The sequence below is a fragment of the Lepidochelys kempii genome, chromosome 21 (assembly GCF_965140265.1).
Source record: "Lepidochelys kempii isolate rLepKem1 chromosome 21, rLepKem1.hap2, whole genome shotgun sequence".
NCBI classification, from domain to species: domain Eukaryota; kingdom Metazoa; phylum Chordata; order Testudines; family Cheloniidae; genus Lepidochelys; species Lepidochelys kempii.
The window spans coordinates 13,356,302-13,427,311 of record NC_133276.1 but is presented as its reverse complement, the minus strand read 5'-3'; the positions used below and the strand labels follow the sequence as shown (position 1 = coordinate 13,427,311).

At 50.1% G+C, this 71,010-nt stretch overlaps 1 protein-coding gene across 2 annotated transcripts; it reads left to right on the top strand.

Annotated features, from left to right (window-relative positions):
- The first annotated feature begins 26,729 nt into the window (after window positions 1–26,729).
- Window positions 26,730–70,692, top strand: SLC6A17 (solute carrier family 6 member 17). Of its 2 annotated transcripts, none has more exons than XM_073319772.1 (12): window positions 26,730–27,414; window positions 43,879–44,281; window positions 48,727–48,884; window positions 51,351–51,477; window positions 52,190–52,371; window positions 54,423–54,533; window positions 56,503–56,744; window positions 58,560–58,752; window positions 58,930–59,122; window positions 60,509–60,668; window positions 61,703–61,865; window positions 62,452–70,692. In XM_073319772.1, exons 2-12 carry the CDS (start codon window positions 43,996–43,998, stop codon window positions 62,818–62,820), a joined length of 2,184 nt encoding a protein of 727 aa, XP_073175873.1. In that variant the 5' UTR covers window positions 26,730–27,414; window positions 43,879–43,995; the 3' UTR covers window positions 62,821–70,692. The 2 variants fall into 2 exon arrangements, with proteins under 2 accessions (XP_073175873.1, XP_073175874.1); XM_073319773.1 differs by having other exon boundaries at window positions 26,730–27,448.
- The last annotated feature ends 318 nt before the right edge of the window (window positions 70,693–71,010 follow it).

Sequence of the window (71,010 nt, the reverse complement as noted above, 5' to 3'; positions counted from 1 at the left end):
TTTATGTCGTAATGCAAGTACTAATTCCTCAGCTCTCCGTCTATATCTAATCATCCTCCGCATATGGCAGTTTCCATCTTAGGATCTCAAAATGATTTACAAATAGCAGAGCCAAATCCTTAGGTTTCACTCGGTCTTTACATCAGGCCTGAGGCTGAGCCTACCCAGCTGCCAAGGCCCCTGAGCAAGCTGGTGCCAAGGAGCCCCTCATAAGGCTCCCCGGGCGGCCCCCTACGCTGCGGGATCGACCGTCCTGGAGAAACGCGTCAGTGCAGCCATTGCAGGGAAAGCCCCAGAGCAAGAGCAGAGACCTCCTTGCTCTGGGCCTGCACCACGTTGCCATCTCTGCCATGTATCTCCTGCACCTTGAGGAGGCCCAGGCTAGCTCAGTGATGGACTGGGAAAACTAGGAGCTGGGAGGGTGTCCCAAGACCTTAATCCCACATGGGCCTGAGATGAGGAAGAAGCAGGCGATTCAGACTGAGCCTGTTGGTTCCCCGGAACAAGGGTGACCACAATCCCCCTATCTGGAGCTGAGTGGGAGGGTAGGAGTGAGGATGATGGGTTCTGCAGGCTACCAGAAAACCCCTGCTTCCCTCTCAGGAGACCGCTTAATGTCCTGGTATTCATGTGGAGAGCATGTGGCTGGTGTCTCAGGGAAAAGGGTGTCACTGGGGAGGTGGACCTGCTGGAGAGGTGTGGAACGGGCTAGGAAGGTTCAGAGGGGGTTGCTGGGCTCTGAAGAGAAGGGGGCACATTGGGTTGGGGTCCTGTTGGAGAGGGGCTGTAAGTGACTTTGCGCTCTGGGGAACTGCCCTCCGGAAGGAGACAGTTAAACCAAATCCCGGGGGGAGGGCGACTCCAGCAGAGACATCAGCCCAACCCTGCCTGCAGTTTGGTGGCAGAACTTGTCACAGGATTCGGGGCCTGATTTTACCTCACTCCTGCTTTTTTCACGTTTGTGCGCTAAGCTGATTTCATTAAGCTGCTCAGTAAATGATCAGTGTGATGTATCTTCCCAATTTGTCACAGCATTCCCTTCGGGTAACCGTTAGTCTCTAAGGTGCCACAAGTACTCCTTTTCTTTTTGCGAATACAGACTAACATGGCTGGTACTCTGAAACCTGTCTGGAAGGGGACTCTCAGGAATCCTGGAGCAGGTGAGGTTCCATTGGTAGAGGAAACGTTGGACTGTTGAGTTCTCGCCAGGGGAAAGATGATGGGAAAATATCCCAGACACCAAACATACGTCAGGTTCTTTTGATGGGCCTAGGTTACCTTCACCAAACCCACAGGAGAGGGGGGCTCTGGGGATCCCCTATGGGGAGTTTTCTATGGATTGTTACATTGAAGGGAAAGTGGTGCACTTGTCATAAGAACGGCCACAAAGGGTCAGACCAAAGATCCATCCAGCTCAGTATCCTGTCTTCTGACAGTGGCCAATGCTGGGTGACCCAGAGGGAATGAACAGCACAGGGAATCAAGTGATCCATTCCCTGTCCACTAGTAAGCAGTTCTATAAGGGCACCCCTGATCAGGCCTGGTGGGGACTGAACCAATCTCCTGTGGGTCTAAAAGTACACCCCTCTACTGCCTGAGCTCCAGGAACAGCTGGGTTTGTTTAAAGGTGGTAGTCATCTCATAAACGTCTTTCTGTGGCGCAGCCATGGGAGTGAGCCGGAGAGCCAGATTGCATTCGCCTGAGTGGAGCTGGATGGACATTTTCTGACAGAACAGTTTCCTCCCATTAGAAAATGCCAATTTCTCAAAAGCAAAACGTTTAGCGGAAAGGTGTTGCTTTCGTTTCAACAGAAAAATGAAAACCCAAATGTGAGATGGTCAAAGCGTTCTTCTGGTCACCGAACATTCTGACTGGTCATTTCAGAACGATTTTCCTTTTCTATTTTTTTAAAGCTTGTATTTTATAATAGAATACAACATTTTCAAGTCAGAATCGGAATGAAATATGTTTGATTGACTTGAAATGATCTCCTCCACCCCGCAGCCACCTCCAGAATTTCCTTTCTCAGGAAATTTTGAAACTTTTTGTTTTCATTTCAGAACTGAAAAAAATGTCAACCATGGAATTTCCTGAGAAACTAAAAATCCAGCTCCCATCTGCCCAGAAGCTCCATCTCTGTGCTGGTCCAGGGCCTCCCTGCTCTCCTGTGTACCCAGCGGCTCCTCACCCGGGACATGCCAGACACCCGGCTCCCCCAGCAGGGAAGAGGAGAAGGAAGCCCCAGAACCTTCACAAACCCATTCAGAGCTCCAGGTATGTAACGAAATCCCCGAACCAGGTGAGTTTTACACAGGCTTTGCAGTGAACATGTCACTCATCAGTGCTGACATGACCAAAGAACACCGCTTGGGGAAACTGACAAACTCATCATATCCAGCCAGGCAACTTCCTAACTTCCGAGCCTGCAAGGTGAAGGGACCAGTGCTGTCCTGCTAAATTCCCCTCTAAACCCTGAACTTTCCCAAGGAATGAAATTTAATGCCCAACAGCAGAGCACTTAATTAGCAGGCGGCAATAATCTGATTTGTAAACACTGTGCCCAAGAGAGAGACTAGCTCCTGTATTCCCGAGGATTTAGGTGCTATACACAACTCTCATAGTTTAATCCCTGAGAACATATCAGAAGGTTTAAAGGAATTTTTTTTCCTCTCTCTCTCTCATATTTAGTGTGCCCATTGGTGCAGTATGTAGGCATTATGTTCTGTGTGTATGATAGGCCTTTATCAATCCCTCCACCTATCCAAACACTCCCCTTTTTGGAGGGTATTTGGCTCTGGATCTGAACTTTCCACCTTGGGCCCAGCCCTGTTTTTTGTTCAAGATGCTCTGCAACGTTGGGGGTGATAAAACACAGGCCCCCCTCTCGCTTGTCCTGCTCTGATGCCTACTTACTGGATGAAAATTTATTAACGGGCACCCACCACCTCCTCTGTTTCATTTGGATCTCCCCCTCATCTAGAATATTCACAGGCTGTGACTCCCCACTACTCTTGTTCTCTGCTCTGCCTCTCTGTTCCCGCAACAATCTCCCTGACAGTCATATGGTTCTCACTGACCTACTTTGCTTTCACTCTGACTCCTAAAAAAATCCGCAGATACAAGCAAGGCAAATATAACCAAAGTGATCAGAGAATGAAGGGGATGTAGCAAATCCTTTAGATAACAGGGAGAACGATGCACTTGGGTTTTTCCATCATGGCTGAATCCTTGTTCAGAATTTTAATATCATGACGAAAAGCTGATGCACAGGATGCCCTGGGTTTTATGAGTGGAAAGATACAGTCCTATAACAATAATAATTGATTAATACCTAGCTCTTTCATAGCACTTTCCATCAGTAGATTTTGGGTGCATCATCCAGTTCAGATTAAGAGTTGTAGATTGTTATAACTAACAAATCTCTTATATTTTGCAACACCTTTCACAGACATTAGAAATAGGATGGAATTTGCATCGGCCACCTCTGGGGCGGAACATTGCAACTATTAACAGAGCATTGCAACAAAACACGTCAGCTAAGGAAATGGAGAATTGAATATCCAACTGAAACAGTCTATACCAAGATTTATGCAGTCCTCCACTGGTGTAGTGTCTGAACATCTCAGATGGGGGAAATTTTGTGAGGCAAAATAGAATGAATGAAATTTGTAATTGAGCCAAGATGGTGGAATTAACACCCGGACATTTGTGGGAAGTGCCATGGGATCTTTCCTGAAGATTGATGATCCAGGCCACGCGTATATCTCATGTGTATTTGTGACTCTGATGTCTCTTGCCTGATACTTAGATTGTAACATCTTTGGGGTCGAGGCTGTTCTTTTTGTTCTGTGTTTGTATGCACCTAGCACAGTGGGTGCCTGGTCCATGACTGGAACTCCTAGGCAATACAGTAATAGAAATAATAAATTCATAAAAATGGATCCACCAATATCTGTCTGACTCAAACCGGTAAATTCAACTCTGTGGTATTGGCGACCTTTTCTTCCCTGCTTGTGAAGGTTTACTCGGGTGAGGTTTAGCTGATGGGAATACTGGGGGAAGCCCGTGTTCATCCAGATGCGCTCATGTCGACCAACACCCTCCTAGACAAACGAGCGTGTTTGTGCGAGACCACATGTTCCCGCCACAAACGCTCAAAGTGCCGGCTATCCAAGTAGCGTGGATGCAATCTCATGTGATCTTCGTGACCAACTACATGGCTGGAGTCGTGCGGAATAGCCAGGAGGCTGATGTTGATTTGGATAACGTGTTCATTGGGCAATTGTGAATGGCGGAAAAAAAGTAGCAAAACCCCACAACTCCAGAGAAAGAAAGGGCTAATTCGCTGAATACATTGCTCACTGTGCATATCTTAACAGTTTATGCATATTATGGTAGCAGCTAGGGACCTCAATAGCTCATGTACTAAGCCCTGCATAAACATACAGTAAGAGACAGTCCCTTTTGAAGGACTTGGCCAAGGTCACAGACAGAGGGTAGAGACAGAGCCTAGATTTCCTTAGTCCAGTGTCTTACTCACAAAACCACCCTTTACTTCTCCACAAGTTGTAGCTAGTGTAAGCTCAGAGGAGCTATTACACAGCAGCCAGATGGGTTATTTTGTCTATTTCATGAGCCCATACAGATCTATGATTAGGCCACTGTAGTGCGTGTCTTGGATGTGTTAGCTGGTCCCCTGGGACGTGCCTGGTCATTGAGGCTGGAGCTGCAGCTTCATTCCGGAGTCCCACGCCGCCGCATCTTCTCGGCAAACCGTTTTGTTTTTTTTTCCCTGACAGCCCAGTGATTTTTCACACTCTCCCATGCTTTGATGTGCGGCCCAGCAACTGTTTAGACGATCTGTTCTCTTCGGCAAGTTAACATTCCCTCCCCGGAAAATACACGAGCACTGCAGACAAAGTGGATCATTGTCAAAACAAGACCGGCTTTATAGGAGGGAATCCAATGGCTTGCGGAATGGAGAGGGGGAGGGGGAAGTCAGGGGTGAACCCAGGACTGTTCAGTTTAAGTGAGTGGGAGGAGAGGGGGTGGACGTGTGTGTGTGTTGCTAGTGAGAGAGCAAGAGGGGTTGTAAGAATCATGGGGGGGTGGGGGGGGAACGGGTGTATGTCTCTGGAATAGCTATTGAAGTGGCTGAGGGAGGCTGGCCCAGATGAAAACAGCTCGTTTTGTGGTTAGGCAAGGACTGAACAGCTGCGAGCTCAATTCCCATCTTTGCCACTGACTCCCTGTATGACTGTGGGTAAATCACACAGGTTGGGATTTTCCAAACAGCCTAAGGGAGTTAGGGCCCAGACCTTCAAAAGCTATTTAGGTGCCTAACTCCCATTGGAATCTATGCGAGTTAGGTGCTTAACTGCCTTCAAGGATCTGGCCCTTCAAAGCTTACCCTCAGATTGCAGTCTGTAAATTGGGGATAATCCTCCTTTCAAGGTATGTCTTGTCTAATTCTATGTAGAGCAGGGACTCTCTTACTTGGTCTGACCCCTTTCTTCGGACTCTAGGCTCTGGAGGGCAGGGCTGTCTCTCGTTGTGTGTCTGTGCACCACCTCACACAATGGGACAATGGTCAAACTGCTGGAATATAAATACTAATGAGGAGGAACAAGGAGTGGGCCAGGACGAGGCGTAATCCTGGTTCTTTGCCCTTCGCTAGCCCCTTCCACTGGGAGGGCTCAAAGTGCAATAACCCTCACAATGCTTCTGAATCTCTTTGCTTTTTGCATCCTATATTTCACTCAGGGCTAACTGCTACGTTCATTCTGCAGGTGCTGAAGCCAAGACATCGAGGCCCAAATCCTGGGCTCTGGTTGAGCTGTGCTTGGCAGAGGCCTCAGGGAGGGGGTGGAGGTAGCTTTTTACCACCTTTCTGCCTCACTTCCCTCAGTCCCAGAGCTGATTCTGTCCCTGGTGCAACTTAAAGCATCCTTGGGGCTGCTCTGCATTATGCCAGCTAGTCCTGGGTCCCGGGGGGGGAAGGGGGCACAGTAGCCAGGGATCATCAGAGTGCTGCTGTGCTCAGCCATGCCTCCTACAGGAGGAGATATAATGGGGCTGGCATGGGGCCAGCTATATGAACCATGGATTTCCTAGCACTAGGGGAATCCTCAAGTGTCTGGTTAGGCCAGCTTTCTAGCACCTTTGTGCCACCACGGCAGTTCAAAGGGGCCACAGCAGGGGACAGGATCTGCCCCGAACACTTTAAGCTGTCAAAGGGGACACTGGCCAGAGAAGGGGACAGACTCAGTACAAAGGGGCCTGCCCAAAGTCACACAGTGAGGGCTGGGAATAGGACCCAGGAGTTCTAGCTCTACCCTCTGGCGTGATCAAGAAGGTTCCAGCCCCCCCTATCATTAGCTCCCCCCCCCCCGAAGTGATTGTTGAAGCAGGATCACGAGGTAGCTAGAGGAGTGGGCGTGGAAGGGGCAGGAACTGGACTGGTTAGTGGCAATGTAGGGCCATCAGCCAGTTCTATCAGAGGCGTGATGGAGTCCTCTGTGATATCTGGCATGAGTCCTAGAAGAAGACACAGACTATTTCGTGCCATCTCCTCATAGCACATGGATTAAGCTCTTTGCAGGCCCCAGATCCAAACACTAGTCCCTCGACCCTACCTCCTTGCATTGCCAGCAAACCAGAGGCATAATGGGACACTCGCTGAGTCAGCTCACACATGGCACGGGAGGGAGGAGCTCCATCGCCCACCAGCTGGTCTCACTCCCATCCTGTGTGGGAGGAAGAGCCGGTGTCGGGCAGCACGGGGAAACCAGCCCCCTCACCTTCCATGGAGGGTCACAGGGCGGCAGTGCTGCTTGGTTCAACCTCCATCACGGTCAATTTCATTCTGCAGTCCCCCCCCTGCAGTCTGCGTGCGCACGCATGGTAGAACGCGTGACTGCAGGTTGGCTCCCAGAGCCAGCTGGCAGCCAGTGGGAGCTCTCACAGCAAAGCCCAGGCAACAGAACTGAGACACACGCAAAGAATCCAATAGCCCAGGACAGATGGCTCCAGCAGCTTGCGTTCCCTCCCTACCCCGCATCCTCTTCCTTTCCCTTTCCCTGATCTTTTTCATTTACTTCCCCTTTCCTTTCTTTTCTTTCATGTCTCCTTCTCTAGGCTTTTTCTCTCATTTCTTTTTCTCATTTCAGCTCTCCCCACACACTTTTCACTCCCTCTTTCCCCCCCTTCCTATCTCATCTCTGTGCATTTGTTTGTTTTATGAAGTTTGAGCTGCTGGAAGGACAGACCTGGGGACTTGGCCAGGCTGGGAGCTGCGTGGGAACCAGAATTTCCATTCTGCAGGAAGTTCCATGATTTCCTCATTTATTTTCATTCCAAATCAGAAAAAAAAATGTCAAATTTCAAACTTCCCCATAAAGGGAAATGTTGTTTTGGGTCAATCAAAGGGTTTCATTTCAATAAAAGCCAAAGGTTAGGTTACAATTTTTAAAATGTTAACACTTTTTTAATAACAAAATAATTTTTTTTTGCAGCAAAAACTCATTTCAAACCCCCAAATCGAAACATTCCGTTCCCAAACTGTCAAAATGGAACAGCCGGGGGATGGAACAGATCAGTGGCCATGCGGGGAACAGAGCCCCGTGTGCTAAGCCACATGGGTGCAAATTTTTGACATTGTCAAAGTGCTTCCTTTCAATTTTTTTTAAAATAAAATGTTGTCGAAATTGACACGTCCCTGTAGAAAATTTTTTATGTTGACAAAAATGGCATTTTCTAACCATCTCTTTGGCCCAGATCCGGAAAGGTATTTAGGCTCCTAACTTCCGCTGAATCGCTGTCTCACCAGTGCATTTTAGCCCTGTTCTTTTTCCCTTTCCTCTTCCTCAGTCCTTTAATCTCCACTGTTCTTCTTCCACCTTCGTTTTCTCCCACCATCACTCAGTCTCTCCCAACTGCCCTTCTCCCAGAAAAAACTCTTGGTCTCTCATTGCCCATATTAACCTGCCTGCGATGGGGTATATAAACCCCCACACTGGCAATGACAGGGTTAAGGGGAGCTAGTGAGATCAGTTAGCCTGTTCTGTGGCACCTGGTGACAGATTAAGGATTACACCCAGCTGGGGAGAACCAGCCTGGATAGTTCCTATAAAGGAAGGACTGCAGGGAGTTGAGGCAAGCTGGAGTAGGAGCATTGGGACTGCTTTTGCAGGGGGAGGGTAGTAGGAGAGAAGGGAACACTTGGAGCTGACTAGGGAAACTGAGGCAACGCTGCACCGGGAGCTGGAGCCGCCAGCCCTGGCTCTGTTCTGTGAAAGGGGCTGGGAGGCAGATGAAGGTAGGAAGTGGCCCATGGAAGTAGCAGCAAGTCTGGGGGAGCAGACCCAAGTTACTTAATCCAGGATCTCTGGGCAGGAACCCAGAGGAGAGGGAGGGCTTGGGTTTCCCCACTGACCCCAAAGGGTGGGCTGCAAGCTTCCCTCCCCCTCAACCCTGATGTAAGGGGAGAAAAGAATTATTGATCCCTGCATGGAGCTGAAGGTCTGGCTTAAGGGCATTAGATTTACTGGTCTCTTTATGGCCCTGGAAGGGGTTGGGATCTATAAGCAACCTGCCTGCGGTGTGTGCTGGGGCAAACCTCTTTGGGGCTTGGAGTGGCTGTCAGTAGATGGTAGCAGGGTTAAAGAGGCTGGGGAAATTGAGGCACAGAGCAGGGATGCAGCTTGTCTAAAGATGCACACAGCAGGACAGTGGCTGAGTTGGGAGCAGAACCCCGGCGTCCTGAGTCTACTGGCCACTGAATCATGCTACCTCCCTGGGAATGAGAACCGTGATCTTTGCTCTGCTCATGTATCCCTGTTCCAAACCTCCCCAATGCTTTCCCAGCAGCTATCCCTGAGCCTACTGCTGCCCGCTCCGGCTTTGAGCACTGGCTGGGAAAGGCTGTAAATCACAGCTAATGAAGCTGTAATGGGAGAAGCTTCAAGGAAAGGTTGACAGGGACCTTGAAATCATCCTGTCGAAATGGTTCCTCTGTAGTCCCAACTGCCCGCTGCCCCCATCAGGGTGATTTAAACAGACCCTTTGCCACCCTCCCTAACTGGTCTTGTCTAGGAGGCAATAAATTCCCTGGTAATGATGGTCTGGCATGAGCCATAAAGTGCTCACTGATACAGGGCTCCCACTGATCTAAAGTGCACTCCATTCGCTTCTTAAGTGCAATCAGCAGCCCTGCTCTAGACAGCGGATCCTTCCCTCCTTGGGGAAGCCTGGCACAGTTAAATTCCTTTACGGACAGGCATGGCCCTTAATCAAAGTCAGTGTCAATCAGCCGAGGTCAAGCTCCCCAACTAGGGAACTATGGGATTGGATCCATCTGAGCAGGGGCTGCCATTGCCCTGCTCCAGATTCTTTCTTGCACCTACAGGTTTTCCATGCATCCTTGCTTTGCGCCTGCCTGGGGAGCCTCTTCACTCGGTCCTGACGTGGGTCACCAATTTCTTCAGCCATGCTGCCCCGTGCAACGCTTGACGTGCGTCAATATCCACTGAGAGCCCCTGCAATGCGGCCACCTTTGGGGGAGAGGGCAGCAGCCAGGTGGACAACTGATGCACAAAACAGTCATCCATCATGTGAATGGGTGAGCTTTCAGACCAGTCCAAGGGGGAGAGGCCCTGTTCTTGTGGAAAGAACCTCGTGGTCTCTAACGGTTTGTAAGGCCCCATTCAAAAGGGAAAACGCCCTGCTGGGGCTTGAGCTTGTGGCCCCATTTGGGGTGGATGGGAAGGAATTGAAACCTGTTGCCTAAGACACCACTCCTGGTTTAGCTTCAGTCCCTGCAACAGGGAAGATCATTGAGGGCCTGATTGTGCCTGGCACCTGAGTGGATGCACAGGAGGGCGTGGGACTAAGAAGTCCTCAATGGCGGGACCATGCATAATTGCAGCCCTTGCACTAACTAAAGGGGCAGCAAAAGGAATGGGGGGAGGCACCTGGGGGTGGGACGCAGCGGCAAGCCTGTGCTGCTGTGAAATGGGAGGGGAAATGAAGAATAGCAGGGAGGTGGGATGTAAGAATTTGGCGGGGACAATGGGATTGCTGATATCTCCTCTTGTGGACAGTACCCTGAGACCTTTCATATCCACAGGCGGTCAGGAGTCAAGCCACTGTTCTACGTCTCCTCACACGACCTCCTGCAGCACGGTGCCCCTCGCACCATCCTGGGGCGATGGTTCAGTGGGGAGAGTGCCACATACTGGATGATGAAGACTGCTTTCTCCAGTGCTTAGGTAAGCGCTCCTTGGAGGTCTCCCGTTGGAGGTGACCCTGGAATGGGGAGGCAGAGCTGGTAGGGAATGAAGAATGTTCTTTATGAAGCACCCTGTGAGACGTCTACAAAGAAATCCAAATGGAACAGAAGGAAGGAGGGGATTTAGTGTTATTTTTGCAGATTTCTGAGATGGGTACAGAGGGTTTTTTCCTTGTTGCTGAGGTTGGGGATAGAAAGGGGACCGGAAAGTGATTAGTGGAAGGCGGGAGATATGTCTTATACAGGTCTGAGTGCAGCCGCTGCGTCTCAAAGAAAGGAATTGTTGAGCTCAAGCATGTTCTTACAAGGAAGAATGTCTCTGCTGGGGTGGAATGCCGCTCCCCATTGCAAGGTCTAAAGCCATTAGAAAGACTGGAGGTTAGACTGAAGGGATTATAGCCCAAATCCTCCAAGATGCACAGGTACCTAACTCCCACTGAAAGCAATAGGAGTTAGGTGCCTAAGCACCTTTTGAGGATCTGGGCTACGTCTTGGTTATGCATTTATACTGTGCCTAACACAGTGGGACAGGAGGATCTAGCAATCAGTAATTTCCCCATTTATACTGGCTAAACAACTGTATTTAAAAATCACACTCAAACGCGGACTGAACTTCGGGTGGCTAGAACTAATAGGGCCAATCCATGGTAGAAGAATGCGCAGAACTAGCCTCAGCTACAGCTGGTTGTTCCAGCACAATTTGGCTCAGTCTACCCTGATCCGTCAAAGCATGTTTAGACCCTCTCTGGCCACAATCAAGCTCAAATTGTATTTTGAACCTGATTTTGCTCTCGCTTAAACCTCTGTATAACTCTGTTGACTTCAGTAGAAACACTTCTTGTTAGAGCTGGGCAGGAAATTTTTTTTCTGACCTTGTGAATATTTGAGATTCCAAATATTTTTGCCATCCTGCATTGGAGGGGTGGGGGGAGACAGACAGACAGACCCACCACTCAATATCCCAATGGTAAGGGGACTCACTTAGAAACTCAGATTCTAGTTCCTGTCTTGCCTGATTCAGACGAGGGCCTTGAACCTGCGTCTCCCCTATGGGTGCCCTAACCAATTGCCCACTCTGGGTTGTCTGTCTGTCTCTTTTATTTTCACCAGAGATTTCATGCTTGGCCTGAGAAACCTTCCTGGGCTAAAGTTTCACCAAAACAGATATTTTCCCACAACGTTTTTAGTTTTGACAAATCTGCATTTTCTGACAAAAACCCACTTTGTCGAAAAATTCCCAAGCTGCTCTGCTGGTGATCCACTCTGGCATCAGAGGAGAATCAGGCCTGGGGACTTTGTCTTTGCTGGTGCAGTTCTAGCAATGATGGGAACACTAGTGTGGACAGGACACGGGTTGGTGTGGTTTGTTTGGTTGGTTGGTTTTGAACCATTAGCTGGGCCTGCTTTGGGCAAGGTTAGATGGCACAAAGGTAAAAACACCACCGCTGGTCTACACGAGTGCTAGCAATGTCAGAAACTCCTCATTGTAGATGCAGCCTTACAGTCAGATGACTTGCAGTGTGGACTGGCAAAGGGGACACAACGCAGACCCATACATCAGTGTTTCAAGCACCTCAGTGCCACTGTCCCCAACCTATCCTAGACTAGACTGGAGAAAGCCCTTAATATAGCAAAATCTCCTTCTGAGTTCAAGTTCCTTCCATCCTCTCTCCCTTCTGAATGCTTTTGCCTGGTTGTAAATGATTATTTCCAGGCCGAGAGCTGGGATGTGCTTTACCAGCCACTTTGTCCTTTGAATGAGCCCAGGATAACTCTAGTCAGGTGATCCTGGAATCCTCTGAGTAGACCTGGAACAGCTTTGGTGTGAGATCTACAGCAAAAGCTCGGATCCTCAGAACAAACCTGCAGGCGGGGGTGATGCTGAAAGGTGCTCTTGGCTTGCCCAGCGTGAGCTGATATGTAAGTGTAACCCACACACCTACTGCGTGTGGTGTTCTGTCCCATCTAGTGGCACTGAGAGAGAGATTGAGTCTGCTCTACAGCCTTGGTTAACAGCCAGTTGGCTTTTAGCTCATGCAGTAGAGGCTTATGCATGAAACTCCGGAGGTCCCAGGTTCAATCCTGCTTGCCGCCAGTTGCGGTCTGTCTGTGTTACATAAGCACTTGGGGTGAAACTCCCCACAGAGAGAGCTAAAGACGCCCTTTAGAAATTGCACCCAGAGCCCTATAGGTGGGTTAAAGCCCTGACCTTTCCAACCTGCTTTTGTGTTACAGAAGAGCTGCACAAAAAGGAGGGTGGCCACTGAGGCTCACCCTCTCTAGGCCATTGCGGGCAGCCTTGGACTAAGGCGATCCCCCCGTGTAAAACTCAAGGACTGGCCAGGAAGAGAGGGCTTTTAAGCAGCAAGGGAGCGTGAGGCCCTAGGTAGGAGGTCTGGCTAGACTGCAGTCATGGGGTGTCAATGCAGCTTCAGTTGACATACCCAAACTAGCCTGGTCCCGAGCATCACCGCTGCACAGCTGCGGCAGCATGGGCTTTACGGTGGGCTGTACAGCCCCGTCCGGAGCCCTGGGTAATTCCTCGGGCAGGCCTACGCCAGGCTGAAGCTGGTGCTGCTGTGGCTTCAGCATCCAGGACCTGAGGGGGTGGGATTGGGCCCTCCCTCTGTGACTTGCCCCAATGAAATAGGATTCGTTGTGTAGGAAAGTCCGGTTCAACGTGATCATGAGCAGAAGCTAATCTTGAACAGCTGTCCAGGCTCATCTCCTGCCACCCATGTTCATGTAGCATGTGTTTTCCAAGGGGTTCAGTGCAAGATATTGCATGTTGTGGGCCAGATCCTCAGCGGGGAAAAGCCAACAGAGCTGATGAGACTTCATCTCTTCCAGCTGTGCTAGCAACTGCATGAAGAGGATCCTCAGCCAGGAGCTGGCAGCCAGACTCAGAGCTGACGTCATGGGACTGAATCTGTGCTCTGACCCAGTGACCTGTCCTTAAACGCTTTGGGACATTGGAGGAGCTTGTTCTACTGACCCAGGACAGTAGACAGCCAAACCACCACCAACCGATGGCTGTGGAGGGGCCTGTGTGAAATGAATCTGTGGTCTCAGTTCAATCCGTCTGATCTCATGTACGTCGACTGCGAACTCCATTCACTTTGTGGACGCCTGGGTGACACTGGTGCACATGAAAGGAGAGTTGGGCCCCGGGTGTCCCCATCACAGAACTGCAGCCCCACACCTGGCATTCACCAGCACCCTCGGATCAGGCAGGCCAGTGATCGAGGATAGAATGGACATGAGGAGTGAGCTGCCTTCTGCTTAGAAGCAGACTGCATGTCGGGGGCTCAGTATCGCTAACAGGTTGGGTTTGTACGCACACCCTACTGCTGCCATGCTGGGGATAAGCAGAGTTCTTTCCATAGCTCCTTTCCATGGCGCTAAATTCACCACCCAAACTAATCATGCTGCTTCACTCTTCACAGAGTAAGGGTGGGCTTGGGGCTAAGGCCTCGAATCATCCAACACGCAGAGTCTGCTAAGGACTGCCGCGCCAGCCGGAGCGACCGTGGTGATGGCCTTGCACCAGGCCTGGTATAGTGGAGTTTGTGAGATTGTGACATTTTGCACAAGGTCTGGCCTGCCTTCAGCTGCTCATTTTATTCAAAAACGATGTGGCGTGCTCTGCAGCCACGTTGCCAGGACGGACAAAACCACACCAGCGCGCCGGGCTCTCAAACTCTCCAGCGATGCACAAAGGGGGGCACGCCCTGACCCCGCCAGGGGCTGCTTGTGGGGCTTCGCCAGAGATCTGTGGATTTGCAGGATTGAGCCGGATCTGGGCTTAAGGCACCAGACTGCAATTCAGTCGTTCTGCCTTCAGACCCTGGGTCTACTCCAGGCAGCCTGTGTGACCATGTGCGAGTCACTTAGTCTCTCGGTGCCTCAGTTCTCCTCCCCTCCCCCGTCGAGTTAGACGGCACACACTCTGTTCGGCTGCTGAAACATAAGGCTTTCTGTGCCGTGGCTGAGGAGAACAGAGGGTCTGATTGCTATGCACCAGGGGAAAAGCTACTGCAGGAGTGACTGAGGGACAAGTCTATACTGCAAAAAACCAACCCAAAACACCACCCACCTCCCGCAGCAGTGAGTCTCTCAGCCCCGAATCTACAGACTCAGGCTCATGTTACAGTGCTAAAAATAGCTCCGTAGCTGACCACTGGGGCTCTGAAACCTGGCAAGGGGGTGAATCTAAGGGCCCCCCGCTCCAGCCCAGTGGGCATGTCTGTGCTGCTATTTTTAATGCCAGAGCGTGAGCCGCAGTCTGCGGAGCCGGGGGCTAAGAGCTGCAGCTGTGTTTTGTTTCGGCCTGGGGTTTTGTGGTTTGCAGGGTGGACAATACCCATAGAAAGGGAAGGAAAAAGCCCTTCTGGGAATCCTTGTTGTTGTTTTGTGGCCAGGTTAGCCAGCGCCTTGCCAGCCAGAAAAGAGGATAGAGTTGAAGGTGAGGCTCTGGACCCTGCTCTCCTGGAAATATACAGAGCAGAATCCCAGGGAGATGGAGAAGAAGATGTGACGTCAAGATGAGGCTTAAAATATCCCCTGGAAAAATCACATGACAGCTGTGAAATATGCGCGGTCTTTTTGAGCCAGGCAGACAGCTTTGGGGAAGAGTGATAAACATCCACCAGCCAAAGCTAGGGGCTTTTTCTCCTCAGTTCTGCTTCTGCATCTTCCCTGTTCCCTTTCCCAAGAACCTGGCAGCACCTAGCTAACCAGCAGCGAGCGGTTTCCCTGTGCTTCCTCTCTGAGCTGCACTAATGGGTTAGCCGTCATCTGTCCCTCGCTAACTAGGCTAGCTGGTTAACAAGCCTCCAGCTGTTCCTGGGTGACATCTGTTAAAGTAGCTATGACCAGTGAGCAGCTGCAGGGTCGTGTTTGGCCAGCCTGGCTGGTTAGCAATCGAAATTCGGAGCCAAATCTCTATGCACAATTAGCGGATTAAGGATCGTGATTATGGGCCCGAGTTAGCTGTAGCTGTCTGCATGGTTTGCTGTTATCGCCAAGGGGATGGAGGGTAGGGTAAGGAAACTGCTCATGGCCCCTACCTACTGTCTGGAAGATCAAGAACTGATACAAACCTCAGTCTGAACTCAAACTGGATTTTTTTTTTTTTTTGAAGTTTGGAAAAATTCACATCAATTTCCTTTAAAGATCCATTTTTTTCCACCTGCATGTCCTGATGCAAAAGGCTGAATTCCCCTGAGATGGCCTGTTGCCAGGACACTTGTCTGAAATCCCCACTGGGGAAAAGACTCATCTCACAAAGCTTTCAGCCCAGTTTTGAAGCCCCGGGAGGTTCAAAAGAAGGCAATTTGACTGATTTGTCAAACTTGTGTACTTCCAATCCTCTTATACGGCTCTGAAACAGGGATGCTGCTTCCAGAAGACAGTGGGAGGCCTTTAATGTGTGTTGCCAGCAGCAGCTACTGAGCAGAAGATGGTTTGATTTTTAGCAGTAATAGGGATACATTATTGAGATGTGGCCTGGAGAGGATTGAAGTCCTCACTGGTCATTGCTGGCTCGTGCTTTATGGTCAGATACCCACCTTGGTGATAGTCACCGCTCATTGGGGCCTGAAGATTGGACTTGAAGTCAACAGGGGATTTGCCTGGCTATGGACTGGCAGTGGCCACATGATGGTCCACGATTAACCTGGCTGCCCCAGCTCGGTAATAACCCTGTGGAGCTTTTATACGCCTGGAGTGAAGCCACGCGATGTGGCTGTTCGGCGCTATGGACCCTCGCTGTCTAAGCATGGTGGTGGTGGTGTTGAAATTCACTTAGTTCCAATCAGGTTCCTGTGAACGTTCAAGGTCTAAGTCCTTGTCCCAACTGTATCAGGTTCTTACAGGTTCTCCTGTCGCCAGTTATCTCTTAATTCAACGGAGCAGCTGTGTTGCCTTGCTGTAACTGAAGTCCCTTAAAGCCGCACTGCCAAATTCTGCTCTCCGGTAAGCTGATAATGGAGTGGCGTACAGAATAAATACCTTAATAGAGAGGCTAGGCTGGGGAAGCAGTGTAGCCTAGTGGATGGAGCACTGCGGTGGGACTGGGAGACGTGAGTTCCATTCCTAGCTGTGCTACTAGCCTGGTGGCTTAACTTCTTCACTGCTCTGTCCCTCAGTTTCCCCAGCTGTGAGCTGTAGCTCATGAAAGCTGATGCTCAAATAAATTGGTTAGTCTCTAAGGTGCCACGAGTCCTCCTGTTCTTTATGGGGATAACTATAACTATCTATTTTGTTAAGTACTTTGAGATCTACTATTGAAAAGTGTTGGTATAAAAGAGCTGATTATTATAGTAAGGGGTGAAATCCTGGCTTCTCTGAAGTCAATGGGAGTTTTGCCATTGATTTCAAGGGAGCTAGGATGTCAACCAGTGACTTCAGGGAAGTAAGTATTGATTGTCACCACTGTAAGTGAAATCAGAATTTGGCCCTCAGCCTCTTCTAAAATAACGTGACCCCATTTTCCCCCAAAGACTCCCTCTCTTTTGAGAAGGGGCCCTGGGAACATTCTGATCAGAGATTTAGCAGACCTGGGTTCTACTCCCAGCTCTGCCATTGGCACACAGAATAATCTTGAGTGAGCCATTTCACCTCCTTGTGCCTCAGTTTCCCCATCTGTAAAAAGAGGTTAATGACACTGGCCCCCTTTGTTAGTTAAGCTCCATAGATGAAAAGTGCTAATGGGGAATGACTGGCTAGGCAGTAGTGCTGCAGAAGAGGACCTGGAGGTTATAAGAACAGGAGTACATGTGGCACCTTAGAGACTAACAAATTTATTAGAGCATAAGCTTTCGTGGGCTACGGTCCACTTCATCAGATGCACAGAATGGAACATAGAGTAAGAAGATATATATACATACAGCGAAGGTGGAAGTTGCCATACAAACTGTAAGAGGCTAATTAATTAAGATGAGCTATTATCAGCAGGAGAAAAAACTTTTGTAGTGATTATCAAGATGGCCCATTTAGACAGTTGACAAGAAGGTGTGAGGATACTTAACATGGGGAAATGGATTCAATTAGTGTAATGACCCAGCCACTCCCAGTCTCGATTCAAACCCAAGTTAATGGTATCTAGTTTGCACATTAATTCAAGCTCAGCAGTTTCTCCTTGGAGTCTGTTTCACAAATTAATTATGAGTCAACAATGCGATGCTGTTGTTGAAAAGGCAAATGTCATTCTGCGGTGTATTAACCGAGAATGGGAGACACAGGAGGTAGGTGCCCTGCTCTGCTCGGCGCTAGGGAGGCCTCTCCTGGAGAACTGAGTCCAGTTTTGGGCACTTAACTCCAAGATGTAAACAAATTGGAGAGAGTCTAGGACTGGGCACGTTTAGTCTAGAAAAGAGTGGATTGATAAGTCTTCATATATGGAAAAGGTTCCTATAAAGAAGATGGTGACCAATTCTTCCTGTCTACCAAGCGGAGGACAAGGACTGGCAAGGGAGATTTAGGTTAGATATTGGGAAAAGCTACAAATTACATATAAGGGAAGCTAAACTCTGGAACAGGTTCTGTCTGTCTTCCTTCTCCAAGTCTGTCCCCTATCATATTGAGATAGTGCCCATCAACACACTGCTTCTCCAGCCTCCTTTCTGAGTAGGATCCGTCATTCTCCCGTCACACATTCCCAATCAAACCAGCACTTTGTATTTTCCTCCCAAAGATCGGAAACTTGATCTTTTAAAATCATTCATTATTTTCGCCCCCTCTTCCCTGTGACAGCTTGAAATTGCCGTGAATGAATGGCTGGTGGCCACGTGATGCTGTCACCATGGTGATAGATGGCAGCAGAAGATGCAGGGATCAGGATCACATGAGAGCAGCTGTAAACTCGGCGAGTTATTTCTAGGCTGCTGTTTGTGCATTTATGGAAATGCGTCTATATTAGACTATTGTATTCAGTCTTTGCTGTGCCTCCACGGTACCAGTCTTTAAGGAGAGGCATTACTCACATGGACTCTCTGAATTAATTCAGAGGGTTCTTGGTGACGTACATTGGAAAAGTACAAGGCTCGCTGTAATTTTCTCTGTTTCAGCCTGTCTTTAACCTATTCCAGCCAGACTAATCAAAGCTAAATTCCTTATAGTTGTCCTTTTACAAAAATGAAATGTTCACCGTCTATGCAAAGCCTTTTGCCCGATTTTTGCACCTTTTGCTTCCCTCACTGGTATCACTGTCTTCATCATAGCCTGTTTCTTTGGTCTGGCTGATAGGCCTCTGTCGGGGGTTAGAACAGGTTATGGGAAGTAGCGCTCCTGGGTTTAGCCCTGGTTTAGCCCAGCTTCTATCCCCAGCTCTAACTATCACTCAGTGTTTAACTCTGGCTAAATCACATAACCGCTCTGCACCTCAGTTTACCTAGCTGTCACATGGACCCAATCAGCTGCAAAAAAGGGGTGTTAGTTAAATAATATCCGTGCTTTGAAATCCTCCGATGAAGGAGGCTATAGAAATGCAAAGCCAAAGCTACTGTATTTATTTGTTTTCCCTAATTATAATAATGGGACCATCACCAAAAAGGCCAGGGTGAATCACCTCCATGACCTGAGCATCCTCCAGACTTTCAACATTAGGGGGCCAAGATTCTGCTGATGGAACATCTGGCTGGAGTGGTGGCTGGTGTGGGTGTCTCGGCAGTGCAAGCTACCCACCAGTGGGTTTCTCTGGGTGGGGACAGCCTGTCAGGGCAGCACAGAAAGGAGCTGGGGCTGCCGGGGGACAAATCTTTTGATCCCATGTCTCTCTTGGGCAGATGCTGCCAACATGGTTCGTACATTCAAACCTAGTGGAGTGTGTCAGAGGTCCCGGGGGTGGTGTCCCACATGGGTGTATCTGAATCCATCCCCTGCACATCGGCCCATTGCTGCTTTTTTTTCTGGCATACCAAGAGTCAGGCCCTAAATAGCTGATTAACCACTTCATTCACCACATCCCTCTCCAATGCCCCTCCAGCTCCCTTGTCTCCCTCACACAAATGGGCCAGATGCTCAGCTGCTGTAAACTGGCATATTGGAGTGATGCCAATTTATACCAGCTGAAGATCTGGCTTATTATAGTGAAGGGAAAGCATGGATCCTTTATTTTAAGAAAACGTGTCTACATCACGCAAGCATCCCCACAACCACCCACTGTCACCCCAATGGGCAGAGATTCTGATTTCAGTGGCACCATCTGCCCCAGTGCAATCCCACTGATTTTAACTGGGAGATCAGAATCAGTTTAAGAGCCGGCTCTCCCCAAGAGTTTAAGAACAGACATGGACAGAGCCGGTGGGCAGAGAGTCATTAGAAGTCAGGGGTAGAAACCCCATTGTTCAACAATTCAGGGTTGATGGCCCCACTTCAGCTTCCCAGACACAGTCTGGGTGTCATGTTCCTGCTGCAAAATGGAGGCCTGAATGCACACGGAAGGCTATGCATGTGGACTTCTTTCTTACCCGTCCGAGAGAGAGTGGAGGCGCACGGTAGGGTAATGAGGTAAGTGCGGGTTCACAGCAGGGTAACCTGTCATTGCCTGCACTGTGGATGCACAAAGGATTCAGTCTCCAGGGATGGCAACCCAATATTTCTAGGTGCTGGGCCCCCAAACCTCATCTGTGGGGGTGAGCCTTTTGTCCCTTTGGTGGGCTCCACCCACCACCCCAGGATTTAAATAGGCTGGCATGTTTCACCCCCCACTGCAGAAAAAAAACACTGACATCACCCTGCAAAAGGATACAAACCGAATAACATGATGCTTGTCAGTCACCCGGGTGGGGCTGACGGGACTTTGCGCAAGGCTACTGAATTTGAGCTGAGCTCCTGTTCCGGAGTTGGTTTGGATATTGCTGACTCTGACTTTGATTTTAATTGCACAGAAATAGAAATTCCTCAGTGCATCGTAATGCGTCCCAGTCTGAGCCGTAAATGCATCCTGGCTTCTCTCCGGTGTGCTGGTTATGACTTCGGTTTCAGATGACAAACCCTGATTGCACAACAGCCTTCCTGGGCAGAAGAGCCAGAGATGTAACGGGGCCAACTCCATCTCGAACATAATTCCCCTCGCTTCAGGGGAGTTACAGCAGGGACACATTTGACCTGAGCTGTCACTGTCTCGCTTCTAATCGGCACCCAACAGCAGTTGGCTCAGTGGCACGAAAGGCTAGTTCAGCTCAGGCAGAGCATTCGCTGGCCTGATCCAAAGTCAATGGGACTCTTTCCGCTGCCTTCAGTGTGTTTTGGAGTGGGCCCTAACGGAACTACGGTGCATGGTCAGATGGTGAACTAGATCCGGCTATGATCAGGTTGTCACAGTGCTGACTGAGTCCCCCAGTGGGTGCTCACCCAGTCTGTTAGAACTTTGGATCCCACATGCATCCAAGCCGGCTGCCGCGGGGTGGCTGGTCTTTACGTCCCTCCTGTGACACAGCCAACTCTTCTCCCCAGGTGGGGAAAATGAAGTTCATGGGACCTCTGGGGAGATAGGGGAGGAGGCCTTGGGCGGGGTCTCTCTAGGAAGAGAAGGAAGCACAAATCCCACATGACAATCTGATAAGTAAATTGGAGAAATGCAGACTTGGCAGAACGACCATTAAGTGGATACATAATTGGTTAAACAACCGCAACCAAAGAGTAACTATGAATGGCCTGATGTCAGATTGGAGGGAGGTCTCCAGTGGGGTTCCACAGGGGTCTGGTCTAGGTCTGGTGTTGTTTAATGCCTTTACTAATGACCTGGATGTAGGAAGAGAGTGCATGCTGAAAAGATGCGCAGATGACACAAAGCTGGGAGCATTGCCAACACTTTGGAGGACAGAGCTAAGATTCAGAGGGATCTGGATAAACTGGAGAACTGGGCTATAGACAACAAACTGACATTCAACAAAGACAAATGTGAGATAAGGTAGAAAAACCAAATGCACAGATACAGACCGGGGGATGACTGGCTTGGCAGCAACACAGCCGAGAAGGATCTGGGAGCTGTGGTGGATCACAACCTTAACATCAGTCAACAATGCCATGCTGTTGCAAAAAAGCAAATGCAATTTTAGGTTGCATTAACAGAGGCATAGAACGCAAGTCGCAGGAGGTGATAGTACGGCTCTGCTCGGCGCTGGTGAGACCTCGGCGGGAGGACGGTGTCTAATTTTGGTCACCAATGTATGGAAAAGATGTAGAGAAACTGGAAAGGATCCTAAAGTGAGCAACAAATATGATCAGAGGGATGGAATGCAGCCATATTGTTGTACCAATAAAATAAAAACCAGCAGGATCTTATTAAAGGGAAAAAGGCAAAATACCACATTTATTGTGAATACAGAAAGAATCCTAGTAAGCAGTTAGTTATAGCTATAACATGCCATTCAATCTCGTATTTATTCACACATTCATTCATACAAACACACACACACAGGTTCTGCAAGGTTGTTATCATAGTTACCAGCCTTAGAGTTGCTCATGCCAAGCCACTGGCCAGGTGGCCTGGACATGAGGAGGGAGCAGGGCCTTGTCAGATGCTCATCTGATGCTTCTGGAAGTTGGTTTGCAGAATCAGACCCCAAAGTTCTCACTTTCTAGAGTCTATTTTTATAGGAATTTCTTCCTATGCCATTCTATGGGAATTGCTTCATCATGCTGTTGCTGAATCAATCAGCAGATAGCACATTCCTGACGGCTCCAAGATGTTATCTTGTTCTTTGGTTCTCCCATCCTTGAGGCTGTTGGGTGGATTCCAGTCTGCCCTCCGGGGGGGTCGTCTGGTTATTTCCACTTGACGCCTTCTTCAGCCGATGGACACTGGATTCTTAGGCTGGCACCTCCCTGATCATTCAGTTATTATCCACACCAAGCATCCATCCACATACATCCTCTATCTCTATTTTAATCACAATTGTTAATACAACAAAAGGGCGGGGAGTCTCTGGGTGCTGTTTCTGTTGTTCGAGTATTGCTTTGAGTCTCTCTCTCTGTGAATTGCTTTGAGAACAGACTCTGTCTTAGAATGTACTAACACAGTTAGCAGCTTGCAAGTTTCACACATAGAGGGAGAGAAACAGCACCAAAAACCAAGAGACCTCTTAATTAGTAATACCCTGGAATTGAAACTCTGGGGAATCAAACTCATTTGTGATTTTAATACCCTGGAATTTAAACTCTGGGGAATCAAACTCATTTGTGATTTTAATACAGAACTTCTTTAATGACAGGTTTCAGAGTAACAGCCGTGTTAGTCTGTATTCGCAAAAAGAAAAGGAGGACTCGTGGCACCTTAGAGACCAACCAATTCACCCGAGCACGAGCCCTCGTGAGCTACAGCTCACCTCATCGGATGCATGCCGTGGAAAAAAAACCACACGGCATGCATCCGACGAAGCGAGCTGTGCCCACGAAAGCTCACGCTCAAACAAACTGGCTAGTCTCCAAGGTGCCACAAGCACAACTTCTTTAATATGATCCAACAATATGAGGAAAAGGCTGAAGGAACTGGCTGTTTAGTTTGGAAAAGAGGAGATTAAGGGGGGACATGATAGCGGTTTCAGATACTTGAAAGGCTGCCATGAAAAAGATGGAGAAAAGTTGTTCTCTCTGGCCACAGAGGGCAGGACAAGAGGGGATTGGGGTCAAACTACAGCAGAGCCGATTTAGATTAAACCTCAGGAAAAGCTTCCTATCGGTCAGAACAGCAGGACAATGGGACAGACGCCTTGGGAGCTTGTGGAAGCTCCTTCACTGGAGGCTTTCGGAAGGAGGCTGGAGCCCTCTGTCTGGGATGGGTTAGACACAAGTCCTGCATCGTGGCAGGGGTTTAGACTAGAGGTCCCTTATCGTCCCTTCTAACTCTCTGATTCTATGAAGCAAGTTATGGGTGTCATAAATATAAAGGGAAGGGTAACCACCTTTCTGTATACGAGAACTATAAAATCCCTCCTGGCCAGAGGCAAAACCCTTTCATCTGTAAAGGGTTAAGAAGCTAGGATAACCTCGCTGGCATCTGACCAAAATGACCAATGAGGAGACAAGTTACTTTCAAAGCTGGAGCGGGGGGAACAAAGGGTCTGTCTGTCTGTCTGTCTGAGGCTTTTGCTGGGAACAGAACAGGAATGGAGTATTAGAACTTGTTAGTAAGCAATCTAGCTAGAAATGCGTTAGATTTCCTTTTGTTTAAATGGCTGGTAAATAAGCTGAGCTGAATGCAATGTGTATTCCTGTTTTTGTGTCTTTTTGTAACTTAAGGTTTTGCCTAGAGGGATTCTCTATGTTCTGAATCTGATTACCCTGTAAAGTATTTACCATCCTGATTTTACAGAGGTGATTTTACAGAGGTGATTTACCATCCTGATTTTACAGAATTTAATTAAAATTCTTCTTTTAAGATCCTGATTGCTTTTTCATTGTTCTTAAGATCCAAGGATTTGGGTCTGTGTTCACCTATGCAAATTGGTGAGGATTTTTATCAAGCCTTCCCCAGGAAAGGGGGTATAGGGCTTGGGGGGATATTTTAGTGGGAAGATGTCTCCAAGGGGGCTCTTTCCCTGTTCTTTGTTTAACCCTATGCTGCCACCACCAAGCGTGTTAAAGGACAAGGCAAAGTTTGTACCTTGAGGAAGTTTTTAACCTAAGCTGGTAAGAATAATCTTAGGGGGTCTTTCATGCAGGTCCCCACATCTGTACCCTAGAGTTCAGAGTGGGGAAGGAACCTTGACAGGAGTGGATGCTGACTTAAAAGCAATGTGAAGGAGGCTAGGAGGAGCTGAGGTGGAGAGGCTGAACACTCCTGGGAAGGGCTGAAAGACGAGACAGAAGGTGGGCTGACGAGTGTCTATTGCAGACAGACCAGGCCCTCAGAAAGGAGGGGCTTGGCCCTGTCTGAAACTGGCTTGAAGTCTGTGTGGTTTTGTGTTAGGATTTGCATGCCCTGGAAGGGGTGGGATTTTGTTAATGGCTTAGGAGGAGGCCAAGTTGCAGCAGTAGCCAAACCATGCTGTGGCGTTTCTGAGGAGCCCTGCGAAAGAGAAACCGAGGCAGTGATGCTGCAGAGTTGCCCCTGACCAGGAGGGGGTTCTCTGGAGGTGGTCACCCTGCCATCCTCTTCATTAACTTCAGTGGCCTTTGGCTCCAGCTGCAAAGGTCCAACAATACGTGCACCACCTCTGATCTCATGCGTAGAGAGAGGCGACCAGGGCGCCAGGATCCAAATTGTTTGCTGCTTTATCAGTCAGAATGCAAAGCAACCGCCTGACTCCCATCTGGAGAATAACCAGGAGCCAGCGCAGGCTCGTCTTACCTCTCTCCCTCGGATGCTGCCCAACTGTTGCGGGGTGAGCAGAGAGCTCCTCCAGGATGCGGACAGGCGATCAGAGTGGGAGATCCTAGCTGGGCTCTCCCACGCCCTGGCGCCCACACTGGCCGTGTCCGCTGGGGGCCGTGTCCGCTGTGTGAAGCAGAACTTTATATAACATATGATGAGACATGCCGGGTACAATTTTGCTTTCACATCCGACTTACATCAGTGTGACTCCTTGGAGTTCAATGGTGGTATTCCTGGTGTAGCCTGCTCTGGCCGTGGTGGCAGACCCAGGAGCCAAGATAATTTTGCTTGGAAAGCAGCAACGGTGGTTGAACCCTCATGCCAGCAGCACACATTGCATCTCATTTGTGTTGGTTTTACTCCATGGACTCCAGTTCTGTGACTCCGGATTTAAGCTGGGACGAGTGAGAGGAGAATCTGGCCCCGGGGGGTTACTCTTGATCTACACCAGGGTTAGTGGAGTTTCTCCCCTGGGTCAGAGAGAGGGAAATGAGGCTCAAGGCCTCTCGTATTTGATGGATTTGAGCGTTCTCCCCATGTAAGTGCGTCTGGGGGGAAGAATCAATCATTTTGTGCCTATAGAGCTGAAAATGTGTGTCAATAACGAAATAGAAACGCTCTGCTGCAGAGTTAGAGAGGTGTCTGGAACAAGAAACTTGGATCGTTCATATGGCCCATGAACTCAGAAGCTGGTCAGCCTCGCTCTGCTTTCCCCTCTTATCATGACTATAAGCTCAGAGTGACCTGGGTAGAGAAGGACTCTGGACAGTTATGTTCCACATACTAGCAACTGGCAGGTTTCCCATGAACCTCTGTTAGAGAAGAAGGCTGGTTTTGTGATTAGGGCACTGGGCTGGGACTGGAGAGATCTGGGTCAATTTCCAGCTCTGCCACAGACTCTCTGTGTGACCTTGGACAAGTCATACAACCTGGTCTTTTCAGAAGGGCAGATTTAAACCAGAGCTGGGTCCATCCTTAGTCCCCGTGAGCATCATTTCCCTGTCTGTAAAAAGGAGATGGTAATACTTCCTTTGGCTGTCTATTTCGATTGTAATCCCTTGGGGCAGGGACTCTGTCTCGCTATGTGTATGTACAGCGCCTAGCACAAGGGGGCTCTGATCTTTATACTCTTATAGAAATAATAATACGTGGATTGGAGCAGCAAAAGTAGCTGAGTGACAAGTTAGTCCAACATGAGCAGCCAGATTCAGGGGTTGCCTGGACTAAAGAGCTGACATCAAATGCTCAGCTGTGACTTTGTGTGTGTGTGTGTTTGTGTGTATAAACAGCTGGAGGCCTCATTATAACCCATCAGTGGTTGATCAGAAGCTTTCAACAGAACCATTTACCTGGATAACTTTGTGATCTGTATGGACATCTGTAGCTGAGGTAGAGGGCCCTTGTGGAAGTCAGGAGATGTGGTGTCAAATTCTGCCGTGGGACCGGTATAAATGCAGGGTTGGGTCTGGATTCAAAGCTCATTAGCTTTGGATCCATGCCCTAACTCCATCGACTTTCAAGGCAAGGTTTACATTGGTATTCCTGAGAATAGATTTTTGTCCCCTGAGTTCTATTCCCAGCTTGCGTTCCCTGTTTGTGCCTCAGTTTCCCCATTTGGGTATGCGAATAATAACTTGCCTCCCAGGAGTGCTGTGCAGCTGCTGGGTGGTGTTGGGGGCCTGTGATATACAGCAGGTCAGACCAGATGATCCTGCGCTCCTTCTGGCCTTAAACTCCATGACTCTGAGTTCAGTGAGGTTCATAAAGCACATGGTTATTTTCAGGTAAAAGGCCCTAGAGCCCCGCAACATTGTCATCATGACAAGCTAGTGGCAATCTAGCCTGATGTTTCAGGGCAGAAACTGTTTGTTCCCACAGTGATCAGGAAGGGCTCCATGTGCAAAGCTGCCCCAATGCAGGAGGGGAAGGTTCTGCCTTTCTGGGAAGCATGAGGCGTTGACCTCAGCTGAAGGCAGGATACCAGGCTCAAAGCTCTGGCGCCGCAAATTCATGTTCTTGTGCAACAGCCCAGCCAAATCGTTTTGGACTCGGGGGGGGGGCTATTTATGAACAAGCCAAAGAGCTCCAGCGGGACGCCTCCCTGATCCCAGAAGGGTGGATTTCGCTCCTACGCACTGGTGTCTCCAGCCCACTTCTCAGCCGATCTTGTCCGCTAGCCCAGCGCTTCTCACTGACGTGCATCTCCAAGTGACTCAAGCCTGCGTCACCCCCTCCCAGCTAAAAGATTGTGTCCCCCCTTTCCTTGAGAGAGAAAGCAGCGCTCACCCAGCCTGTGGCTGGTCGTCTCGGGGCAGGAGCAGATCCGGGCGCAGGCAGAGAGGTAGCTGGCTCTCCGGCAAGTCGCTCTGAGACCCAGGGGGATGTGACCGACCTTGCACAGGGCGCTGAGCATCCGCGGAGCGGAGGCGGGGATGTGGAGGTGTCTCCACGCGGGCTGAGCAGAGCGGAGCGGGATCTGCTCGCATTTTCCACCGAGCCGCCGCGGACCGGAGCCGTCCAGCTTCCTGCAGCGGGGAAGGTAACGGCGTGGACCAGCTGCCGCCCCGGGAGGAGCGAGGTTGGGTCCAAGCCCCGCGCCGAGATCTGGGGAGTTTCATCCGTGCGTCAGAACGCGCCGCGCTGCAGGTCAATTTCCAAGCTCAGGAGCTGGTCAGTTGCACCGGTGCTGGGCCAGTGTGGGCGCCAGGGCGTGGGAGAGCCCAGCTAAGATCTCCCACTCTGACCGCATCCCCGAGGAGCTCTCTGCTCACCCCGCAACAGCTGGGCAGCATCCGGGGGAGAGAGGTAAGACTCACCTCCTCCTTATACTACAAGATCAGTAAGTGCCTGGGCTTTTGTCTCTTACCATGACCTGTATCGCTGCAACTTCCCCTTGGTAGGTTTCCTCTCCCCCGTTCCCAGGGAGCATCTCTTCAGACAGGCGATCGCCTGTTTTATTCCACCATTACAACCCGCCTCCACCCCAGTTGCTAGGCTACGGTGCTGAAGTGGGGATCTGACCTCTTTGGGGAGAAGGAAATCAGGGAGGGGATGGTTTAAGGGGGTGGGGAGGGAGAGAAAGGAAATAAGGGTCAGCTGGAATCTAAAAATATCCACAAAGGACAAGGCTCTGAGCAGTTACCCAGGAAGGAATGGTTGAAAAAGTCAGAAAGAAAGAGTGATGTAAAAGAGTAAATCTTTTTTTCAGTAGCTGGGGCAAGCTGGCTGGTACCTCTGGTGGGTCTGAGTGGAATCCACAACTCAGCATCAGGAAACAACCCTGCAAATTCCTAAATGCCTCTGCTGAACTACATACAGGCTCCAGGCTTGCCAGTGTGACCTTGACTGTAACATTGAGAAGGCAGGCAGAAAGCACACGCTACCATAATGAATATTTAATTTCCAGCCCCTGAGTTGTATTTAGTTATTTATATGCATGCTGTGCATTCAGAGCAGGAGTCTTATTGGGGAGGGGGGCCAGAAAATTGGCAGTAATATGTGTGTGTTTGTCGGATTAAAGATGCCAGGAGGTGCAGGGATGGCTCATTTCCCCTCCTGCATTTGTGCTTTTCAGTAAATCACTGGGCACTCCCAAGGACACATGTTCCTCTGGGTCTCACATCCTGGGCCAGATCCTCAGCTGCTGTAAATCAGCAGAGCGCCATTGCCTTGGGTTAAGCTACAATGGCTTGCACCCGCTGAAGAGCGCGGCCCTGCTTAAAAGCTGAAGATCTGATGCTTGCTTCCACACCCCGGCTAACCCACCTGGGTCCGGGAATTGACGGTTGGGAGTGGCTAAGGCAGGTGAGGTGGTATCATGTATTGGACCAGCTTCTGTTGGTGAGAGAGACGAGCATTTGAGTTTACACAGACATGGTGAAAGTAGAAATTCAAGAAGTAACGGGTGTAATCTGCAGCAAGGGAGATTTAGGTTAGATTTTAGGAAAACCTTTCTAACTATAAAGGCAGTTGAAGGCTTCCAAGGGAGGTTGTGGAAACCCCTTTATTGGAGGTTTTTAAGAGCAGGATGGATGTCAGGGATGATCTAGGTTTATTTGATCCTTCCTTGGCCCAGGGGGCTGGACTTAATATCCTCTCAAAGTTCCTTCCAGTCCTACGTTTCTATGGTTCTGTGATTTAAAAAATCACTTGGCTTAGGTGTGGCTTGGAAAGTATCTCGCGGAACATGGTGTGAATAGGTCAGGAATGCTGGACTCTGGTTTAACTGGGTCTATTACAGGAGTGGGTGGATGAGGCTCTGTGGCCTGCAATGTGCAGGAGGTCAGACTGGATGATCATGTTGGTCCCTTCTGGCCTTAAAGTCTCTGAGAACTGTAAGGTCATTGACTGAAAGGAGACCAAACTGCTGGGCCTGGTTCTGATCGACCATGCTCCAGTGTAAATCAGGAGCAGTTTCACTGATGTCAGTAGCCCAAAGGCTGCTTTCACCTTTCCTGGTGTAAATCTGGAATATACCATTAACTCCAGGGTCATTCTAGACTTATACCAGTCTGAGAGGAGAATTTGCTCCACCGGGGTCACATCAATGTAAACCCATTGTAAGGTCAGAATCTGGCCTATTGCAATCAGGTAGACCTTCATAAATCCGCGATAATTCTATTGAGTTCAGTGGAGATGCTCTGAAATTACTCCAGTGTGAGTTAGATCAGTCTGGCCATTACTGTTTACACATGAAGAGGTTCATTGTGTTACAATAGGCGAAGATGATCTGAAATGAGGAAGCTGTGATTTGAGATGCATTAGCTGTGTTAGAACTCCGTTCACATGCTGTTTTCCAGGAGGAGTTTGCTGTCAGGGTAGGTTCATTAATCTGAAGTTAGTGCTGTTAACTGGGGAGGGAGTGCTCCTCTGCTCCAGCTGGAAAAATATCATCTTGTGAGAGTAATAAAGCTTGCCGTGTGCAAGGAATCATGTGATCATTGGCTCTAACTGGCTTCAAATTCAGTGTCACATTGTTGCAGCTGATGTATGTTTGCATATTACCAAATGAGAGAAGAAAGGAGACCAAATCAGATGATTAAACTTGTCCAGACGCTTCCTGACTAATGAAGTATGAAAATTCCCCTTCTCCGAATGTTGTTATGGGATGTTAAACATTGAGATACTCCTTTATAACTTCCCCTTCTGGGCTCCTGAGGACTTAATTCAATGGACTCTTGGTAAAGAGCTAAGAATATTATTTTACATGGTAGCACCTTGCATCCCAAATCAGGGCATATGCAATGAAATGCAGCCACCTGGCTAGTGAAGCAGGAACTCAAAGCATGTGGGAAGGTTTTGCTGACCAAGCCCCAACTGTTAGCTAAAGTGCCATAGCATCATTAGGAACATCCACACAGAGTACACAGGATTTCATTGTTTAAATCTCTCCAGGTATTTATAGGCCTGTCATATATGAAGGTCGGATGCCTCAGGGCAAAGTGAATGTAAGCTGCTATCCAATCAGAATGGTAACATTTTATCCCCCCTCTGCCCTGGGGCAAGTGACTGGGCAAGAAAGAATCAGGCTCTGAGTGCCTAATTCTCTTTGGAAACCCCAGCCCCCCACCCTGCCCACCAGGTACACAGCTGATCCACCTCAGAAGGATGGTTTGTTCCTCTTGAGATTTGAGCTCCCAGTTTCAGCCTAGTGGCTTAGTTGCACCTGATGGTAGCTAAGCCATCCCCTGCCGCTGCTAAAGCTGGCAAGCCTGCCTGGAGCCCTGGCTTTCCTGGTGAGTCAGTGTAAATCAACTAACACTCACCCCGCAATGGGGGACAGAGTGTGCCCGCCATTTGTTTCAATTGAGTCACACTAGAAGTCGGTGTGTCATTTTTGTTGTCCTGTGGTTAAATGTAACTAATTAGCACAGATGGTCTGGGGGTGAGGGGAGAAACCCTAATGAATCCACATGGCAAAGTGTTCCAACAGGGCCAGCTAGGAGGGAAGCTCAGATCTGGAGCCTGGCATCCCTGAGAGCAGCAGCCTTTCTCGTTGTCTGGTTGGAGAAGTGATGTGGCTTGGATTGTACGCACGGTTGCTCTGAGAGAGAGGAGACCAGGGGATGTGCAGTAAAAGCAGTGCCAGGAGATGATTCACTTCCACAATCCGGGTGAAATTCTCCTCTCGGGACCGCATGGTGCAGTTTGGATGCAACAATCCCCTGTACCTGTGTGCGCACAATGACCCCGCCCCCATCTAGCTCTCATCACTGTAGTATCTGGGCACCTTCGAATCAGCAATGGATTTTGTCCTCGTGACCTCCCTCCCCCGTGAAGAAAGGAAGGATTAGCTGCATTCCATGGCTGGGAAGCTACGGCACCGGGAAGATTAAGTGATTTGCCCAAGGTCACCCGCTGAGTCTGTGGCACAGTTGGGACTTGAACACATGACTTTGCAGTGCTAGTCTCATGACCTAGCCCATAGTGTTTGCTTTTTGAGAGGGAGGCAGAGCTTGTGATTAGCACTCGTGGAACTGAGGTTCAGTTTGCTACACTGCCATAGACTCTCTGTGTGACCTTGCACAAGTCACTCAGGCCCAGCTCCTCAAAGATATTTAGGCTCCTGACAACATTGATTTAATCTCTTTGCTTCAATTTCCCATCTGTGAAACTGGGGTCAGTCACCCTTTCTCTCCTCTATTTAGAGCGGAAGCTCTTCGGGGCAGGTACTCTCTCTTCTCTTGCGCCTGCCTGGCACCATGCGGCGCTGATCTTGGTTAGAGCCTCTAGGTGCTGCTGCAGTACAAACAATAGATAGGGAGAGCTGGGGTGGATAAGGAGGGAGTGGGGTCCATATCCACCACAGATAACCGGGGCCTTACCCAGTGCGGACACTCCCTGGTCCCTTGTGTCCTTGATCTTCCCTTTCCTGCTGCCTTGATAAAGTGACTCTTGGGTTTTCATGGTCACCTTCTGGCCTCTGGATCCAGCCTTTGGAGAGCTGAACCCTGGAGCTGCACAGCATTCATCTGGGAGCCAAATGAACGTGGTTTAGCGATTACAGCAGAGGTCTGTGAGGAGACAGGCCTCCTGGGGTCTCTTCTCTACCCTGTCCCTGACTCACTGCATGACCCTGAGCAAGTCACCTCACTGCTCTGTGCCTCAGTTTCCCCAATAGAGAATGGGACCGTTAGTATGTGAATGTTTCCTATCCCCTAGCAACATTTGTACGGGGAGCGAAGGAAATGAACGTGGGTATTTCCAATAGCACGTACCCCACCCTTTGAGATCCTCTGAGGAAAGGTGCTTGAGGCACTCAGCGTTGCAATGGGAAATTCTGAAAAATAAAAGCTGTTTCTTAGTGCATTAAATATCCTGGGGCCAGAGCCTCCACTGATATAAATTAGCTTATCACCACTGCATTCATTTTATTTATGCCGGCTGAGAAGCCAGACTCTGGTATCACAAGGAGAGGTACCGGACAGCTCCGCACGGTGAAGCGAGAGAGGACAGATGTGGGCAGTAGTCGCTACAAGACATAAGGGGGACATTTTGTAAAAGAGCTGAGGCCTGGCTTCTCTTTTTGTGGGTACGCATGCCACTCGAGCACATGTCCCTGCACCATAAATGGTGGGCGCAAGTCTAAGCATTTGCATCTCTGACCAGCCCATCTTCGTGCACAATTCGTAGAGGGGAGACCACTCATATTTGCACCCAGAGTTCAACTTGGAGGCAAAAATCTAGCTTTGGGTTTTACGTTGCTGCCCATTGCTGTAGCATCTGGGAGCATAAAATGCACATTTTGGCAGGTGCCAAAAAGGAGGCCGACATTCTGGAAATGTAGCCCCTTGGTACAAAGGGAGCAAGGCCAATTAAAACTCCCCTCTGCATCAATGGCTTCCTCTTTAAACCTTGATAAACCCATTCAATCAGCATTTAGGGCCTGATCCTGCAGCCGTGCAACTCAATGGCAAAGCACCAAAGGGTCAGGCCCTAATGTCCTTATTAAAAATGCCTTTTGCTGCTTTGATCTGTTTCCCTTCAGCCTAGCTTGGGGCTGACATTTTCTGGCAGTGCCTATCATTCTCCGAGAGAGCTGGGAACAAGTTTGCATGCTGGCTTGTGCCCAGCAGGAGTCACAGGCTTAAAGAGGCAGCATCAAAGCCCAGTGGGCCCCAAATAAAATCTGCCTGGCAAAAAATCGCGTCGCTCAGTTCTTCCTGATCTTGAAAAATGGCTTGCCTCCCTTCCGAATAAGGTCAGTGACTGATCTGAGTTATGGGCACACACAATGGAGCCATGCTACTAGGAAGCAGAGTGGAGTGGGACATGAAGCTGAAGTGTGGGGCCTTCCATGCCAATGGGTCTGGCTTTCTACTGGTCCCCAGAATCTGTGCAGATCCCCTGCAGCCTGCTCTGTGGAGGGGGAACCCATGACAAAAACAATGGGGCGGGGGGGAGATGTCTCACAGCGATTTCCTTCCCCTTTGCTTCCTCCAGCTGGTTTTCATTTAGGAGAAGGTGACTGTGCCCAGAAGTTTTTAATCAGCCTCTTATTCAGGCAAACCCCCATTATAGTCAATGAGAGTTTTGCCTGAGTGTGGACTGAGTAAAGAACTCCTGGGTTGGTTCCCTAACAGGGGACACACGCTCCTGGAACTTTCATGAGTCTAATTCCTCGACTCCTTGTTCAATTCCTATCACACTCCTACAATCTAAGCTCAGCTCTGATGCTGGCTCCTCTCTGTAACATTGAGCGGGTCTCTGGGCCTCTGTTTCCTCCATCTGCAAAGTGGGAATAATGACTCTGGCTTGCCAAGCTCACAGGGGCGCTGGGAGGGTGAATCCATATGTGTCCATATAGAGCTTTGAAGATGGGGCTGGGTAAGAGAGGAAGGATGGTCCAGTTGTTAGAGTGCTAACCTGGGATACGGAAGACCTGGGTTCAAACCCCAGCTCTGTCACTGGCTCCCTGTGTGACCGTGGGTGGGTCCCTTGGTATCTCTGTGTCTCAGTTTCCTCCCTCTGGATAGTGGGGATAATAGCCATGCTGTATCTCCCTGGGGTGTTGGGAATAGAAACACATTAAGCAGGGATGCTGGGGGCCCTGTCCATACTGATGATAGGTGCTAAATATAGTTATTCTCCTCCTATTTTGAAATATCTCTTGCCCCTAGAGGCTGTCCGGGAACACACCATGGGCTTATTCAAATGCTAGCGATTGTCAGTGCACAGCTGGTTACAAGACTCCTTTCTATGGGTGCACAGGCATGCTGGATTTCTAGGCCTCGATAGCTGAACACTTTGCCTGGCAGAGGCAGGATACCCCCCAGGGACAGATGTCCTCTCCCTGGTCATCTCCGAGGCTTCTGGAACCTGGGAGGAATGAGGCTGCCACTGGGGCAAGGTGGGATGAGGAGAGGAGGCGGCATGGAGTGGGCAGGTGGTTTGAGGGGCAAGGCAGTAGCCTGGGAGTCACGCAACCTTGATGTCATTCCCAGCTCTGCCACAAATTCACCATGTGACCTTCCTCCATGCCTCAGTTTCCCCACATGTAGAATGGAGCCCGTGATACTTTCCTTTGTAAAATGCTTTGGAGATCTGCAGTGGATAAGGGGCTCAGTATTATTAGTAGCATGCTGAAGCAGAAGGGTCTGGAAAGGGTTTGGAGAAAAGTGGCCTACTCCACAGCAATGCCAGAGGAGTTTTCCGGGCCCAAGGTTTTAATTTGTTTCCAATAACTCGCCCATGCGCAGGTTGGAGGGGCTGCTGTAATCCGTGCCGCCTCCCATGTCAGGTGGGCCGCATTATCCCATCAGGCAGTGGCCCATCCCAACATGCGGCTGTTGTCAGAACGCTGAGCCAACATTACATAGATCTCTGGCTACTGCCCGGAGAAACCCAGGGAGGCAACACACAGCACAGCAACTCCCTCGTCTACTAAACAATTCATAACCGAGCAGGAAGCCTGGCTTAATGGGGCTCGTTAAACTGGTACACGTGGCGTCAGTGTTGTGAGAACAGTTCAAAGCCCTTAGTGCCTTGCCCAGAAGCCTCTAGTCCTTGGGCAGCTTTTTTTGGGGAGCACGTTCCGTTGTAAACGTTCGCATTTCAGGCGGATGGAAGGCACCAGAGTGGGTCCCATTGGGTATGTCTACAGTGCAGTTAAACACCCGCAGCTGGACAGGGCTAAGGGGCTGTTTAATTGCAGTGTAGATGCTCAGGCTGGAGCGTGGGATCTGGAACTCTGTGCTGGGGGAAGGTCCGAGAGCTCAGACTCCAGCCTTAGCCTGGACGTCTACGCCTCAATTAAACCGCCCCTTAGCCCGAGACCTGTAATCCCAAATCAGCTGACTCTGTGGGTATTTAGTGGCAGGGTAGACATACCCATAGATACTGGTACCCTCTGGCTGTCCATAGAGCTAGGACAGTGTAAGCCGCTCCTGCTCACTGTCAGCACCTAGGTACCCCAGGAGTCCTCAGACACCAGGTAACCCTGCATCCTGTGCCTTTAGGGCCTGATCCAACCGCCATGAAGTCAGTGGGATTTTTTCAATGAGTTTTGGATCAGGCCCCTATACTGCAATTTCCTGGTTGAAGGTGGGATTTCAGTTTCTTAAAAGACAGGTCCGTTCTGGGTGTTAACTATGAAAATGGCTCATGTTATTTAATTCTATACCAAACATACTCACAGAGGGTGAAATTCACCCCTGTTTGGAGGGCCAGCATAATACTGATGCACCACTTAAGCTCTATGGTCCAGATCCTCAAAGGTAGTTAGTTGCCTAACTCCTACTGAAAGTTATTATTAGAAATAAGGTCACTTTTCTAACTGTTAGGCCTTCAGAGTCCCAGCTGGACTCTGACAGTCAAGCTGAATTTCTTTCCAGTCCATTGGAATAGACTGAATCCCATCAGGGAGCAGATCCCTTGAGTGAGAAGGTGCCATGTTTCCAAAGTCACTGCTGACCCTATCTTCACTTTTATGTTCTGAATTTCTTTGCTTGGAGGCTTTAATCAGACTATTAGATATTAGATATATTGGATATTAGGGTTAGGAAGACACTTTTCCTGGGGACAGAGGATCCCATCACTGCTTCTGCAGGGTTTCTTCCACCTTGCTCCGAAGCATTTGATACTGGTCACTGCTAGAGATGAGATACAGGCCCCCCGGGTCTGTTCTGGCATGATGGCCCCTGTGTTCCTGTTTGAATATACATATGTTGTGGGCTACATTATTTGCATAGCTATGCTTTATTTACAGTCCTGGAGGGAGATTTTCAAAGGCACAAATGGGAGGTAGGTGCCCAATTCCTATGGTCTTCCAACGGGAACTGGACTCCAGGCTGCCCCTTTTGCAGGGAGGATGCTAGAGAGGGGTATACAATAGGAGTTACACATTGTTCCATTATCTATATTTCTGGATGGTAAAAATGCTTTTTTCAGCTCCAGCACCATGTACAATTTATTGGAGTAAAACTATCAGCACAAAGGCAGCCATAACATATAACTGGGTGTGCATAATATCGAACAGTACAGGTGTCTAATAATACTAAGCAACAAGTAACTTAGCAGACTCACGTGGATAGAGCAGATCCAAGGGACAAAGGTAGGTGGGCCTGTATGATACACATGCAAATTCATCCCAAGCATAATTCCATCTACTTCAGTGAGGTTACACTGTTGATGGATCTGGCCCAGCAATCTTTAATCATGTGACATGGATATGCAATGAGAATATGCTCTCTGATGAGTCCTTTAGGGATTCTGCCCATGGCACCGGAACCGCCTTTAGCTGGCAAATTCTCTCAGCCTTGCCACGGGGAATTCTACTGTCCTGTCTCCAAATAGGTCCATTTCCACAGGCAGATGACAGAAAAACCAGCACAACTGTTATGTGTGAAATATTACTGCAAATATGCGGCAAGCACTGAGCCATTCAAGTGCGATTACTGCAACCCGAGAGCTAGAAATGCCCTCATCTTTCTTCTAAAGAGAGAGAACGTGCACATTTTAAGAAAATTAATGCTGCAAGGCCTGAGTAAACAAAGTCCCCATCTGTCAGTAACGTGGGCTTTCTATAGCAAATCAGAACAGAAAGGCTCATGTTTGTCAGCTGATCAGATTTGTCTTTATCTGTTTGTTTGTTTGTTTTGGAAGATGAATTTTTGATTAAATCCCTTTTCAATCAACAGTGGTGGCAATGCTGGAATTGAAATGCACTTTCAAATTAAGGGAGTCTGGTCTTTGAGCCTGGAGTCAATGGAAAGGATCCGGCTGGCGTCAGTAGGCCTTGGATCCGGCCCTTTGGGATGCTGAGCATGCTGGGAATGGATGGGGTGCACTTTAGGCCTGATCCTGATCTCACAATGGTGTTTGGCCAAATTCTCTTCTCTGCTATGCTCCCTTGATGTCCGTGGGGTTGCAGTAGTGTAACTGAGCGGAGAATTTGGCCCACGTAGCCATGTTGACTTTAATACAGCTCTTTCTGATTTACACTGGTGTGGGTGAAATCAGATCCAGGTCCCTGATTTATGACACCCGTTTTTAAAATCGGAAAGCAGTGCCACCCAGAAGTGCTTCTAGTCGAATATGGCAAGACTGGAAGCAAAGAGCTGGGGAATTTCATGTTAAAGAGGACGGCTGAAATCTGTGTGGGTTAGGTGCTGCCCTCAGGGTTCTCCCAACAGGCCATTCAGTCAGGCAAAATTTGGTTAGCCCTGTATGAAAGGATCTCACTTTTCAGGCTCCCTCCCTGTTCTGCAGCTAACGCTGGAGCCCATGGGCACATTTCAGCACCAAGGACAGCCCTGCCATCCACTCCTGTATGACTTCCTGGTCAGCCCTTTCTACTTCACAGGTCTGATTCTCCTCTTGCTTACACCAGTGTAACTCGATTGATTTCAGTGGCGTTGCTCCTGATTTACACTGGCGTGAGCGAGGCAGGAAGTTGGCCCAATGGAGTCGCTCCTCATTTGCATCAGGGTGAGTGAAAGGAGAACCACGTCATATATTTTAATAGGAAGTCATTATGTAGTTTTCAGGCAAACGTCTCTTTATTTAGACAAATGTCCACTGAAAATGGCACAGATTTTCCCTGACTGAGGGCAGAGCAAAGATCTCATCATTTGACCCAAGATGACTTAGAAGCCGAGGACGACAGGTCAGACAGTGGCCGAACTCCTGAAGAGCTGCCAAAGACTTGCTGAAAGGGTTAAAGAGCAGCATGGTGGGGGAATAGGCCCTTGGCAAGGAGCAATTTTCCGACAGTTTTGTTTCCTTTCACCTCATTATTTCTCCCCCTTAAGAAAGCTCACAGTTCACCGGCTCTGTTCCTGCTTCTATTAGAAAAGCTATTTTAAGCTGCACTCTGCATCCGTTGCTAGGCTACAGTGTCAGATCTCCAGGCTCTGGTGGATCAGGAGTCTCCTAAAATGATACTGTGAAGCCGTTTAAATATTCTGTCAAGATTGATACAATAGTTTAATTGTATAATAATGCGCCATTCATGCCAATATCTCTCAACCCCATGGCAGTTACTACAGCTGAAAAATTGCCTGCAAAAGGAGCATCCTATGCTGAGACGAGTGCCATGAACCCTTAGGCACATGGCACTCATCATGATTAACACAGGGTCAGGTAGAAACATTTCCTCTATCTACAGCGTTGAAAGAATAGATAGGAGCCTGATTCTAAAGCCCAGTGAAATCCTTCGGTATCTTTCCATTGATCTCAACAGGCTTTGTTTTATGTGACTGTATCTGAGCCTGAAAGATGGGGCAAGGTAAGGAGGGGATGGGAGTGGCAGCAAGCAGCAGTGTGGGGAGCTTTGTGCATAGAACAATACGATGGTGGACCCCACCATACATCCAGGGCTTGGAGTTCTGCCTTTCTGCAGCTGCCCAGGCGGGGAGGGGTTTTATGCTATCTTTTCTCGCATTTGATTCCAGGATCTGCCAACTGCCAGATCAAGCACTCTTCTCTCCACGCCCTGCGCGTTTCAGAACAGCCCGAAGGCTGCTCTAACTTATTCCAGCTGCCTATAGCCTGAAGCTTGTTTGCAGTGTTCTTGTAACTGTGTTGGTCCCAGGACATTAGTGAGACAAGGTGGGTGAGGTAATCTCTTTTATTGGACCAACTCCTGTTGGTGAAAGAGACAAGTTTTTGAGCTACACAGAGCTCTTCTTCAGGTCACTGTGTAACTCAAAAATGTGTCTCTTTCACCAACAGAAGTTGGTCCAGTAAAACAGATTACCTCACCCACCTTGTGTCTTTTATACCCTTAAGGGGCTATTTGGATGCCTAGGGATCACCAGGGCATAATAAATAATGATAATACTCTTATCTAGCACTTTTCATCAGCAGATATCAAAGCTCTTGACAAAGAAGATCAGTCTCATTATCTCCATTTGACAGATGGAGAAACTGAGGCACAGAGAGGGGAGGTGACTTGCGCAAGGTCACCCAACAGGCTAGTGGCAGAGCCAGGAATGGAACACAGGTCTGTTGAGTACCAGTTTGGTGCTCTATCCACTAGGCATAGAGACCGTCCCTTTCTATCAGCTGTGTCCTCTGAGCCATGGGCCAGAACTGGGGGATGACTCAGGAGCTTCTGTGGTGGCCCTGCCCTTACGGAGGATTCTCTCGCAAGAGGGAATATGCCATGAAATCCTCAAAGCTGGGTTTACGGTTTCTTTGCAGCAACAAAGCAGCATAGCAGAGCCCAGCTTGCTGCCCAAGTTGGTGTATAATTTAGGGCACCCAGCTTCACCAGTTGGCGCCCTGGTGTGGCATCCAGATGTAGAACTAAGCAGCCTTCCTTAGGCACCCAGGTTCACCAGGTTCTCTGAAGTTGCACAGCCCTGGGAGGTGATCACTTGAAAACTCTGGGCCAAATGTCCCGGGAGTAACTCAGCTACAGTCGGTGGATTTGTCCCTCTTTGTTTAATGGCATCACTTTCTGGCGCATGCAGCTGATAAGAACATTCACTTATATTTGTGTGAGTTACCCGGCAGACCACAGAGCTCTTCTGATTATTTTCCCTCACCATAGCCAGATGGCAGAAACCAATCCAAGAAACGGCTAGCTTTCCTGGCTGTCAATTTCAGGCAGCAACTGCCAGGGCTCCAGGGCATAGCTCTGATTGGAGGGCTGGTAGAGGGAGTTTCCCAGAATTTCTATCTCCAAATTGCTTGTGAATGAAGCAGCAGGAAAGAGGAGGGGAGGGAAAAATCCTAGTAGTTCCTGCCTTGAATTCCTAAAGAGAGGGGGACACCATAGAAATGAGACAGCAGGCTCATTGAAAGGAACAGGTGATGTCCAAGTTTTGCAAGACTGATGTGATGGATCATTTAGTGCTTGTGAAAGGGGCCAGGTTAACAGTTCTGGAGAATCAACCCTCCCGTTTATCCACAGAACATGGAGTCCCAGCAGTACAAGCTTCCTCCCGCTCCTGCCCATGTGCCTCAGCCCTGCCTGGAGGGAACCATCCTCCAGAGGGTGAGAAGAAGGGTCAGAAACCCTGGGCCGCCCTGTCTTTGGTCTCTTTGGTAAAGATTCCAGGTGGTGTGATGGTGTTTGTGAGGGGTGGACACTTCGCTGCCCCATAGCAACCGGAGTCAGGCCAACAATCCTTTCCTCTCAGTCCTTGAGCAGTGTTGTAAGATGGATGGGCTTGCAGTTAAGGCACTGAGCTGGGACTCAGGAGATCTAGGCTCCAAGCATGGCTTGTGTGACCTCAAGCAAGTCACCTTGGCCAAGATTTTCCCAAGGACCTGGTGATTTTGGGTGCCTGACTTGAGACACGTCAAAGGGGCCTGGTTTTCAAACAGTGCTGAGTGTCTGCCCTCAGAAAACCAGGCGCCATTCGATGTCTCAGGCTGACCCCCGCCCCCCAAGGTCACTCTGGAAAATCTTGGCCTAGATCTCTCTCATTAATGAGTGAGCGGTGCCCAGATACTACAGTGATGGAGGCCCTGGCAAAACCAGGGCAGAGGTAGCCCATACCCGTTCAACCCTGAGACTCTCTGCTGAGGTCACCCAATGTCCTGGTGGGCGTTATTTACTGTCTACCGGGAGCTAACCAGTCCCTCATTCCCACCAGCAGGGCAGTAAAGCTGTTTCTTCTGCATCGCCTTCTAATCTCACAGGCATATCTGTGTCATCCCGTGTTCACACAAAGAACTAGCTGCATGTCCCAGGCTTTATTCTGAATGATGTTAGAACAGTAGAACCTGAAGGCCCCAACTAAGAGCATTGTGCTAGAAACTGTATACACACATAGTAAGAGATAGGCCCTGCTCTGGAGAGTTTATAGTCTAAATAGATAAGCCAGACAAAATTTGAGGGGGGGGGGGGAAACTGAGGCACAGAGTGAGGACAGGTTTCACTTTTTAAAGGTAGGCACCAAAACACCTTTAAAATCTGCCCCAAAGTAACTTGCCCGACATCACACAGAGAGTCAGTGACAGAGCTAGGATTAGAACCCAGATCTCTTACTGCCCCATCGAGTAGCCTGTTTGCTAGACCTCCCTCGGGGGTTATTTGCCATCTTATTTTTGGATTTTAACAGCCCGGCAGGAGCTTGGGCTGTTCATTTTGCCAGCCGTTGTCCCAGCTTATGAGAAATACAGCAGGCTTTACGTCCAGGTTCGTCCAGGTGTCTGATCCCCCCACCCCCAGTTGTTGGGTAATGAATTATAAGTCGGGTCTAATGCATTGCTGATTGATCTGATTAAATCTTTCTGCGGACTCAGTAGCATGGAGGCTGCTACAAATCCCTGATTGCTCTATGAGCCAATGACCTTACTTCAGGGCCCACTTTTAAAGGGACCTGCTCATTGTACAGTGCATGCTCAGGAAGAGCAGGAGCCGCACACGGGAACTGAACTGGAGGTTGGTTATGTCACCCAGGGGAGGGAGGCCCTGATTTTTAACTGTGCCCGCCCAGAGGGGTTGCTGCCTGACCCAGTTATGCTGGCAGGGGAGCTGGATAGTACAGTGAGAAAGAACCAGCGGCTGGATGCTGAATCAGACAAAATCCATCTGGAAACAAAGCACAGATTTTTAACAGTGGGGGTGATTAACTATTAGAATAAGATCCCCAGGTGGAATTTCCATCTCCTAATATCTTCAGACCAAGCTTGGATGTCTTTCTGGAAGAGATGCTTTAGCCAAACACAAGTACTGGGCTCAGTACAGGGGTAACTGGGGGAAATGACCTGTGCTGGACAAGAGGTCAGACTAGATCTGGGATTCTCAAACTGGAGGTCGTGAGGTTATGACGTGGGGGTTACGAGCTGTCAGCCTCCACCCTCAAACCAGCATTTGTAAGTGCAGTGGGGGAGGACTAGGTTGGATATTAGGAAACACTGTTTCACTAGGAGGGTGGTGAAGCACTGGAATGCGTTACCTTGGGAGGTGGTGGAATCTCCTTCCTTAAAGGATTTTAAGTCCCGGCTTGACAAAGCCCTAGCTCAGATGATTTAGTTGGTGTTGGTCCTGTTTTGAGCAGGGGGTTGGACGAGATGACCTCCTGAGGTCTCTTCCAACCCTAATCTTCTATGATTCTATGAAATGCATGCATCTAATTAATTCCAATTCAGCAGTCTCTCCTTGGAGTCTGTTTTTGAAGATTTTTTATTGAAGAATTGCCACTTTTAGGTCTGTAATCGAGTGACCAGAGAGATTGAAGTGTTCTCCGACTGGTTTTTGAATGTTATAATTCTTGACATCTGATTTGTGTCCATTTATTCTTTTACCTAGAGACTGTCCAGTTTGACCAATGTACATGGCAGAGGGGCATTGCTGGCACATGATGGCATATATCACATTGGTAGATGTGCAGGCGAACGAGCCTCTGATAGTGTGGCTGATGTGATTAGGCCCTATGATGTGATTAGGCTACATATCTATTCAGGGGACACCATCATAGGGCCTAATCACATCAGCCACACTATCAGACCCATCGCCACCCCTAGCTGCAAAACCTAGCTCTGCTTCTGGCTAGGGCACTGGAGTGAGACTTGAGCCCTGGGTGCTATTCCGGGCTTTGTTGCTGACCTGCTGGGTGACCTTGGACACGTCACTTCCACTCTCTCTCTGCCTCTTGTCTGCCTTGTCTATTTGGACTGTGAGCTTCTGGGGGCAGGGCCTGTCTCCCCCTTTGTGTCCATGCAGCACCTAGCACAATGGGCTCTGATCCTGGCCGGGGCTTCTAGACGCTCTCGTCATGCAAATAAGAAAGTATCCGGTTCTAAGTTTCTCCATCTTCCATGTATGACCAGTATGGGGTCAGGTCCCTGTGCAATGCAGAACATGAGGTCTGCTGAATACAGGTTCGTTCAAAAGACGGAGTTCCCTGTAACAATACAATTACACCGGACAGCCATTACTGTCCTGGAAATACACTGGTGAAAACTGCTTTGAAAAATCTTTCCCCCTCGTCATTTTAATTAAGAAACAATTTCAAACTAAGCAGACGCCATAGATCTTTGAAACGTTATGGGCCAGATTCCCAGCGGATGTCGATCGCTGGAGTACCATCCAAGTCAACAGGACTGTGCTGATTTGCAGTAGCTGAGGATGTGATCCTATGATAAGCAGCAGCAGCTTTGCAATGCCAAGAGAAGGCACAATCGATGCCTCTGTACACCCTGCCAATGATCTGTAGACATTCTCTGCTGTAAAACTGCCTTGGAAGAATTAGCTACAGGCTTCCTGGCTATTTCAATTGCTCTGATAACATCAGCAGAGAGAGAGAACTCTGGCTGTTGCCGTTGTCACACGAACGCAGCTGATGCCTGTTCTTGTCTTGGACAATATTTTCAGTGCCCATCCTTGGCTCTAACCCAAGCAGGATGTGGAAGGTGCTGTCCAGGGAATGGGGGACACTGGAGGAGAGCAGGGATTGTGCCACCCTTGGATATGCCCGTCAGGCCTTGCAGGAGGCAGGCGGTGGCTGCAGACCGAATATCGTGGAATCGGAGCAGGAGTCCGGGGAGAGATAAATGGAGGATGGGGTGGGTCATATCTCAGTGCAACCTAGAGTAGGTGCAGGTCCCCACTAGCACTGAAGACCCTAGCCAGCCCACCTGGACCAGATGAAGGTCCCTGATGCCGTGAGATGCCTGAAGCCTCTGGCTAGCCCATCTGGCCCTTACACCAGCTCGGAGGCCACCCGCAGTCCCATCTAACCAGGTGAAGCCTCTCCCTAAACTAGGTGATCCGCACCCCCCTCCCTCCCCGAGTGAAGTGTGCATCTCCCATCACAGCAAAGCCAAACAGACCATTTGCTTTCATTGCCCATTGGTGTGTCTATTTTACAGGTCCCGTGGATGAACAGGAGCTGAGGGGGCTGATCTCCAAAGCCAGCGCCTGCCTCTCCTGCCACCCCCCTCTCATCCCCTCCCGACGCGTGGGGCTGCAGAGCCAGCAAACCCCCAATGCCTAAGAACAGCAAAGTGACACAGCGAGAGCACAGCAGCGAGCATGTCACCGAATCGGTGGCCGACCTGCTGGCCCACGAGGAGCCCGTGGACTACAAGCGCAGTGTCTTGAACATGACGGGCGAGGCCTGGGACAAGCAGAAGGATGTGGAGGAAGATCTGGACTCTGAGAAGCGGCCAGCGTGGAACAGCAAACTGCAATACATCCTGGCCCAGATCGGGTACTCGGTGGGGCTGGGGAATGTCTGGCGGTTTCCATACTTGTGTCAAAAAAACGGAGGAGGTAAGAGACCACGGGCGTGGGTACAGCCGGCTCAGTACAACAAAACGCCACTGGGATAGAGAGAGGGGGCCAATTCCTGCATGCACCCAGCTCCTGCTGAAGTCTGTAGCAGGTGGGAATGCGTAACCGAGGGCAGGATTAGCCCACATGCACTGTCTGGGCTCTTGGAATGCATATGGGGTATGTCTACGCTGTGAGAAAAGACCCGTGGCACAGCTGTGGTTGGCCCAGGTCAGCTAACTCAGAGGGGCTCAGGCTTGTAGGGGTATAAAATTGCAGTGTGGACATCCAGGCTCGGGCTGGAGCCTGGGCTCTCAGACCCCGCGATCGGGAAGGGTCTCAGGGCCTGAGCTTCAGCCTGAGTCTGAACACCTGCACTGCAATTTTATAGCCCCACAGCCCCGGCCCTGTGAGCCCGAATCAGCTGCCTGGGGCTCTCAGACTCGGTGCTGCAGGTTTTTTTATTGCCGTGCAGATTTAGCTGAGCTGATCGCCTCCCCTGGACTCCAAGGAGGAGGCCGTACCATTATTTGTCTGAAACTGTTTTTCAAGGGGGGAGGGGGGGTGGAGAAGTCGGATTCAGTGATACAGAATTTGTGTCCGTTTTACTGACTGGATAGTTTGGGGGGAAAAAATATCCAGAAACCGAAAAATGTTTGTTTGTTTTTTTCCAGGTTGGAGCAATATTTTTCTTTCAAACTTTTCTTTAAGTTTATTATAAAAAACATGACAGTGAAACTAAACCTTTTGTTCGACCTGAAATTAAATTTTTTGACTGTTCTATTTGCTGAAAAGTTAGAAAATATTTGTTTTCAGGTTGACATGAAACTTTTTTCTCCAAAATTGCCAGTGAACCAAAAAAATCAATCATATTTGAGCATTGGCCTGCTAAACCCAGGGTTGTGAGTTCAATCCTTGAGGGGGCCATTTAAGGATCTGGAGCAAAAATTGGGGATTGGTCCTGCTTTGAGCAGGGGGTTGGACTAGATGACCTCCTGAGGTCCCTTCTAACCCTGATATTCTGTGATTCTGTGATTCTATGGTCATCTCTCCATACCATATTATAGGAAAGCAAATTGCATTAGATTTTTGAACCAGGTCAACCTATGGGATCAGCTCCTTAAATGGTGTAAACCAGCCTAGATAGATCCATTGAAATCAACACCAAGTGAATATCTATCTATCTATCTATCCATCTATCCATCCCCATCCACCCCATCTATCTATCTATATCTATCTATCTATCCCCATTAGAGAGTATCAACATTTATTCACAGTTATGAGCACATTATTGTGCCATTTTTCTTTGCAGGAGTAGAACAAGGCCTCATTGCAGTGACGTCAGCCATCACAATGTAGGTGAATGCTGGCATTTTAATGATGACTTCTGTACAAGGAAACAGACACCTGAATTTTGTTTTTATGCAATTGGGAGAATTGACTTTCCTCTGAGGCTGGTTTTACACCAGCACCACTGCATTTCTTTTGTGGAGTTACTCCTGATTTACACCAGCGCACATAAAATCAGAATCTGGCTTAGAGAATGTGGTCTAGTGAATGGAGCAGTAACGGGGAGACAGCTGCTAGCTGCTACCCCCAGCTCCGCCATTGCCTTGCTCTGTGACCTTGGGCAAGTCACCTAACCACTCTGTGCCTCAGTTTTCCCACTTTGCAAAATGGGGATCATAAGAGTGACCTGTCTCAGAGGACCCTGTGACGATGCTTGATTAGCTAATGTTTCTAAAGTGCTTTGAGATCCTCGGTTGATAATTGCTACAATTTTATATATTGACAGGCAAAATATATCCATCATTTAGACAGGCCTCACCCTCCCCAGCCCAACCCCCTCCACCCAGCCCCTGCCCCTAATCACGCAGACCAGATTCTGCTCTCAGATAACCCCGCACAATCCCCACTAATGTCAAAGGGCAGGATCGAGCCCGTTGGGTTAGCCCTTAGGGCCCACCCACAGCACCTCACGAAGTCCATACAGTAGAACCTCAGAGTTACAAACACCTCGGGAATGGAGGTTGTTCGTAACTCTGAACAAAATGGTCTGGTTGTGCATTCAAAAGTTTACAACTGAACATTGACTTAATAGAGCTTTGAAACTTAACTGTGCAGAGGGAAAATGCTGCTTTCCCTTGATTTTTGTAGTAGTTCACGTTTCACGCAGGACTGCACTGCATTGTTGGGGGTTTTTCTGGTGTCTGCAGCTGCCTGATCTCGTACGGCTCCAAAGGAGGGGCGTGGTTGACGGGTCAGTTCGTCACTCTGATGTTCGCAGCTCTGAGGCTCTCCTGTAAAAGCAGAGCTTGCAGAGCACCTTGGAAGATCAGGCATTCAGTGTCTCTGTGCTGCAGTGCTCACCTTTCAGGGTGCGGAAGGAAGCTGCAGCAGAATGCCACGAACCCATCTCAGAGCTCACATTCAGATCCTCCGTCAGAGCTAAATTCTCCGGTGTGCAATTCAGTCAGCAGGACCCAGATTCAGATTTCCAGTCAGAAGTTTACCCACCCCGCTTGCAAATCCCCAATCTGGGGAGCCTATTCTGATGCCTCCCCTCCTCCCTGTTGTCCATATTCCCAGCGCTGCATAATTCAGCATCTCCTCAGCTGCGAAGGCTGCAGTAATCTCAATAATTAAAATGTGTCTAGTGCCATCTCGGGGATGAGTCATCCTTCGGGCTGAACCTGTACAGTGAACGCTTCACACTCCGGGCCTGCTCACGCGCCCCTCACCTTTCGATCCCAAATTGGATGGAGCGCACCTCAGGCCAGCTCCAGTGTGCCAGCTATTCCCCTTGTGATCTCACACGCATAGCGAACAGTGACCTAGTTTGGGTCAAGGAGAGAATGCTCTGATAGACATGCCTGGCTTGCGTTGCAGTGCGAATGCCCTGATACGTGTGCACTGGCTGCATTGCGTCTGCACTGAGAGGCATGCAACAGTTGCATTGCATGCACGGATTACATTGTGTACCCACTCAGATGCATGCGCTGCATGATGCAGTGATATGCATTGATTGCATTGAGTGGGTTTGTACCAGTAACAAGGAGGAGGTTGAATGCAATTATTGGTCCAGATTCTCCATTCTCATTGATTCCAATGGAGCTATGCTGATCTATACCAGCTGAGGATCTGGCCCTGTGACTTCCATGGCGGACCTCTCGATTTACACCAGTGTAAGGGAGATCAGAACCAGGCTCAGAGAGTGAGCCGTGACTTGTGCGGGGGTCAGGATTCCTGGTTGTATTCCAAGAACTGCCATTTCCTGGCCACATTATCTAAAGCAAGTCACGTAACCATGTTGTGCCTCAGTTTCCCCATTGGCACAATGAGTATAATAACACTGACCCATCTCACAGCAGTTTGGGGGGGGCTCCCTAATGAATTAATGTTTCCCTAATTTTACACCAGCTGAATATCTGGCCCATGGCCCATTCACATCCCCATCCTCACCTTGTCTCATCCTGTCCCCACCGATATCTTTGCTGTCATTTCTCCTTACTCCCATATCTGCTGTCTGTGGTTCTGTCAGTCATCCCAATTTTCCCTACCCCTCTTCCAACCCCTCCCTTCACATATTTATACATTCTGTCCCCTAGAGAGGAAGGATGGTCCAGTGGTTAGTGGAAGGCCTGGATTCAAATCCCTGCTCTGCTGTGGACTTCCTGCGTGGCCTTGGGTCAATCACTTAGTGTCTCTCTGTGCCTCCGCTCCCCATCTGCACAAGGGGGTAATAGCCTCACAAGAGTGTTGTGAGGTTCAATCCGTTAACAATGATGGGAGCCAGGCAAGGTTTGTTGCCGCCCCAAGCTCCAGGAGTGCAACTGTCCAAGCAAAAAAAAAAAAAAAAAAAGTGGGGGGTGGCCGGAATGTCGCCCCCAGCATGTGCCTGCTTTGTGGGGGGCCTAGAGCCAGTCCTGGCTCCAGTCTCCCCAGTTCGACAGAGATTAATGGGGTTGCCATTTAGCCCTCTTGGGAGCTACTCACTCGAGGGCAGCAGCTAGCATTGTGCCAAGCACAAGTGTGAAAGCAGATGTATAGGTCAAGTGTCTGTAGGTGCCAGACTAGCCTCTGTGCGTGTGTACACTCCTGTGTCCATGTGTCACTGTGTCAGTCAGCCCATCATGTGTGGGGGTGTGGCTGGAGGTGTGTCCCTGGAAGCATCTGTGTGTCTCTTTGTCTGTTTCCTCTGCACACGAGTATCCTAGGTTTATGTCAGCGTGTAAGAAAAACAACAGGCGCAGAGGATGACTCCGATGGTTCTGGGTTATAATGATCAGGCGGCTGGTGAGACATCACGATTGAGACTGTTCTCTCTCCTCCCCCTTGTCCTCCTCCCTCTCCCCCTCCATGTCCGTCCCACCACTGGGAAGAACCCCGGCTTTCACCGTGCAGTCGCAGGTGGGATCTGTAATGGCCCTTCTTTCTCCTGCCAGGTGCCTACCTGGTCCCGTACCTGGTGCTGCTCATCATCATCGGGCTCCCTCTCTTCTTCCTGGAGCTGGCCGTGGGTCAGAGAATCCGCCGGGGCAGCATCGGCGTGTGGAATTACATCTCCCCCCGCCTGGGGGGCATTGGATACGCCAGCTGTCTCGTGAGTGCTCAGACGAGTGTCACCCGGTGCCACATGTGGCTGCAGGGGGAGGAGGGTTGATCTCTTTGTCCAGGCACAGGGAGGGCACTGCAAGCCACAAACAGCTGGGTTCCTAGCTATGGTAACTGGAGCAACAGCAACACAGACTTCCAGCTGCCCTGGCGGCATCCTCAGTCATCTTGGAGCCTGGGAAGTGGTACTTGTCTGAGGATGTTGAGATGTAAAACCAGGGTTGTACCCGCTTGTGGTCACCAAAATCCCATGGCACTTATTGCAAGAGTCAGGGTGTTAGCCCCAATGTCCTGGTCACACGCCAGGGTGGGCCACTACCTAGCTAATGGATATCGTCTTCTTCACCTCTGGCCTGTTGGGCAGTGATGAGTGCCGTTAAACAGCTGCCACGTCCCACCCCAGCGGTGGCTGCACTTTGGTAGCAGGGGAGGTCGTTCCTATACATAGAAATTCAAGTGCGTTGTCATTTGCAGAATTAATCTGGTGAGTGTTGGGGTGCAGCACTCCACCTCAGTCTGAGCTCAGCGTGGAAGTCCCACCTGGGCTCAACGTGGAAGTCCCACCTGGGCTCAACATGGAAGTCTCACCTGGGCTTCTAAGAGGAAAAGTTCAGTACAAGCAGGGACCCATCCAGCCAGGGACTGGGCATCTCCTGGGAGCTACTGAGTGCCCTCAATGGAGCCTGTGGACCTTAGGAGATGCTCAGCCCCTCACAGAATCAGTCCCTTGGATAGTCTCTGAACGGATAGAGATTCTTACCTTAGTTCCAGGGCATGATGGGGTGAGGGGGTTCATCCTGGATTGCCCTAGCAGAGATAGTCCCTTGCAGGTGAGTTCCGAGCATTTGGCTGTGGTGCATTGCAGCAGGTGCAATTGTAAAGTGGTGCCTAGGTAATAAATGGCTCCCATTCTAGCCTCATGATCTCCCGGCTCCAGGTTTTCCCAGAGCACGCAGCACTACCATCCCTAGCAATTCCCCGTGGGTTTTGCAGGAGTTTGAGATCAGGGTGTGATGTTCATTATACCACTATAGACTGTGTTAATCCAGGCACAGCCCCAGACATGCAGCCCCGAGCTGTTGGCTTCTTCTTTAACTTTTCATTTCTTAGCTTTGGCTACTACGTGTCAAAAGCAACTTCACTGAAAAACACATGAGACAGCTGCCACGTTGATTGATTGAACTGGGAGCTGAAAACATGAGTCTTTACAGCGTGAGCTAAAAAGCCAGCCTCTCAAATTAGGGCTGTATCAGACTCATGTCCTCTACAGATCAGGTGCAGAGGACGACACCCACAACACATCCTGATCAGTGGGTTACACAGGCAATTCAGAATTAAGTTTGGAATGTAATTACAGCCGAGCGACTCATTCATGATGAATCTTTCATTCAGCCAATGTCATCTTTGCTTCCAGTTTGCGAGCAGACAGCAAAGTGATTACACCGGTTTAGATGAAATTCTCTGCTAATTCCTTCTCTGACTAATTCTTGAACTGAGGATAATGCAGCAAGAATTTTCACCAAGGATTGCTGTGTGTCTGTTAGTTACATGGGTTGGGTGGGGTTGGGCCTGTTCCCTGGTTGGATCACATATTGTAGCATACAGAAAATAAGGTAGTGTCCCTTTAAACGGTTTGCCAACTGTCTAGTGACACTCAATGTGTTCTGTGTCTTAGAACGTGCCAGAAACAAGCAGCAATGTGTCTGTGATCAGGCCTGTTCTATATGTGTATAGTTAGTAAACACAGTTATTTGGGACCCAGCTGTGCCTGTGTGGTTTTTCCACGTTGTTTCTGTTGCATAAAGAGCAAAAGACAACAACACGTATTTAATAAGCTTGCACAGCACAAACTTCAAACGCTTCGGGGAAGATGCAATGAATAGATTATCTAGCCAGAAGAGACCACTGTAATCATCTGGTCTGACCGCCTGCATAATACAGGCCGTCAGACTTCCCTGGATTAATTCCGGTTTGAATTTGAGCAGATCTTTTAGAAAAACATCCAATCCTGATTCCAAAATGGCCAGGGCTGGAGAATTCACCACAGCTCTTGGCAAGTTGTTCCAGTCGTTAATTCCCCTCACTGTTAAACCTGTGAATCTTGTTTCTAGTCTGAATTTGTCTAGCTTCAGCTCCCAGTCAGTGGACCATGTTAGACCTTGGATTGAAGAATGAGATTGAAGAACTGGAATTCAAGCTTAAAATTAGCTTTTTCTGAAGGTCCATCATAGTAAAGTTCTGGGTCTCTCATGGTTGTTGGAAGTGAACAGTCTAAAGGTCTGATCCATTGGCCCATTGTAGTCAATGGGAGTTTTTCCAGTCACATCACTAGACTTTGGGATCAGGTCCAGATTACCACGTCTCATCACCCCAGGTGCCTTGTTGTCCCAAGGTTTCCTGGTCAGTGTTAGGTCTGTGTGAGGGACTAAACACTGTGTTATTTTCCCTCCCCTAGGTCTGCTTCTTTGTCGGTCTCTATTATAACGTGATCATCGGCTGGAGCATCTTTTACTTTTTTAAATCCTTCCAGTATCCGCTCCCCTGGAGCGAGTGCCCCATTGTTAAAAATGGCACAATGGCCGGTGAGTGATTTCGTTGTCTCTCCAACTCGGCAGGTGCTGGGAGACGGGACGTGGACAAGAGCTATTAGGGTTGAAAATGGTTCCAGCTACTGGGACACGGCATTGGATCTGGGGAGGTGCTTCTGGGATTGTGGGTAGTTTCCATTGCTGATAGTTGTCACTGGATGGGGATGCTTGTGGTTAGGGGATGCTGGGATGTGGCAGAGTATGGGACAATTGCTGCCTCTTTGTGGGTATTTCCCCACTGGTGGGACATGGCGTTGTATTGGGACATGTTTGGCAGAATTGCCTGGTTGCTCTAAGGGGACAGCCACTGTGGCATGCCTGCTATCAGGATTGCAGATGGAGTTGGCAGCTGGTAAGTGCATTTGGAGAGCTCCTCTAGCTGGTTCCTGAGAGCCCATTACAGAGCGTGTTTAAGTTAATAGAGCATTTAGTAGCATATAAACATCTCCCTGGTACACTTGGGAATATTTTATGGCAGGTGTAAATTGCACCATTTATTTAACATCTTATTTTCATTTGTTAGCATCTTTCTATCCCATCTTTGCTATTAAAAATGAACCAAGGTCCAATCCCCCAAGTGCCGTACAGACATTTGTAAAACGGCTGGCTGCCCTGGGACTTAGGCAGGTCCTTAATGACACGTTACCCTCACGGGATGGGGGTGCTTTCCAGCAACCCAAACTCTCGTGACCCTTGTTTGTTTCAGTGGTGGAGGCAGAATGTGAGAAGAGCTCCGCAACCACCTACTTCTGGTACTGCGAGGCTCTGGAGATTTCCAGCTCCATCTCAGAGAGCGGAGGGCTCAACTGGAAGATGACCCTGTGCCTGCTGACGGCCTGGAGCATCGTGGGATTGGCCGTGATCAAAGGAATTCAGTCCTCAGGGAAGGTGAGAGTCCGCAGTGGCCAGAGCCACAACAAGTCTTGTTTCCTGCCAGTGGCTGAAGTGATGTTATGTGCACCAAGGATAGTAGGAGTAAATGCGACCACTGCTGGGGAGTGTCTGCAAAAGAGCAGCTGGGTAGCAGTGTAGCTGTGAAGTGTCCGAGAAGGTAGGAATGTTTGCTGCTGCTTGTGCCTTGAGGTAGGAGGTTTCTACGGCTGGTGAGTTTATTCTTGCTGGGAATGTGGCCTTGTTGATGTAACCATCATGACTGGCCTTCGCAGATACCCCTGGTATGTGACAGGGTATTAACTTCTGCAAGCATGTCAAGACCTCAGCCTGTAGGTCCCCTAATGGAAATGAGCTCATGTTCTGAGTTTCTGGCCACCAGCAACTCCCCATTGACCAGCTGTGAAAAAGGCGAACACAGGATGTACCAGGCAAGGTATTTCCAGTCGAGACAGGGAAGGATGAACGTCACTGTACAAGGCACTGGTGAGACCTCTTCAATACTATGTCTAATTCCCGTCACCCCTGTTCAGTAAAGATGAATTCAAACGGGAGCAGGTGCAGAGAAGGGTTGCTAGGACGAGCAGAGGAATCAGGAGCAGATCTCATGAGAGGAAACTGAAAGAGCTTGACTTGTGTGACCTTGTAAAAGAAAGCTAGGAGGGGTTCTGTCTGCTCTTTCTAAACACATCAGGTGAGTACACACCCGAGAGGGAGAAGAGCTATTTAAGCAAAAGGACAGGCTGGCGATTAGAATTAGAACCATCGGAGGAGTGAGGTTTCAGAATAGGCTTCCAATAGGAATTGCGGGGCAAACACCCGTGCTGGTTTTAAGATGGAGCTTTACGAATGGGGTTGCCTATGATAGCATGGATGCCCTGGGAAGTCCTTTCCAGGGCTGTGTCCCTGTGACTTCAGGGGGGCTTGTGCGTGTTCTGCATCTGTGAAAATCAGGCCAGGCACCTGGCTGTGAAACATTGGGCACCCACGTGTGATGATTTGGGCCCAGAGCGAGGTTTGGCCTTTTGTGTTCGTTGCCCTTGGCTTTGCTGAGGAAACTCTGCTCCAAGGAAGCTGCCACAACGCCCAGCTTGTCTTCCTGGGTTGGCAGGCAGCGCCAGTGGGAATTGGTAGGCACCAGAGACAACCAGGGCTGGATCAGAGGCCTGGGGAGAAGGCTGCGATGAGCATTGAGAGGATGTTCACATCTGGCGCTGTGAAGGAGGCTGCGTCTCCTCGCTGAGCAAGGCAAGGGAGTTCTGAAGGGTAAAATCCCAGCGGAGATGCCGGAACACACTGTGTCTCCATAACTCTGCTGTAGAAGCCTCTGGCATGTCAACAGGTGAGACAGGACTGTGGGTCCCCTGGCAGCCACCCCCGCAATACAAAGAGGCACCAGATGCTCTGCAGCAAGCGGAGAACAAAAGCCGAGCGTTAACAGCCAAACTTCCCTGCTCAGATTAAGTGTGAAATAGGCCCCGGTTACACAGGGAGTCGGCATTAGCCGCAGAGGGCCCCCTCGTGCCACTAGAGCGCACTAGTAAAGTATGCGTTGCATCCCCGCCCTTTCCTAGTGGCCGGGTCATATGGAGGATAACAGCCTACTACTGCTACAACCCAATGGAGGCTGTTCCAGTGGTCAAGGTCAGTGATAAAGGTGGCAGGTTCAAATCTTTTTGAGAGACCGTACGGGGGGCGCGGGGCTTGTTACATCATGCTACGGTATAAAGGGGATAGGTTCAGGCTATGGAGGACAGCATCCCGAGCAGCACAGTGCCCCCTGGTGCCATGGCAGATAGAACTGGCATTTAGGTGCTGAAGGGCAATATTCCAGCAGCACAATGCCCCTTAATGCTGCAACGTGTTTCATGCTGACTTATAGAGGCTCAATATTTCTCTTTCAGAGTAGCATTCTCTCCCCCTCTTGCTCCTTTTCTGTCGGGGGATTGTGTGCAGAGGGGAACGGAGGAAGAGCCCTGCCTGAGTGCCAGGGTGGGAGGCGGTAGCTATGCACAGGTCCTTGTCACATTGGGTCTTCTCTCTCCCAGGTGATGTACTTCAGCTCCCTCTTCCCGTATGTGGTGCTCCTTTGCTTCCTGGTGCGGGGGCTGCTCCTGAGGGGAGCGATAGATGGGATCCTGCACATGTTCACTCCTAAGGTAAGTGACCATCACTCGCTGTACAGCCCCTCTGCCTGATCAGAGAGGGACAGGGCCATTTCCCACGGCTGCTTGCCCTGCTGATTTCATGATGAGTTTGGATGGGCGATAGGGGCAGAGATCCATGATCACGATACAGGCTCCCATTCCTTCTGGCTTGCTCCTTCATTTCCCTGGAAGGAGCAGGCTGCTTCCTCTATCAACCAGAGGCAGGTGCACACTGATACAACACACACACAAAATCACATCTACACACATACAATTACATCTACACACATGCAGTCAGCCCTGTGCACCCAGTCCCATTTACACATATAGTTGGTTCACACTAGGAAACAGATTCCCCCTCCCCCATCACACACATACAGCCTCGTCGCACTAGTAAACAGATGCATGCAATGCAGCTGCACACAGCCTGACACAACCCTCTATGCACATACAATCGGTGCTACACACGCCCCCTACTGGAGAGCGGGGTGCCTAAACCCAGTGCCACTGAAACAGTCAGGAACCCCAAGACCACACCTAACTTGCACAAGTGAGGCAGCAGCTCGAGGAAACTACAGCTCCCAGCCTGCAATGCTTTGGGGGGCAGGTCTCTTAGCTCAAGGTGGGGCATTGCTGGTTGGCACCTGCAGTCTCTCTGCTTGTTGACATGGGCTACATTTTAAGGCTTCATGGGGCTGCCCCTGTGACAGATGCTGGCTGGCAGACAAACCTCCACAATTACAAACCTAGGCAGCCATCAGTCTTACCTATCGAGTAATTCACTAGCTAATGAATTAATGAAGCTGAGATGTAGATAAATCAGCTCATCCCACAAAGCGGATGCAAGATATTAACGATGATAGCTTGATGAGAGATACCCGGACACTCCAGTCCTACAGCTCTGGCTTTTATTACAAAGGGGAAGCTGTGATGGGGGGAGAATTGAAAACAAACTGGGCTAATCACACAGGCAACTAGCTCTCAATTAATGTTAATGCTTAGGGCACTCCTAAGGTACTCAGGCACCGTGGGGAGACGTGTGCTCTAAATAGCTAGAGAGAGATGGCTCTGTGCATCTTCCGGCGGCTTTGCAGATATGAACACACCGCAATTCAGCATCCAGCTCCCGCTCCACACAGTGCGGGGACCTGCAGCACTCCAGGTCCCATGGTAGCAAACATGGCATAGTCGTCAAGGGGCAAGTCAGCAGCCAGTGGTCTTGATGGGAAGATTGGAGCTTGCTGCAGAATGCACGGAAAGCGAGCGCCTGGGTCTAACTATATAGTAACGGGGAGGGAAGGTATTAAAGACAGGGAGCTCATAGAGAGGACGGTCTAGTGGATGGGGGATCTGAGTGAACATCAGGAGATCTGGGTGCTCTTCCCAGCTCTGCGGACTCAATGAGTGACCCTGGGCCAGTCGCTTCCCCATCTCCGAAAGGAAGCTAACCACACTTGCTTTGAAGGGGCTTTGAAATCCATGAAAAGCACAAGGGTCTAGTGGTTGGAGCACGGACAGGCTCGGGCATCAAGCAAGCTGGGGTCTTATTCCCAGCTGTGTCACTGTGTGGCGATTCCCCCTTCTCGGTGCCTCAGTTTCCCCATCTGTAAATTAGAGATGGTGACCCCCTAACTCTTAGAGATCTGCGGGTGGAATAGGCTACATAAACACGATGGACTCATTACTCTCGTTAGAAGGGGTGTTTGTTTGGGAGGGAATTATATTCTTTGCTTCTCCAAGTCCATATGCATATGCGAAAACCCTGGTCAAGGGTCAGTCCAGGGTGCAGTGGGTATGAGCCCACGGCCCTGGCTAGCACATGGAGCCCAAGATTCTACATATAGAGCCTTCATTATCATAAGGGACGTCACTGGCTTGGAGCCAGTGATGGGTGTGCTGGGTTTCCCTGGACCCGCCAGGCTGAACGAACAGGGAGACGGGGAGACTCACCAGGCTCCTCCTCCTTTCTCTCCCCTCCCAGCTTGACAAGATGCTGGACCCCCAGGTGTGGCGAGAGGCGGCCACTCAGGTCTTCTTCGCCTTGGGCCTGGGCTTTGGAGGTGTCATCGCTTTCTCCAGCTACAACAAGCAGGACAATAACTGCCACTTCGATGCCACCCTCGTCTCCTTCATCAACTTCTTCACCTCCGTGTTGGCCACCCTGGTGGTCTTCGCCGTGCTGGGGTTCAAGGCCAACATCATGAATGAGAAATGTGTGGTGGAGTACGTGTGGATTTCTCTCACTTCCCAGGGCCCTTCTCCTGACCTTGGTCTCCTGCCCAGGGGGTGAACCCCCACAAATGGGGATGCATATTCAGTATCTTCTAGGCCCAGGTCCTCAAAGGTTGATTTCAATGGGAGTTAGGTGCCTAAATGCCACTGAGGATCTGGGCCCTATTCCTTTAGCGCATGCATTAAAAGCTCATGCTTTTAGGTCCAGGAGCTCCCAGTTCTGTCTCCACTCATGACCCAATGGGGATGAAAAGATTGTTACGGGGATAAATGAAACCTGGTCTAGGGTATTGCTGGTGACACACTGCAGGGTGCTCTTTCTCTCTGAGTCATGACCTAAGTGCCCATCTCCCACCAGCTTCTAATAAGACCTTAGGTCCCGTTGGAAATCCAAGCTTAAAGCTGAGGTATTGACCTGACAGTCGTGGGCAAATCCAACGTGACTAATTACATTCTAAATTCCTCCTCCAGTTTCAGCTGGAGACGGGATTCTCTTTCACGTCCTGTCCTCAACTGGTGCGTAGTTATGTGATGTTAAAGAGCTGCCGCGCTCGACCACAAAAGTGGCTGAGTTTCAGCGTGGGGTGAAGCGAGCTCGATACCGAGTTTCTAAAATGTGCACAGCGCTTTTGGATCTCTGGATGAGCACCTGAGTGGCAAGCGTTGGACCAGTGCTGGCATCTGGGGACTGCTGCACAGGCTGGTTTGACTCTTGTTGATCCCAGAGCTGGAGCCTTGGAGATGGGGCTGGGATTACAGCCCCTCACTGGGTGGGGGAGAGGGCATGGTCTACAGTTTGAGTAGCAGCCGTGTCAGTCTGTATCCGCAAAAAGAAAAGGAGGACTTGTGGCACCTTAGAGACTAACCAATTTATCTGAGCGTAAGCTTTCGTGAGCTACAGCTCACTTCATCGGATGCATGTAATGCCCCTCTGCCATGTACATTGGCCAAACTGGACAGTCTCTACATAAAAGAATAAATGGACACAAATCAGATGTCAAGAATTATAACATTCAAAACCCAGTCGGAGAACACTTCAATCTCTCTGGTCACTTGATTACAGACCTAAACGTGGCAATTCTTCAACAAAAAAACTTCAGAAACAGACTCCAATGAGAGACTGCTGAATTGGAATTAATTTGCAAACTGGATAAAGCCTGGGAGTGGATGGGTCTTTACACAAAGTAAAACTATTTCCCCTTGTTTATTTCCCCCCCGTACTGTTCCTCACACATTCTTGTCAACTGCTGGACATGGCCCACCTTGATTATCACAACAAAACGTTTTTTTTCTCTCCTGCTGGGAATAGCTCACCTTACCTGATCGCTCTCGTTACAGTGTTTATGGTAACACCCATTGTTTCATGGTCTCTGTGTATATAAAATCTCCCCACTGTATTTTCCACGGAATGCATCCGATGAAGTGAGCTGTAGCCCACGAAAGCTTATGCTCAAAGAAATATGTTAGTCTCCAAGGTGCCACAAGTCCTCCTGTTCTTTTTGTGGTCTACAGTTGGTAGCCAAGATAGCTTTTCTCCCTGTACTCACGGCGAGTGCTGCAGAGCCGGAGGCTAGCGCCAGCTGCAGGAGGACAGGGAGTGTACCACCCTCAGTGCATTTGATGGCAGGGTTGCCTCCCAGTGCACCTACATTGTGGGGGAATGTTGCAGATGATGCTCCCCCTTGCTCCCAGCGTCCCGCCTCCACACGCAGTGCCCTGCCTGGCCCATAGGGGGCAATCACATCCCACCTCATCTCCATTGCAGGGTGGGGGCTCCCTTGGTGACTCTGGCTTTGCTCCCCATAGGAACACTGAGAAGATCCTGGGATACCTGAACAGCCACGTCCTGAGCCACGACCTCATCCCGCCCCACGTGAACTTCTCCCATCTCACGGCCAAGGACTACAGCGAGATGTACCAAGTGATCATGACGGTGAAGGAGAATCACTTCAAGGAGCTGGGCTTGGATGCCTGCCTGCTAGAGGATGAGCTCAACAAGGTGCCTGGGGACGGTCTTTTGCATTCGCTTCAGAGCCAGGGGTAGCTCAAGGGGTGGGGGGTCAGGTGTAGGTGTGGCTGTTGGGCCTGCAGAGGCGTCTCTGTTTTTATGCACATGTCCCCAGTGTATTTCTCTCCCAAGTCTGACACAGCTGTCCCTCTTCTCCCACCCATGCAGTCAGTGCAGGGAACCGGCCTGGCCTTCATCGCCTTCACCGAAGCCATGACCCATTTCCCAGCTTCTCCTTTCTGGTCTGTGATGTTCTTCCTGATGCTGATAAACCTGGGGCTTGGCAGCATGATTGGGACCATGGCAGGTATCACCACCCCTATCATTGACACCTTCAAGGTGCGGAAGGAAGTTTTCACAGGTGAGGTTCTTTCCGGCTACTCTGCCTTGGGGGCAGGGGGTTCTCCATTTCCTTGGGGTGGGCATGGTGACTTGAGAAGGTGGGTTGGAGACTGCAGTGTCTGCTGGCTTGTGAGGCCCGGTCGGATCCCACACAGGAGGCTCGACGCAGGTTCTCCACCAGCAGGGTTGAACCTTAGGATGTCCTAGGAGTGTGCACAGTACCTCAGCTCTCTGTCTGCATTATAGGAAGGGCCCAAGGTTAGCAGGACCAGGGGAGCAGAGCTTGCTCCCAGAGGGATCCTGAGCAAAACCTGGTTGTGGAGGGGGCTGAAGGTGGGAGGGAGGTGAGGGGAGGAAGGGAACTCTGGATCTAGTGAGGCCCAGGGTTACCTAGGCACTGGATTGGCTGTTCAGTTGTTGGGAGCGGGTTGGAAAGATGATGGAAGGTGGGAAGAACCCTGCTTCCCTCTGCTCTTGGGAGGGCCAGGCTGTGGCTCCATGACTGCAAAACAACATTGAAGCGTCACATCATAACCAAAGATGGGCCTGAACCCGAAATTGCAGACACAAAACTTTGGAGGTGTTCCAGATCTAGATCTGCACCTTTAGTGGCCTCAACATTTCGGAGTGTTTTGGACACACGCACTGTGCCTTCTACCAAAGTCACATACACCTTCATCCCTAGCTCTCCTCAGTGCATTTAATGATTTAATATTAACACAGCACCTGCTGTTCCTAGCAATCCCAAAGCACAGGGAGATGAATTGTGGGGAGGGCACTAGAGTGGGCATAGGAGACCTGGGTTCTATTCCTGGCTCTGCCACTGACTAGCTCTTGCCACTTGGGCAAGTCATGTCACTGCTCTGTGCCTCAGTTTCCTTTCTGCCCTTTGTCTTTGAGAAATTCTTCAGGGCAGGGCTGTCTAACAATATGTATGTGCAGTGCCTCGCACAAGGGGACCTTGATCATGGCCGGGGCTCCTACGTGCTGCTGTAATGCAAATCATTATAATAATAATCAACTTCCTATCTTTATCTGAGAACCACAGAACCATCCTTCCTCCTCCTGCAACTGATTGCAATGGGACTGGTCTCAGAGCTGAAAGTTAAGCATGTGCATAAGACTTTTCAGGATAGGGGCCCAGGTGACAAAAGAGGCAAACCATGGGAGGACAAGGCAACAGTAGAGACCGGTGCATTAGCATGGGTTTGTGGCCAGTCACAGGTGGTTGCCAGACTCACCAATGCTAAGTAATGCTTGTTGTTATTATTTACTATTCCATCAGCAGGTTTGAGGCTGCATGAATTTAGCCTGGGGGAGTTGTTAGAACCCCGTTGTTCCCCCTCCCTGAGTTCTGCGTTCCCCTGCAGGAGCTATGCTGACAGTGACCATGTGCTCTTTGCAGTTGGCTGTTGCATCTTCGCCTTCCTGATAGGCTTGATCTTCGTGCAGCACTCGGGGAATTACTTCGTCACCATGTTTGATGATTACTCCGCCACGCTGCCGCTCATGGTCGTGGTGATCCTGGAGAACATTGCCGTGGCTTGGATTTATGGCACCAAGAAGTAAGAACTCATGCAACGGCAATAATCTCACCGTTGCCTCTATTAGCCTGGCTGGATTCCTAAACTTTCTCCTTTAACCTCTTGCTCCAAATTTGTAACGGCACAGGGGTTAGTTCCAAGCCACCCATCTCTGTCCCAAAGTGGCACCTCAAGGTTAGGAGCAATGATAGGCAAGCTTGAGGCAGGGATCAACATTTCCCACCCCCCTCTCAAATTCCAGGGCTAGGACCAGAGCATGGGCTAATCCTGAAGGCATTTGTAGAGGTCCCGTCAAGGAGTTCTAACCCTGGAGGGGTCGACAGATAGTCACTAGCTCATAGGGCCAGATTCAACCTGATCCTGCAATTGGTAGAGTCATCTTCACCCATGCAAAAGAAGTACAGATCGGGATGGTCGTGCATTGCACCCACTGCAGCTTCGTGTACAACAGTACATAAGGCATAGGGCAACTGAGAATCTGGCCCATAGGCCAGAAAGGGGCCATTAGGATCATGGGCTCTGACCTCCTGTACATAAGGCAAGCCATAGCATTTCACCCGGATATAAAGAGGGGATCTAGAACTTGGTCTAAGTGTACCGACGGCTAAAATAATTGGGAAAACGTAACCCCCGCCCTGGAACCAAACCCTGTCTGAAATGTTTGGTTCCACTTGTCTTCATTGCTTTTCGTTTCCCTTCACTTGAGGATTCGAGGCGGGTCCAGAATCAGGAACGCTGCAGTCCCAAAGTGGCTGTTCCTGGGAGCGACTGGGGACTGGCCAGGAGTCCCTTGTGTGGACTTTTCCCAGGCCAGCTTCCCTTGTGTGGACTTTTCCCAGGCCAGCTCTGCAGCCTCAAGAGCTTCAAAAAGCTAAGAAAGCTTTTGGATCTCTGGACCTAAGCTGACCGCTGACTTCTGACCTTTTCTAGGGTCACCCAATGCTTAGTTCACCAAGGAGGTTACTGGGTAGGAGTTTTCCACCTGAAGTGGTGGGAAAGGAGAAGGCAGGACTCTTGTGCTCCATCCATTTGGGTTTCCTCTCCCTTCTCTCCAGATTCATGCAGGAACTGACAGAAATGCTGGGCTTCCGGCCATACATCTTCTACTTCTACACCTGGAAGTACATCTCTCCCCTCTGCATGGCTGTGCTAATGACAGCCAGCATCATCCAGCTCGGAGTCAACCCACCGGGCTACAGTGCTTGGATCAGAGAGGAGGTGAGTACAGGAACGCCAGCGCTTAGTGAGTCCCCTCTTCCACAGTTCCAAACCTGAGGCCCTTACTCAGTTTGCACTTGGTCCTCACCTTCCTCGTGGGAAGTCTGCCTGCGTAATGCCTGGGTAAACAATGAGTGACGGTTTGGTTCCAGGTTAGCAGTTGGGAATTCTCCGCTTCCACTGTGTTTGGAATTGACTTCTTGGCTACCTCCACCTCTGTCCCTGAAGCTCTGAACTGCCCTTTCCTTCGTGTGTAGACCACACAGTTGGCAGGAGACGATGGGTGAGGGACAACCAGACTCTGGGAAAGTTTTCCTTTGTGATAAACACACCTACAGTAGATGGATCTCTCTGTACCCCCTTCCCTCAGACATCAGGTGAATCGGCAGAGAGCTAGACAGTGGCCTCCTGCTTCCCTTTATTAAGTTCCCCGAGACACCATGTCCTGGTCCTCTCTAGGACCTGGAGGACCAAGACCTCTATGAGCCTTACTTAACTTGATAGTGATAACTTCCTGTCATCTGCCTATGTGCCTCTATGCCTCCACTCACGTCCACTGTAGTGATGCTGCCCGTTTCTCTTCCAGGCTGCGGAGAAGTTCCTCTATTACCCAGTGTGGGCTGTAGCCATCCTCATCTCTCTCATCATCCTGGCCACCCTCCCACTGCCCGTGGTCTTCATCCTCCGTCAGTTCCACCTGGTGTCCGATGGCTCCAACGCCCTCTCCGTCACCTACAAGAAGGGCCGGATGATGAAGGACATCTCCAACCTGGAGGACAATGACGAGACTCGCTTCATCTTGAGCAAAGTGCCCAGCGAGACCCCATCCCCGATGCCCACGCACCGTTCCTACCTGGGCCCGGGAAATGCTTCCCCAATGGAGATGAGCAGTGCACCCAACGGACGCTATGGGAGTGGGTACCACTTGGCCAGCACCCCTGAATCTGAACTGTGATGGCCACCCACCAGCGCTCGGCCCACCCCCACCCCCAGCGCCTAGGAAAGGAGGCAACTGGGGAATGGATCGTGTCCGTTTGTGGAGCAAAAAGAAAAAAAGAAGAAACCCTTCCTAGAATGTTAGCAAGTAAGCAGCCATTTCCCTGGCAAGGTTGGGAAAAAGGGGTTGTGGGAGGGCGTCGGATTTCCCTCTCGGCAATCTCCAATCAAAAAGGCAGGACCCCTTGTCAGCTGCCCTTGTGAAAAACAAAAACAAAAACCAAAACAAGAAACAAGACACTGCAATAAATTTGATCGGTGTGGTTCCAGACAGAGAAAATTGGAGACCAAACCAAGCATCTCCTGGTTTCCAAGCATCAGGAGTTCAGAGAAGGGATACAAAATGGGGTGACAGCCAAAGACGTTTCCTCTTATAACCTGGAGTTATTCCCCCTCCTCTCGTTTTCCTCTAGTTAGGAGAAGAGATGGCTCTTACTCCACTGATCACATTGGACCACCCATGTTCATAGCCCGATGGACAGCCATCTCCTGATGGGGTGTCCGCTGGGGTGGTGAATGTGGCACGTCCTTTGGTTTTGTAGCTCTGGAGACACCCAAAGAGCTCAGCTTTAGTGGACATTTCTTACCCAGCGGAGACGCATCTTGAGTGGACAACGCTTTACAGTGAGCGGCAGCAAGGAGCTGACCCTTTGGTATCTGTTGTGTTACTATAGATGTTGGTTCGACGCACATGGGGAATATGCCCATGAGTCGGGGCGGGGCGGGGCGGGATCTCATTCTAAACTGAGCTGCAATGAGCACACCCACTTATTATACAGTGTTACTCCATCCCAAGTGGCACCGGACCTCCGGTGCAACCACGATTTCAGGTGTGTGAGCATGTGCCATGCCCATAGGCCAGAATTTGAGCAGGGTTACACGGGTGTAGATCAGGAGTGACCCCTGGAGTCGTTCCTGATTTGCAGCTGGGTAACTGTGAGCAAGCTCCAGCCCCAGGATTTTCATTTTCAATGCACTGTGTGAAAGAAACCCCCTGGCCTGGTGAATGGTATACTCTAGCCCTCCTAGACACAGAGATGAGTAGAGAGAAGCTGGGGTTATTGGATTCGGATTACAATCTTGGGCTAGCTTCTGGAGGAAATAGACCTCCATGATCTAAATTCCGCCCTTCTTTAGAGTGGTGTCATCTGGGTGTAACGGAAGCTGACTGTGTGTGTTTCTTCCATGCATCTACCAGCAAGGCTCCAAATTCCTCCCCGGTGTATCTCCGTAGACGTCAGTGGCCTCCAGCAGGGGTGTAGTTGGCTCAGAGGCTCCATGCCGAGTTTGCAGCAGCTGAGCTGTGTACTCTGTGTTACGGAGTCTCCTGTAGGTTAGTGGCAGGTCTTGGCATTTCTGGTGGCGAATCCCTGTCTGTCACACCCATCTGTGAGACTTAGGGCTTGGATAGGGGCAGTAATTGTGGGTCTCTCCCATCCATCTGAGGGAGGTTAGGATCTATCTGGGGGCAGGGAGGGCCTCTCCTGATGGGCAGGGTCTCCTTGGGAGCAGAGAGAGTCATTACCCACATCCATTTGTGGGTCTCAATGGGGCAGCGAGTTTTATTGATCCTGTTTCCAGTTTCCCTCTGGGACAGGTGAAGCTGCTGTCTCTTCAGCTCGCAAACTGCTGGCATCCAACCAGTTCACTGAGATCTTAAAGACCTTAGTCCATTTTTAACCTGCCTTTCCTTATGCCTGTTGTACTTAGCGCCAGCTCGATGGTATTTCATGCCAGCGCATAGGCCAGGCTGATCTCCCCTTGTCCTTGCAAGGGCTGGGAGACCTTCTCCCCTCTCATCCTTTGCTTTCCCCTCTGCTGAGAGTCAATCCCCTCTTGGGTAAACACGGGAAGACTGAAGGACGGGTGAAAAGCCCCGGAGCTTTTCACTGCTTCGTTCGTTTCCATTAGCACTGTTTCCACCCATAGGTCCATCTCTTTTGAGACTTCCCTCATGCAACCTGTGAGCCTTTAAATAATAACCCTTGGCCCTTCTATTGCACCTGTCATCCAAGGGTCTGGAAGCACTTCAAGGACATTAATTGAGCCCCGGAGTAGCCATTTTACAGGTGGGGAAACTGAGGCACAGACTGGGCCTTGGTTACCATGTGAACCAGTGGCACTGCTGGGAATCGAACCCATGACGCCCGATTCCCTATCCCTGTGCTAAAAATCGGGCCTTCTCCCCTAGGCCACCCGTGGGGCTTTTCCAAGGTAAGGTCACATGACTCAGCAACCACAGGCAAGGGGTACCTCTCCCTTGCAATCTTCTGGGTTAGATACAGTGTGGCCATAATTTCGTGCACCAGTGTGGTGTTCAGTTGTGGCGACGTACGTACCCTGGGGCGGAACGACGCGTAGCTGGAGAGACAACTAGCGAGCGGGTCCACGATGAAGTAGAACAACTTTATTTTATGCTCTCAACCCTCTCCTGATATACTGGGGTCGCATTCAAGCTTACGTGGGTACAGCTTCAATTGCTTTCAGCGGAAGCTGCCCCTGCTCACGTCCGCACAGAATGCCAGGCAGGCCCGATTCGGACCCGACAGTGCTTTTACCCTGGTGTAACTCCATTGATGCCGGTGGAGACACTCCTGATCTGCACTGGTGTAGATGAGATCAGAATTGGGCCCAACGAGCCAAATCCAGGTGGTGTAAAGTAGTGTAGCTCCACTGTTACTCCGGGAAGGGGGTAAGTTACACTGGCTTTGCATGCTCACTGGCCCCCCCTCCGACCCCTCCACCCCCATTCAAAGCGATCTTCCGCTGCCTCTGGGTTAGGATGTTAGCCTACGATATGGGAGACGGACCTCCACTCCTTGCTCTGCCACAGACGTCTTGTGGGACCTTAGGCAAGTCCCTCCGGCCCCGATCCTTGAAGGTATTTGGGCCCCCAACTCCCACTGCAATCAACCGAAATACCGTTCAGGATCTGGGCCTTTGTCTCCCTGTGCCTCAGTTCTCCCGCGGTGACAGCAAGGCTCTGCCTCGCCGGGAGTTGAGGATCAACACACACACAAAAGATTGTGACGGGCTCAGCTACTACACTAGTGGGGTATACGCACCGCAGCTAGACAGACGGCGTGAGCTGCAAATCAGGCCCACCCCCGCCCGCTTGCACCCAACGTGTCCCAAACACCATTTCACTTCTGTTCAGTCGGACCCACTGGGTTCCCACAAGCCGCAAAGGCTCATGTCCCTTCCTCTGGCTTTTGTGCCATGGGCCGTCATCGCGAAGACTCTTTCACCCTCTTCACTTTGTCTCCCTGGGCGATGCATTAGGAGTCGCCACGGGGGCCCCGCTAACCTTCGGAGCAGAGCGAAAGCGACGAATGTGCCCTGTGCAGAGTTGAGTTCTTTGCATCTGAGGCTGGTTTTGCCTGGCTGGTGCACTTGCTTCGAGATGGGGATGGAGCAGCTGCAGGATGGCCCTAGAAGGATCCAGTTCCCTGTGTCCATTAGCCGCTTGATAGACACCAGCATCCCTAAGAAATTTCCACCTCAGATGAGAGAAAATTTAAACCCGAGTGGGAATCAGAAGGGTTAGGAATTGGCTCTTTTCCAAACTTCATGGGAGAAACACAGGGCCAGATACTCTGCTGGTGGAAATCTCATTTTGACTTCAATGATTTGCACCAGCTGCGACCGGGACCCCCCTATTTTCTGCTCTCATTTAAAGTGGTGTCTCTTCATGGATTTCCATAGAGTTACCCCTGATTTGCACTGAGGGGAGAATCAGGCCTGGCATTTGACTCGCTCATCTGAGCAGTGCCTCAGCCGGGAATTGCAAACCTGCCACCTGACCCCACTCCGCAGGGCGTCGAGAGCAGTGGGTGGAATAGCAGTGCAGGTCAGAGGCGGTTTGGGGAGAGCAGGTTGTCAAAGGCATCAGAACCGAGCCCGTTCTGCTTGCAGCTTGGAGTCCCTGTCACCTGGGGAGCTTTGTAGAGGGCTTCTGCTGGGACAGCTGGCCATGTGCCCTCAGAATCAAAGCCACTCCTCCCTCTCTCCATCCCTCTGTGTCTTTCTCTCTGTCCTTCCCACAGTGCATAGGAACACAGGAATGGCCTCACCTCATCAGACCAGGGTCCATCTCCCCCAGGGCCCAGCACCAGCTGCTTTAGAGAAAGGTCCAAGGCACTGCCTCGTGCTCAGTCATGGAATAATGTGCCCATTGGGGGCGGGGCCTTCCAAACTCCCTCTGTTTCTCCCCCTCCAGGTCTTTTCACTCCCCGCGGGCCCCAGGATCCCAAGCAAGGAGCACGAGCATTATACCCAGTGTAGCCTTCCCAGTCTGTGTCGGTAGAGCCACCAGGCAAGGCTACCAGCTGGTGCAAATCGATGTCGCTCCATTGGAGTCAATGGGGCCAGATCCCCAGTTGGTGTAAATCGGTGTCATGCCGTTGGCGTTAAGGGCCAGAGCCCCAGCTGGTGTAAATCAGTCGTCGCTCCATCAGAGTCAGTTCGCCCCCAAGCAATCCCCAGCTGATGTCAATCAGCTGCGGTTCCATTTGGAGTCAATGGGGCCAGATCCCCAGCTGGTATAAAATCACATCATTCCAGCCGCTTCAATGAAACAATGCTGACTTATGCCAGCTAGAGATCTCGCCCGCCAACTGCTGAGTTACACTTTCGAGCCAGCAACCAGTCCACTTAGTCCCCCTTCCTCTTCTTGTGGTGCGTCAGCAGTGGTGGTAGAAAGGCAAAGAACAACTGTCACCTATATACATATATACATAATAATCTATAGATTCTATTTCTCTTGTATATTTACTCTGTAAATGTTGGTGTAAATTCTGTTTAATGACGAACATGTTCCAAAGTGACCCGTGAGCTATTTTCATTCTCTGTTCTGTACAGATCTATTTTCATTGTATATTTGAGATATTTATAATTTCTTATTTTAGTGTGTGATCTGCCCCGGCCACACTGCCCACAGGGGGGAGCCACCAGGGGGAGCTGCCTTCATTTTTTTTCTGTGGAAACACAGTGTTGCTTGTGGCGTTTGCTAGATATTAGGTTCGGGGCGGGGTTTAAGTGTGGTGCTATATGCCGTCACTCTGTGTGTGTGTGTTATGGTTAATAGATGCTACGTGTGTGTTACGTTACGACTTTTCTGTAATCCAGCCACTCTTCAGTTTGTATTAACAACCAACTTTAGTCTGTTTCTAGCAGCAAACGTGGCCTAGGGAGTGTTCCCAGATCTTGCTCTCTCCCTGGCCCGGGAAGGGTTAAAGCTGATCAGCTGCAGGGCTTTATGGCCAATGGTCAATATTATGACCGGGTGCACTTTTTTTTTCTGATTGCAAAAATGTGATAGGTTGCAACCCTGTGGAATTAGTGGCACGGGATGGGGTCAGTGAGGATCGGGGAGCAATAAGGGGTATTCTCAGAAAGTGTCCCCACCTAGCCTCGAGGGGACACTTAGCCGGTACCGCACCCATCTGCTGCGGGGAGGCTGGCTCACATTAGCACAGGATACAACTTCAACAAGCACAACAGCCTCTAAGGAAGAACTGACTTTCTAAGGCCTGGCTGACTTGCCCAGCCTGCCTGGGAGCTACCAGCACTTTTGTAACTCCACTCTCACCAGCCCCCACTATTGCCTTGCCTTGCCTTGCCTTGCCTTGCCTTGCCTTGCCTTGCCTTGCCCCGCCCCTTTGCCCTCCAGGAAGAGACTGCCCCTTGCTCTGCGGAGCAGCCCTTTATAGATGGGCTGCTCCAGCAAGCCTTCTCCTGATTGGCTCTCCCAATAAACCCTTTCCTGATTGGCTGGCTTCTGCGCAGCCTCGCCAAGGCTGCCGTAACTCTTCTGCTGCCTGTGTGGGGCACCACACCCCATCTTTTTAACGGGGATGAAATAACCCCCAGATCCAAACACTTCCAACCTTGGGTGAGAGGGGAGGTCAAAATCCCAGTCCTGGTTTAGTACATGGTCCAGTTCTTTACAAAACTCTAGATCTGAACTTTGGAGATATTCAGAATCCAGATCTGGGATTTTAGGGGCTTGCGTCTGACTCATCTAAGTGTCCCCTGAACAGACCCCTGCTTTTGCCTTTCGCTGCTAAACCCTTGGCAGGACTGAGTGGGCAGCCCAGCCCCTCTGCGAAATGGTATTTCTGTCCCGGTAGCGGTGAGTGGGGTAGGTAACGGTTTCCGGCAATACATTCCCACGCACAGTGCTTTTAGTAATGTACTGTAGATCATCATCATCTTTGTCAGGACCTGGGAATGGCTGAATAGGTGGTGTAGTTCTTCTGGGAACGATACAGACTGGATGCCATTGCTGCCACCGCAAGAAAGGGGAGAGCGAGTCTCCACATCTCTCCCTACTGGCCTTGTGCAGTATTACTGGGTGATGCCGTCCCCCTGCGCCGTTACCTATGAAGGACCTGGTGACTCAGCATTGCACTCAGCTGATCCCACAGTCCCTGCCTACTCGTGTTTTGCTCAGGTTATTTTCGACTGGAGCCAAATCGCACTATCTTGTGGAGTTTATTATTGCAGATGTTCTCCCTGAATCCCCTGCCTTGCGTTCTGCCTAGAGGGGAAGCTTCCTGGCCAGGGGTGTCCTTGGGCGAAGGGGGCAGCCACAAGGGGTACCTCAAAGGCTGATAGATTGCAAGGCCAGAAAGGCCCGTGTGATCCTCTAGTCTGAAGTCCTGTATCACACAGGCTGAAGGACTTCCCCAAAATAAATCCCAGAGCAGACTGTCTACAAAAACACCCCACCTCGATTTAAAAATGGTCAGTGATGGAGACTCCACCACGACCCTTGGTAGAGGGGGAACCTTTCGGGGCTGCCTATTTCACCCCCAACTGCTCCTCAGCTCCTGGTTCTGTTCGCTCCTAGTCAGTGAGAGCCTATGGGAATGAGGTGAGGTGGGGCGCCATTACAAACCCAACACCCACCAGGCCAGCTACCTGATGCAGGTTCTGTCTACACGGCAGGTGGGTAGGCATAGCCGTGCTAGCATTAGCTAGCGTGGGTAATCCTAGGAATGAAGACAGGGGACTGGGATTTGGCAGGGGCCAGCTGCCCAAAGACAAGCTCGCTGGGGAGAGTGGATGCGTACTTGCGTTGTTAGCCCCTGCCACCATGTTGACACAGCTATTGTTACCCATGTCAGCTAGATTAAAGCTAGCAGGGGTATGCCTATCTGTGCTGCAAACACCCCACGACTTGCAGTGTAGACATATTCCTACAGACCTGACCCAAAGGCTTTGGGGATCCGTGGGAGTCTTTCCATTCACGCCAGTGAGCTTTGGCTCAGTCCTAAGCATGGGGTCTTCCTGTCCTGAGCCTAGCAGGCACCGTGGTACTGGGGAGTGGCAAACTCTGATGTTTGAATGGTGCCCGATGTATGTCCCAGAATCCTTTGCATTTGGAAACCAAGGGCCTGATCCCCAGTGCAGACAATGGATAGACTCCCATTGGCGTCCAAGAGCTTTAGATCAGGCCCCAGAGGAGCAGAAAAAAGGGCCAAGAAGCAGGGGAGGGAGGTGAGGAAGAGGTCTAGTTGCTGGTGAGTCAAGGGCTGACCCTGAGTAGCAAGGCCTTTAGGCCAGTGTGCCGCACGGTGAGATGGCATCAGCTGTAGGGTGTAGCCCTTAGAGTGGCTGTGGTGTGTTGTGTGTGGTGATTAAACTTTGGAAAGCACATGTCTGAGGAACCCCCACTGTACAGGGTAAAGCACAGAACTCGTCGTCTCCCGTAGAACATAGCCGGTGTATTTACAAAGCACACCCTGTGCCGGCAGGAAGATTTGTAGTAGGAGAGAGATACTGTAACAACCATAACTGAGTCCCATTAAAAGTCTCTTCTTACCAAGCGCCGTCTCCTGGCCTTCCTTTTTTGCGATCCGTGCCTGGGTAACTCAAAGCTTCGGGGAACGGGGATGTCACACGAAAAACAGGAGCAGCTGTGATGCTATCTTGGGGCACTTAGGACCGTAAGCCACCGTGTTCCCCCCCCTGCTTCAGGGAGAGACAGGCTTGCTGATACTTAACTGGGGTCAGCTCCCAGACGCTCCTAGTCTGTTAGCCACTTCCATTTCCTCAGCTTTGCCAGCCATGACTGTGCTTTGCGGTGCTCCCCGATCCCCTCACAAAGTGTCCCCCTATAGTATCCAGCCCCGTCACTGGACAC

Bases quoted from the DNA above. Each gene is read 5' to 3' on its own strand.
- SLC6A17 (XM_073319772.1), top strand. From the start codon at position 43,996: ATGCCTAAGAACAGCAAAGTGACACAGCGAGAGCACAGCAGCGAGCAT. The intron at 60,669-61,702 runs GTAAGAACTCAT...CCTTCTCTCCAG, and splicing joins TGGATTTATGGCACCAAGAA to ATTCATGCAGGAACTGACAG. The intron at 61,866-62,451 runs GTGAGTACAGGA...TTTCTCTTCCAG, and splicing joins GTGCTTGGATCAGAGAGGAG to GCTGCGGAGAAGTTCCTCTA.